The sequence below is a fragment of the Zingiber officinale genome, chromosome 10A (assembly GCF_018446385.1).
Source record: "Zingiber officinale cultivar Zhangliang chromosome 10A, Zo_v1.1, whole genome shotgun sequence".
Taxonomy (NCBI): domain Eukaryota; kingdom Viridiplantae; phylum Streptophyta; class Magnoliopsida; order Zingiberales; family Zingiberaceae; genus Zingiber; species Zingiber officinale.
In genome coordinates, this window is record NC_056004.1 from 78050003 (window position 1) to 78122091 (window position 72089).

At 39.0% G+C, this 72089-nt stretch overlaps 1 protein-coding gene and 2 long non-coding RNA genes across 3 annotated transcripts; all 3 read right to left on the bottom strand.

The window, feature by feature from the left end:
• Positions 1-27223: 27223 nt before the first annotated feature.
• Positions 27224-28425, bottom strand: LOC122028219. The gene is made up of 3 exons (XR_006124674.1): positions 27818-28425; positions 27625-27716; positions 27224-27288 (listed from the first exon to the last, which is right to left on the bottom strand). It is a non-coding gene; the product is annotated as an uncharacterized LOC122028219 (long non-coding RNA).
• Positions 28426-34817: 6392 nt separating this feature from the next.
• On the bottom strand, positions 34818-35937 carry LOC122027686. Its single transcript, XR_006124496.1, has 4 exons — positions 35584-35937; positions 35417-35498; positions 35224-35315; positions 34818-34886 (listed from the first exon to the last, which is right to left on the bottom strand). It is a non-coding gene; the product is annotated as an uncharacterized LOC122027686 (long non-coding RNA).
• Positions 35938-39743: 3806 nt separating this feature from the next.
• LOC122027695 (uncharacterized protein At5g49945-like) lies at positions 39744-51565 on the bottom strand. The gene is made up of 3 exons (XM_042586697.1): positions 50502-51565; positions 40501-40704; positions 39744-40421 (listed from the first exon to the last, which is right to left on the bottom strand). Exons 1-3 carry the CDS (start codon positions 51462-51464, stop codon positions 40197-40199), a joined length of 1392 nt encoding a protein of 463 aa, XP_042442631.1. The 5' UTR covers positions 51465-51565; the 3' UTR covers positions 39744-40196.
• Positions 51566-72089: the final 20524 nt, after the last annotated feature.

Below are 72089 nucleotides of genomic sequence, written 5' to 3' on the forward strand. Positions count from 1 at the left end.
ATCTCCTCCGGTTGGCCCACCCGCAATAATATTGATTTCTCCCGGAGGTGTTGTTTGTTCTCCTCTTCCCGAGCGGATCGCCTAGGTCGCTCATGGACCTTCGAGGCGATTTTCATGCCTTGGGGAAACGCCGCTCGGGAGATCGCCTATGCCGCCGCCCGGAATCTTAATGACGCCGGGCGATCGAGTGAAAGCGATCGACGGGGCCACCCTCCCAGGGGGAGGCTTCGACAGTCGCGGGTGTTGTGGGAGTCAGTGTTATGGAAAGAGCAAAACATTGGGGTCCATACCTTTTTCTTCTTTGGCCGCTACCTCTTGGACCACCGGGACTTCGCATGATGTGCCCGGGATGCCTCAACTCTCGGTCCTCTTGGTGGCTGATGGGCAGCGGGCTGCTTCCGTTCGGCTTGGGCCGGACGTTCGGTCTGAGTTCCCTTCCGTCGGGCAGCCTCCACCTCTTCCACATTTATATACTCATTCGCCCGGTGTAGCATGTGGTCGTAGTCTCTGGGCGGTTTGCGAATGAGCGCGCGGAAGAAGTCCCCTTCCACGAGGCCTTGCGTGAATGCGTTCACCATTGTCTCCGATGTAGCTGTGGGGATGTCCATCGCTACTTGATTAAATCGCTGTATATACGCCCGGAGGGATTCTCTTGGTTCCTGTTTGATGGTAAACAGCTTGTCCTTTGATAACGTCGGCTGCTCGCAAAGTGATGAAGAAACGCCGTTCGGAACTCCGGGAAACTAGTGATAGAGCCGTCCGGCAATCTCCGAAACCACCTATGTGCGGATTCCGACAGAGTGGTGAGAAATACCCGGCACTTTACGCCATCGGAGTACTGATGCAAGGTGGCGATGCTGTCGAACTTCCCCAAATGATCGTCGGGGTCGGTCGTCCCATTGTAAGCTCCGATCGGCGGTGGTGTATAGTATTTTGGTAACGGATCCCGATGTATGGCTTCAGAGAATTGTCGGTGAACCTGCTCGGGTGGTACGTCCGCTCGGGGAGCTTTGCCCTTCCTATGATCCCGAATGGGAGGCTCATCGGATGAAGATCCTTGCTCCCCGTGGGCGGGCGTGATTTCTGGGGGAGTACGGAAGAGAGCCCGAGGGAACCCTCCTGTTGAAACATACTCCGGGCGGTCTGCCTGCGCCGCCCGGCCTGCTGAAGCCGAGGTTGTTTGCTGTTGCGCTCGCTCAGCTTGTGCTTTCTCCTTTTGCTGCGCCACTATCTTGGCTGCCCTCGCCTCGACTATAACGTCCAACTCTTCTTGTGAGAGTGCCACGGTATGTAGTCTTCCAGCCTCGTCCATTGCTTCTGCTCGGATGCAGGTGCGTTCCCACAGACGGCGCCAAATTGATCCTGTCCGAATCAGAAGTCAAAGGACTCTGGGGACGTGGCGCTCCCTGCTGGATCCTCGAGTGCTCCGGCGAACCTGCAACAAAACCGAGCCAGGAGGGGTGTCCCGGCGACGGCCCTCCGACGCTCAAGTCAGGCGAGGAATAACAAAGAGGTGGCTTCCGAGATTCCAAACCAGCGTACCTCCGGTGAAGAAATGGAGGCCTTATATAGACCTCTCGAAGGAGCCTGGGCGCGCCAATCAAAGCAATCACCTGCTTTCGACCATGCCCAGGTATGAGTTTGTCAGAAGGGCATCCATAAGGCCATACCGCTACTGTATCAACCTCTCCATGATGTGACGGCGAGATCCTCCATCGTGCAATCTTGTATACGGCATAATCATCAGACATGCCGTTGCTGACATCCCATATCCCGAGCCGAACGAATAGGCCGCTCGGCTAATCTTTGTATCCTCGCCCTTATCCTGCTCGGCCCTTCGGTCCCAGCCGGGCAGACACCCGCTCGGCCATTCAGTCTTCCCGCCTTGGCGTCGGAAACCCAAGCCCATGGCTGGGTTATCTCTGGCTCCGCTCGAACCTGCTCAACTGCTCGGCGCGGCCATTACCCGCTTAGTCAGCCCTCCATCTGTCCTCAGGCTGGGACCCTTCAGGAAGTGGGTCCCCCATTCTTATCGCCGGATCATCTCCTTTCTCCAAACATTCTACAAGTCTATCATGTTCAAGTTGTCTAAACTTATCTTTTCTTTTGCATGAAGCACCAGTAATATTCACAATCATAGTAACATATTGGAAGAAATCGCTCACAATTCGATTGCTTTTAGCAACTGGAACAACAACTAGTGAAGTTGGTGAGCAAAACAATGGGCATACCTTGCAGATGAATTTTCCTTCAATATAAGAGGCTTTAATCCATTATACTCACCTCGCATATTTGAAGCTCCATCGTATCCTTGACCTCTCAATCTTGATAATGGCAACTTATGTTTTGCAAACAATTCATCAATAGCCTTCTTCAAAGAAATAACAGAAGTGTCAGTGTAACGCACCAAATTTCCTCAATTAGAGTCCTAAAAGAAATTTAAAAATATTTAAAAATGCTATAGAAATATTCTAGGGATTTTTAGAAATTTTTAGAGTATTTTAATATAATTTTTGGAGGTCGTTTGGTATTTTTACTAAACGAAGGAAGTTTCGACAAAAAAATATCCAAGCCGAGAATTGAATCCACGACCTTTGACTTGGTCAAAACCCAGCTGACCAAGTGTGCAAACAGATTTTTCTGTTTAGAAAAGGTAGCGAATTTATTTAAGATAGTTAACAGAGTATTGGATTATAAAAGAGATAAGTTGATGTTGGATTTGACTGTTTAGAAAAGGTAGCGAATTTATTTAAGATAGTTAACAGAATATTATAAAAGGGATAAGTTGATGTTGGATTTGTCTATTTAGAAAAGGTAGCGAATTTATTTAAGATAGTTAACAGAATATTATAAAAGGGATAAGTTGATGTTGGATTTGTCTGTTTAGAAAAGGTAGCGAATTTATTTAAGGAGTTAACATAAATATTAAGTTATAAAAAGGGATAAGTTGATGCTCTGTTTTCCCGTGACTTAAATCATTCTCTCCTTCTCTTCTGCGTACGATGGCGGAGCTCGGGCAGAAAACGAAAGGGAGTTAGGGCATCATCTCCGGCGGCCGGCCAAGGTCCTAAAAGCCCTTTTTGTTCGGTTGTGAGTCCAAGAAGCAAGGTAAGTGCTTCTCACATGCAGTAGGAGTAGTTTCGGACCTTTGTTCTTCTTGAATTCGAAGCATGAGGAGCGCTAATAGTGCAGATTTTTAATTAAGCTCATATGCAGATTTTTATGTAAGCTTATAGTGCAGATTTTAATTAAGCCTATAGTGCAGATTTTAATTAAGTTTATAGTGCAGATTTTAATTAAGCTTATAGGTGCAAATTTTAATTAAGCCTATAGTGCAGATTTTAATTAAGTTTATAGGTGCAGATTTTTACTTAAGCTTATAGTGCAGATTTTAATTAAGCTTATAGTGCAGATTTTAATTAAGCTCATATGCAGATTTTTATGTAAGCTTATAGTGCAGATTTTTATGTAAGCTTATAGTGCAGATTTTTAATTAAGCTTATAGAGCAGATTTTAATTAAGCTTATAGTGCAGATTTTAATTAAGCCTATAGTGCAGATTTTAATTAAGCTTATAGTGCAGATTTTTATTTAAGCTTATAGTGCAGATTTTAATTAAGCCTATAGTGCAGATTTTAATTAAGCTTATAAGTACAGATTTTTATGTAAGCTTATAATGCAGATTTTAATTAAGCTTGTAGTGCTGATTTCTTAGAGCTTAAAATACAGATTTCTTTAGAGCTTGTAGTGCAAATTTCTTAAGAGCTTATGGTGCAGATTTCTTTAAAGTTTATAGTGCGGATTTTTGGTGGAACTTGTAGTGCAGATTTTTGGTGGAACTTGTAATGCAGATTTTTGGTGGAACTTATAGTGTAGTTTTTAAAGAAAAAGATTATAATGCAGTTTGGTTATGTATTATATTGCAGAATTTATGTTTGCATAGTATGTAGAAATAGTGTAGCATAGAATGCAGAATCTTGATTAGTATAGTATGCAGAATTTTGATTAGCATAGTATGCAGATTTTTGTTTATGCATTTCAAAGTTAGAATTTGTTTAAAACATTTCAGTTTTTAAAGAAACATTCTTTTATTAGAGGTATTAACAAGTATAAGAAAGATAAAGAAAAGAAAGAAAAAGGCCAAGGCCTTAAGTAGATCCCAAAGTCAAGACTTTAGGGATTTTGGCACACAAGGTGCTCGTTAAAATGCCAAGACATTTAAAGAATAAGTAATTAAGATAAATCAGCTTATAAATCAGTATTTTACTTTTATCAGTGACACTGTGCTGGACTCTTAGTTGTCCTTGGATTGGGCTCCCATAGTCGTTCCTAGGTTTAGATAACCTAGTAAACCCTACTAGATTCGAGACCAGCTATCTCGGGTCTAGTTAGGGATGCGCGCATAGCAAGTACAGTTGTCGGGCCCAAGAAGAAAGTTGATTATTATTTTGAAGTATTAAAGTATAAGTTTTTAAACAAGTAAAACAAGCTTCACATAATTTTAAAATCCTACAAGTTTAGTTTTCTTTTATGCTTGCGTATTTGTTTAGATTTGCTTTACACGTTTAGCATTTCATTATGTTTCTTTTGCTTATAGATGAGCATGAGTAGTATTTCTTTCTGAGCATTCAGTTTTAGATTTATTCCAGTTACATGCATATTCGAGTTTTGTGAGTTAGATAGCGCTTACTAAGCAATTTTGCTTATAGTTGCATTTCCTCTTACTGCAGATAAAGGAAAGGAAAAATTATAGCAAAGGAAGGCGACAAGGAGGTGCGGATGGATGTGTGATGCCTGGACTATAGAAGCCTTGGGACCTAGCATAAGAATTTATTAAGATTGCCATTTATTAAGAATGTATTAGATGAGTCATTTAGTCTTCCGCTGCTAGTTAATTGTATGTTTTGAGTTCTCCGAGAGTTTTAGGAATTACTATCAATATGTGAACAAGGATAGTTTAGTAAAGTTAGAAGTCCAGTAGCGCTCCGCCCTCGCAGTCCAGTAGCGAGGAGGGTGGGGTGTTACAAGTTGGTATCAGAGCAGTTCATATTCTCCAGCATCACACATCAGCACCATCTTTGCCGTCTTCAAGTAAGAAAGTATTTAAGTTTTCCTTTTATGCTTTCTTTATTATTTGCAGTATGGAGGAATTGCTTATATGCGCTTTAGTAAGATAGAAGTTTTGTTTCTCTTATATTCATATACATAAGTATGTTTAGAAAGGATAGAGAAGATATCAAGCCTTCCAAGGACCACTAAACGGTACGATGCGATATGAATAATAGAGGACCGAGAAGTTAAGAGACTAAAGAACAAAGAGTACCATTAGTGAAAGTCATTTAGAACCAGAAGCACGAGGAAGTTACTTAGGAGCGTGAGGACAGTATGAGACAAAGATATCCAGAATTATTCTAAGTTCGAGGACGAACTTTTTATAAGGTAGGGAGAATTGTAACGCACCAAATTTCCTCAATTAGAGTCCTAAAAGTAATTTAAAAATATTTAAAAATGCTATAGAAATATTCTAGGGATTTTAAGAAATTTTTAGAGTATTTTTATGTAATTTTTGGAGGTCGTTTGGTATTTTTACTAAACGAAGGAAGTTTCGACAAAAAAATATCCAAGCAGAGAATTGAATCCACGACCTTTGACTTGGTCAAAACCCAGCTGACCAGGTGTGCAAACGGATTTTTATGTTTAGAAAAGGTAGCGAATTTATTTAAGATAGTTAACAGAATATTGGATTATAAAAGGGATAAGTTGATGTTGGATTTGACTGTTTAGAAAAGGTAGCGAATTTATTTAAGATAGTTAACAGAATATTATAAAAGGGATAAGTTGATGTTGGATTTGTCTATTTAGAAAAGGTAGCGAATTTATTTAAGATAGTTAACAGAATATTATAAAAGGGATAAGTTGATGTTGGATTTGTCTGTTTAGAAAAGGTAGCGAATTTATTTAAGGAGTTAACATAAATATTAAGTTATAAAAAGGGATAAGTTGATGCTCTGTTTTCCCGTGACTTAAATCATTCTCTCCTTCTCTTCTGCGTACGATGGCGGAGCTCGGGCAGAAAACGAAAGGGAGTTAGAGCATCATCTCCGGCGGCCGGCCAAGGTCCTAAAAGCCCTTTTTGTTCGGTTGTGAGTCCAAGAAGCAAGGTAAGTGCTTCTCACATGCAGTAGGAGTAGTTTCGGACCTTTGTTCTTCTTGAATTCGAAGCATGAGGAGCGCTAATAGTGCAGATTTTTAATTAAGCTCATATGCAGATTTTTATGTAAGCTTATAGTGCAGATTTTAATTAAGCCTATAGTGCAGATTTTAATTAAATTTATAGTGCAGATTTTAATTAAGCTTATAGGTGCAAATTTTAATTAAGCCTATAGTGCAGATTTTAATTAAGTTTATAGGTGCAGATTTTTACTTAAGCTTATAGTGCAGATTTTAATTAAGCTTATAGTGCAGATTTTAATTAAGCTCATATGCAGATTTTTATGTAAGCTTATAGTGCAGATTTTTATGTAAGCTTATAGTGTAGATTTTTAATTAAGCTTATAGAGCAGATTTTAATTAAGTTTATAGTGCAGATTTTAATTAAGCCTATAGTGCAGATTTTAATTAAGCTTATAGTGCAGATTTTTATTTAAGCTTATAGTGCAGATTTTAATTAAGCCTACCGTACAACGTCTCAAACGGTGCCATCTGGATAGCCGAATGAAAGCTATTGTTGTAGGCAAACTCTACCAACGGCAGATGGTCCTCCCAGCTGCCTCTGAAATCCATAACACATGATCTCAGCAGGTCCTCTAATGTCTGAATGGTCCGCTCTGACTGTCCATCTGTCTGTGGATGGAAAGCTGTACTGAAACGGAGTTGTGTACCCAAGGCCTGCTGCAGACTCTGCCAGAACCGAGACATAAACCGTGGATCTCTATCCGAAATGATACTCAACGGAACACCATGTAGTCTGATAATCTCTCGACAATACAGATCTGCCAATCGATCCAGGGAATCAATCCTCCGGATCGCTAAGAAGTGCGCTGATTTGGTTAATCGATCAACAATTACCCAAATCACGTCATGGCCTCGTCGTGTCCTCGGCAATCCTACCACAAAGTCGATGGTAATGTGATCCCACTTCCTCTCAGGAATAGGAATCCGCTGAAGTAATCCTGCAGGTCTCTGATGCTCAGCCTTCACCTATTGACAGATAAGACATCTAGCTACAAAATCCGCGATGTCTTTCTTCATACCGTTCCACCAGTAGGAACGCCTCAAGTCTCGATACATACGGGTCCCGCCTGGATGGATTGCAAATCGAGAGCGGTGTGTCTCCTGAAATAGCTCCTGTAAGACTGGATGAGACTGAAGCACGCAAAATCTGCCTCGGAAGTATATCATACCCGCTTCATCTCGGGGAAACTCAAACTGCTGCCCGGTAACTATCCGGCTACCAATGGACCGTAAATACTGATCTCCAACCTGGCCTTCCGAATCCTCATCATGATCGAGGATTGAGCAACCATGGTACCAAAGTACCCTACTCTGTCTGTCCTTACCCCTCAAGGACCAAATCGGAGGAACCTTAAATCAAGTCTGTGACCACAACTCGGTGGCAAACTAAAGTCCCTCCGGACTTCCTGCTAAGCGCATCGGCAACCACATTAGCTCTCCCCGGGTGATAGCTAATGGTACAATCATAATCCTTCAGGAACTTCATCCATCTCCTCTGTCAGAGATTAAGTTCCTTCTAAGTAAACAGATCTTTGAGACTCTTATGATCAGTGAGAATCTCAAATGTAACGCCATATAAATAATGTCGTCAAATCTTCATGGCAAAAATAATGGCGACTTGCCCCGATCATGTACAGGGCAGTTCTTCTCATGATCCTTCAACCGACGAGAAGCATAGGAAACTACCATATCGTGCTGCATCAGAACAGCGCTCAAACCCTGAATAGATGCGTCGGTATAGAGGACATATCCGTCCTCTCCAGAAGGTAAAACAAAAAATCGGAGCCGACACTAGTCTCCGCTTCAGCTCCTAGAAGCTGGTCTTGCCATCCTCAGTCCAAGTGAACTTCACGCCTTTCCTGGTCAGGCGTGTAAGTAACATAGCAATCCGTGAGAAACCCTCAATGTATCTCCGGAAATATCGAGCCAAACAAAGGAAGTTGCGAGTCTCTTCTATAGACTCCGTCTACTCCCAACGGTAACAACCTCGATCTCCTGTGGAACCACGGTATATTCCTACTGGTGACCGTGTGTCTTAAACATCTCACAGAAGACAATCAAAATACGCACTACTGATCTTCACATCTAGACGTTTCCATCGAAACATCTCTAAAACTATGCAAAGATGATGTGCGTGATACTCCTCAGATCAGGAATAAAACACCACGTCGTCAATAACGATAACGAATTCTGATCCAATATCATAGGGATACCCAAATCATCTAGTCCATGAAAACATCTAAGGCTCCGCAAGCCCTAATGGTAAAATCAATACACATAATATTCGTATCACAGACATTCCCAATCCATAAGATCCTCAACAATAAATCTGAAATATGATCACCAACGATATAAATCATCTAAGCATAGATCCTCCAGTGTGAGAGCAACGCTCCATCACAGAAAATACCACATATGTGGGAGCAACGCTCTACCACAAGAAATCCTCAATATGTAGGAGTAACACTCCACTACAAATAATCTATACATGTATCTGCAATAGATATGGGAGCAATGCTCCGCTACAAGCAATCCGAAATATGTATATGTGGGAACTCCGCTCCACCACAAACGATCCATAAGTGTCCAAGGCACCTAACTATCTAACTAGAGGCTGCACGAGATCACTCAACCACATATCACTATAGGCAGCCAAAGGTATAGACAACCTAGTAAACAAATCAAATCCATAGTCAACTCTATCATCATCCTAGAGGGTTGGTCACCCACTAATAGAAGAATTAGTTGACAGGGTTATATAACCAATAACATAATGTAGACACTCAGCATTCTACATTCAACATAGGTAGAATCATCATGATGCTACCCACCATACACCTGGTACACATGCACACGCAACATATGTATAATCGACATAATCGTCCAATTTGTACACACCAAACACACTCATAGCACAGGTATAAATCAGTGTGATACCTCCAACAATACCTGTCAAACCCGTGTGCATATATCAACATAGGTATAATCAACAATACACCTCAACAACACTCACAATATCTGATCTCACAATATCCCTCAACCTCAAATCATTCTCAACAATGATCAAACATGATAACTCTCCAATAACCAATTTTTATCGTATCGGATACCCTAATATCCAAAAGATACGAGTATAAAAAACTCTACTGCTAAGTCCACAGGAATATATAGGTATCATCCATTACCCAGCTAACAATAGCAAAGGCTGATATGTGCCTCCATCTCCTACTAGTAGTAACAGAAGCTAAAACTACTGATGGTATGATCTGAAAAATCACCAGAGACTATAGTCTTTGATCTCTATTAGGGTCGACCATGATCAGTGGCTAACCCATCACATGTAATATGGCTACAACAACTAGACAGGTAATAAAGATAAAGTGCTAATAGATGTCATAACTATCATAAAATAAACATCATACCTATTTGCCGTCTGGAGATGTTCCATCGCTGTCCTCCCAACTCGACCTCAAAATTGTGAGCGAGAAAATCGCCGAAATCCATATAAATCCAAACGAACCAAACATAACCATATCGAAAATCCGAAAATGCCGTTTGACTCGCAACCCGCTAACCAAATATCCGAATACCAACAACGGTATCCGATAAATCTTGAACACCAAAAGCGGTATCATAACCGCCGATACAAATAAATTGGTATAAGATAAATCCGAAAATCCAAAATACGAAACAAAAGATCGTAAAGCGTCTCGATACCACTAAATTGTCACGCCGAGGAGGTCCTGTCCAAGAAATTTGACATCTCCCCTGTACAAATGGACAACAAACTTTTCTACATCTCACAAATACCTCAGCCACGTGGCTGGAATAATAATAACAAAATAAAACATCACCACGCGGTTTATATATATATATTTTCACAACCACGCTGTTTAATAAAATAAACAACATAGTAATACTCACCTAGAAATCAACCCTACTCAACTACACTCGTAACCCAATCCGATTTTTCTTACCTCTTCTGTCCAAGCAGGCATGTAGTAGTATAAAATCGAAGACAAATCCATCAACGAGACAAATTATATTATAGCTAAGTATTCAACATCCAAATCCAAATATAGTCAAGTGAGAATCAAAAACAATACAAACGATAGCAAATAGATGGAGGTCTGCAGGGATCTAGCACTACGTCGTTGGGGGGCTAGCGATCGGAACTCCTCCGACAAGATCAACACGAAAATAACAACAATGGAGGCGGGTGAGTCCAACACTCAGCTACAGTTGATATGCAAAGTAAAGAAATAACACCTAGCACTAATCATGCGTATACTGATAAAGATAAAGGTAACTACAAACCAAGAAGACAGGAGAGAATCAGTACTAACCAGGACCCGGTATAAGGATAAACAGTCCAGAAGGTATAGAAGACCTGTATGCATGTCAATCAAGGTATCCAAGCAATGTGCAGCATATAAGTGCAACAAACACAAACACAAACAAGAAATGCATCATATGATGCCAATGTCATGGTCACCTGACGCCGGTCAGCCGACTCACAACAACGGTGGGACCGAGTGGGTAGGGCTGTGACAACCGTGCACTCTGCAACACTACTCCTAATGAGTGATCGAGTGGATGGGATCTGTCGAGTACATACGTACTTCTACCCCAAATCATAAATGGGGAGCGATGCTCTCATCTCCCAGACACTATGACGAGAGGAATCTCTAACGCTACACGTCAGCCACACTACCCATGAGCGGATCAACGGAGCACGGAAGAGTCAAACCGACGTGCTACCACGCTGTGTGTCCCGCTACCCATGAGCGTCACAACGGAGCACCGAACAGTGATGAAACTGGCAAAGTGCTCGACAATAAAGGAGCAATCAATCACTCAGCATGCAATCATGCGAATGGTGCATGTCACTAAACATGGTAATATACTAAACCAATCTCTGGATATATCATAATGTGCACCAAAGCGAATGAATCATATCAAGGTATCTGATCCTATAAGGTATCAAACCTAGGTCCTGACATGGTAAAATATGGTTATATCACTACCCATGAGCATGTGGAATCAGGTACATATCCATACAAGATGTAAACAAACAATCAATCAACAGGTAGCATGTATTGGGCAGTGATTAACCTAAACAAGTAAGAAACACAATTAATGCATCTTGTTAATTTAATTACTAAGCATATCAAAGACAATAAGTCAAAAGTACCCGCCTCCGATAAAATAGAAAGGTCCAGTCCGACTCCGAGATACTCGTCTCGCGTCACAGTCCTGTGTCAAACAATAAATCTTTTTATTTAGCTACACTTCTCATAAATAGCTAAATACAATCTCTAATCCTAAAATTAGAGTAAAACCCTAATCGAATATAACTCAAGTTAACTAGAGTTAACTTCCCTAACCTTAACCATTCTACTATTCGGTTTCAATTGAAACCTACACACGATTCCAAATTAACATATAATGTCAACACAACTAGCAAACATCTTCAACAAAGTCCAAAACCCTAAATCTTACCTCAAACTCACAGCCAGATAGTTCCTACCGGATAAGGGTTGTTTTGCTGCTGTAAACAAAAACAAGCAAACCTCACAATTGTTACGCAAAGCTTACAACCTTATAAAAACTTCCACTGACAGCTACCTAGAATCACCAAATCCTTACCTTGTTGCTGCTGGATCAAGACTTGTGGCCGAATTGGGCTGTCCGCCACTAGAAGGTGACTGCCTGTTGCTTCCTCATTCCCTCTCTGTCAGTGGCTGATGGAAGAAGAAGCCGGCAGTGAAGAAACGAACCAGGGCATAGCGTCAACAATCAACCGATGGGGAAGAAGGCTCGGCAGAACCTGGTGGCCGAAATGCAGAGGTGCGGCGGCGGCTGGGATGCACACACTGTGCCGGTGATAGTGCTAGGGCACAAGGGAAGATCGGCAGCACTTGGGCAGTGAGGCTGTCAACTTGGTCGTCACTGCTCGGGGCTGTGGCCGGCGGTAAGAGGAGAGGAGATGTGTCGGCGGCAGTGCTAGGGCACGGCGACGGCGGCACCTAGGGCTCGGGTCGACGCTGCTTGGCGCGAGGAAGAAGTGTCGGCGCTACTCCTTGTGGCGGACTCCAGGGTTAGGGCAGAGCTCGGGAAGAAGAATGAAGAGGAGGAGAAGAAATTGCCGAGAGATTTAAAGCGTCGGCGAGGAAACCGCCGCCGGCGGTTAGGGCACCGAAGGAGAAGGCGCGTGGCGGCGTCGGGGAGAAAAGAGAGAACGGCGAGAATGAGAGGAAATAAAAGAAAATAAGATAATAAATAAGAAAAGGAAAAACAGATAAATAAATAAATCTTTTCCTCTCTTAAATGGGTAGCCCAAACAGGCTTTCTCGGGGCCCCGTTTTTATCCCTGTGAACTCTTCCGTACGAGCTCCGAAAAATTCCCGAAAAATGTCCAAAAATTTCAGAAAATTCCCTTATTAAAATTCGTCTATTTCCGGTATTTTACATTTATAGTGCAGATTTTTGGTGGAACTTGTAGTGCAGATTTTTTGTGGAACTTATAGTGCAGTTTTTAAAGAAAAAGATTATAATGCAGTTTGGTTAAGTATTATAGTGCAGAATTTATGTTTGCATAGTATGTAGAAATAGTGTAGCATAGAATGCAGAATCTTGATTAGTATAGTATGCAGAATTTTGATTAGCATAGTATGCAGATTTTTGTTTATGCATTTCAAAGTTAGAATTTGTTTAAAACATTTCAGTTTTTAAAGAAACATTCTTTTATTAGAGGTATTAACAAGTATAAGAAAGATAAAGAAAAGAAAGAAAAAGGCCAAGGCCTTAAGTAGATCCCAAAGTCAAGACTTTAGGAATTTTGGCACACAAGGTGCTCGTTAAAATGCCAAGACATTTAAAGAATAAGTAATTAAGATAAATCAGCTTATAAATCAGTATTTTACTTTTATCAGTGGCACTGTGCTGGACTCTTAGTTGTTCTTGGATTGGGCTCCCATATTCGTCCCTAGGTTTATTTAACCTAGTAAACCCTACTAGATTCGAGACCAGCTATCTCGGGTTTAGTTAGGGATGCGCGCATAGCAAGTACAGTTGTCGGGCCCAAGAAGAAAGTTGATTATTATTTTGAAGTATTAAAGTATAAGTTTTTAAACAAGTAAAACAAGCTTCACATAATTTTAAAATCCTACAAGTTTAGTTTTCTTTTATGCTTGCGTATTTGTTTAGATTTGCTTTACACGTTTAGCATTTCATTATGTTTCTTTTGCTTGTAGATGAGCATGAGTAGTATTTCTTTCTGAGCATTCAGTTTTAGATTTATTCCAGTTACATGCATATTCGAGTTTTGTGAGTTAGATAGCGCTTACTAAGCAATTTTGCTTATAGTTGCATTTCCTCTTACTGCAGATAAAGGAAAGGAAAAATTATAGCAAAGGAAGGTGACAAGGAGGTGCGGATGGATGTGTGATGTGGGACCTAGCATAAGAATTTATTAAGATTGTCATTTATTAAGAATGTATTAGATGAGTCATTTAGTCTTCCGCTGCTAGTTAATTGTATGTTTTGAGTTCTCCGAGAGTTTTAGGAATTACTATCAATATATGAACAAGGGTAGTTTAGTAAAGTTAGAAGTCCAGTAGCGCTCCGCCCTCACAGTCCAGTAGCGAGGAGGGTGGGGTGTTACAGTCAGACACATGTACAATAGCAAGAAATCTTTCAATAACACATCCATATTTGTTCACGTATCTTAAAACAACTCTCATTTGTTCTTTGACTGAAATATCTCGACACTCATCAACCATAAGAGAAAATATAGTCTTTTATATCATTAAGAATGACATTTGTGACTTCAGTAGCACAAGCCCGTGTTAAATTCTTTTGAACTGTTGGAGACTTCATTTGATTATTTCCAGGGGCATTTTCATTTATGGTCTTGGCAACCTCATCATTTCTTTGGGTATACCACTCAATCAATTCAAGAAAGTTACCTTTATTTGAGGAATTCAATGACTCGTCATGTCCACAGAAAGACAAACCTTGTTTCAAAAGAAAGCGTGTAACATCTAAAGTTGCCGTTAATCGAGTGCGATAAGCAACCTCCATTTCACTCCCCTGTGCTTGTAGCAAATGTAACACACTTTGTCGTTGATTTTTAAAAGCCTCAAGTTGTGTTCTTGCATCATTGTGAGCACTAGCTACACCACCAACATGCGTATTAAATACTTCCATTGCTTTTCTCCAATTAATCATCCCTGAATTAGTAAATGCCTCATCTCCAACTCAACATCCTCTATGAGAATTTTTAAAGAGATAACACCAAAAATAAAAAGCTGCATATTTTGATATGATGTACTCTAACTATGAAAAATTTTTAAACCAAGCAACTTGAAAACTTTTATGCTCTTTACCAAATTGTCTTTGGGGATAACTATGACCAAATGGTTGACAAGGTCCTCTAATCAAATATTCTCTTCGAATATGATCTCTAATAGAAACATCAAATTCATTAATTGGTTTGCGTAGCCCTGGGTCACTAACATCATCCGGGTTGAATTCAACACGAGAATATTTTTTCTTATTATTTTCTTCCATAGAATTCTTAGAAGACTCAATACTTAGTTTTAAAAATTTCTCCATTACCTATGTCAATTTCTCAAAATTATTAATTTATGCAATCAACATAACAATTAATGTACTGCCAAGTATAAATCATGAAATTAGAAATTAGAAGAAATAAGGAACAAGATTCACCTAAAATTGAAGAGATTTTACTTGTTGTGGAGAATCACCGGCGGAGCACAATGGCAGCGGCGTCGATAGTGGCAGGCTGGCAACGACGTCAACGGAATAGGCGAACCGTGAATAGTAGTGGCGTCACAGGCATGAAGCGTCGACGAAGTGAAGAGGCGACAAAGATGAGGGCAACAGTTTGAGGAGACCGGAGAGGGGGAAGCAATGAGATCTCTTAGTGTGATTGGTTTAAAGATGAAAGGATTGGCTTAGAAAAAAAAGGTTCGGCGGCTGAAAAAGAAAAAGAAAGCTGTGGTAGCAAGAAAAGGATCGAAACTGAAAAAAGGAAAGGAGAAAAGGTGTTTTTAATGTCAGTTTTGTAAAAATATCCAATAGTTTTAAAAAATTATAATTATGCCCTTTATTTTTAATCATATTTTTTTTTTCTCTAGAAGCAAGAGGGTGCGGAAGCACCCCTTGCGCCCCCTGCCTCCGCCAGTGCAGGAAACTAATAGACTACTTGTGAATTTAGACCAATTTTGATGCATATAATAGTTATGTCCAAAACTGCTACATGAATTTAAAACAGGTAAAGGAATGCAAATTTTTCATTTTTTTAAAAAAAATCTATAAATCAACTAATGATTTAAAAAAAAATTGTGTTAGTTTATTTCGTTTTATATATTTTTATAATTTTGAAGGCTAGGTGAAATTATAACGTGTTTAGGATGTAGATGGTATAAAAAACACCAAATTGGTGGGTGCCTTTAGTTGCATACTTAATTTGTATTAAGACAGAAATCACACACCACACTTTCATATTTATTAAACCAAGCACTTCTGTTTTAAAAATATTTCTTCCTCTATTTATGGGTATCCAAAATAAATACGATCCGACGGCCTGACTTGAGTCAACCTAAAAAACATCAGATTTAGATCGAGTTCGAGTTAAAGAGTTTTGGATTGAAAATTTTTTAGGTTAGAGTCGGATTGATTCGAATTTAGGGTTTAGTGAATTTTTTTTATTAAATCAAATTTTATTGTAAAAAATAAGATTGTTTTTATATATATTAATATCAATGTTAATAAGATAATGATGAAGTGTTGAGATAAAAGTAAAGAATTACAGAAAAAATAATAAAACAAATCATTTTAAATAGGATTTTTTTTGGGTATTTTAAGTTATACAGATTGGATTCAGGTTGGTTAGATTTGGATTTGGGCAAAAAAGTTCCAAAAATATATCAATCCTAATTAGTTTGGGTTGAATCTGATGAACTTTTAAGTCTATTAATAAATTTTGATCAAAACTTATTAATGATTATATAAGGTGTAGATTCAGAAATTTTAAACATGATCAACTTCACAAATCTTAAAAAAAAAGTAGATCCACTACCTTAGCGGCTCCCCTAGTATCGACTACAAGGATATGAAGAGAGATAAATATAAGTACACAGGTCATAGGCACATGGTAGGATAAATCCTAAGTCGTCAATTTCCAAAAATCGATTCTTAACCATTATACTAAAGATACCATGTGCCCACCATCTGCTACTGTTAGAGTGTATACTAAAAGCCTAGCTTTTTGTAAACATTTATTTTTGAAATAAAGAATCACATTGGTCAAAAATATCTATATTTGTATTTAAAGTGTAGTTGTTTAATTAATTTCTATTGTAGATAACATGGTGTGTGGTGTCACACACAGAAAATCATGTTATCAGTTCCTTATAAATTACAGTGGTTCACGACTAAGATGGATAGGAACAAACCATTGGAATAGTCATAGTGTAATTTGGTTTTAGTTTATCTCGACTATAAGATTACACTAGTACACTCTGAGTGTATTGAGCAGGACCATTTAAGGTAAATTCTTTTTATACTGACTAAATAAAAGAACAAGACATTTGTTATTATGGAAGTGTGTGCTCTTAATCCTGATATAATAACAAGCACATATATCTAATATTTATTTCTTTGATTTATCAAAGGGTGTGATTTAGTTCAATAAATCAATAAGTCCGATAAGTGGGAAAATGATATTATTTATAGTGTGTATTGTTGATTATAGAAAGAAGCTGTGTCCTAGTAATCTAGGTTGATAATGTCCCCAAGAGGAGCTCATAAGGATTGTCATGTAAACCCTGCAGGTGGACTTAGTCCGACATGACGATAAGGTTGAGTGGTACTACTCTTGGACTAAGATATTAATTAAAGTGAGTTGTTAGTAACTCATTTAGTTAGTGGACATTCGACATCTTAAACACAGAAAGATTAATATACTCATGATAAGAAGGAGCCCAAAATGTAATTTGGAATTGGTGAGGTAGTTCAATAATAATTCTTTAGTGGAATAAATTATTATTGATGAAATTAAGTCGGGTGTTCAGGGCGAACACGGGAAGCTTAATTTCATCGGGAGACCAAAACTAATTCCTCCTCTCGGTCCCTATCGTAGCCTCTTATTTATAAAGTATTATACCCACCTTTATACCCATCCTAAGGTGGCCGGCCAAGCAAGCTTGGAACCCAAGCTTGGGCCAACCAAGCAAATAGGATGAGCCAAGTTGTGTGGTCGGCCCTAGCTTGAACCCAAGCATGGTGTGGCCAACCACATTAACTTTAAAAGGATTTTATTTTTTAAATCTTTCTTATGTGGAAGCCATGGTTTTAAAAGAGAGTTTAAAATTATAAATATTTCCTTTTATAGCTTTCTACAAAGGATTAAGAGAAAAGATTTGATATATTTCCTCATTTGTAGTTAAGAGGAAGATTTTAATTTTTGATAAAACTTTCCTTTTTGTAACCATGTTCATGATTTAAAAGAGAGTTTTAATAATTATAAATCTTTCCTTTTATAGCTTTCTACAAAAGATTAAAAGAAAGATTTGATATCTTTCCTTATTTGTAGATTTTAAAAGGGAGATTTTAATTTTGAAGAAAACTTTCCTTTTTGGAAATCACTCATATGTTTTAATAAGAGAGGTTTTAATTTATTAAAGTTTCTTTTTATAACCAACCATGAAGGGAAAATTAATAGAGAAATTTTTATTTTAAAAATTTCCGGAAACAAATTAGGAAGTTTTAATTCTTGTGATTAAAACTTTCCTTGCTTGGAGAATTAGAGGTGGCCGACCACTTTAAAAGAAAAGGAAATTTTTTTTGTCAAATTAAATTTTCCTTTTCATGGCAAAGAAAATAAGGAAGTTTTTATTAAAACTCTCCTTATTTTCCAAGACCAAGAATTATAAAAGAGAGTGAGAGGGTGCCTTCATGAGACACAACTCTCTTATATTTTCCTCTCCTCTCTTCCTTGGTGGTGGTCGGCCATATCATCTCCACATCTCCTCCTTTTCTTCCTCCTTAGTGGCCGAACCTCATTAATCTCTAGGAGCTTGTTTTGGTGGCCGGATCTAGCTTGGAGAAGAAGAAGATAAAAGAGGTTTTTGTTTCCTAGTTTTCCTTTGGAGCTTGGTTGGTGGCCGAGACTTATAATCTCTTGGAGAAGGTTGCTTGGCCGAAACTTGGAAGAAGGAAGAAGAAGGGCTTGGGTGGTTCTCATCTCGGTAGATCGTCGCCAACACGACGCCCGAGATAAGAAGAGGAATACGATAGAAGATCAAGAGGTTGTTGCATACAAAGAAAGGTATAACTAGTAATTCTTTTCCGCATTATACTAGTTTTCTTTGTATGAATTCCAAACACAAGAGGCTAGTGATTCTAGATTTCGAATTTGTATTTCGATTTGTGTTTCCTTTCTTTTTTGATCTTGTGATTCGATTGTTCTTAGTGGTTAAACCTAGGGTTGCCATAAGAAGATTAAATATTGAATTTCTTTAAAAGGCTTTGTCGATGTAGTGGTGGATGATCCCATACCTAAGAAGGCCAAGTGCCTCGCCATGTTTGACCTGGGAGCCGATTTTAGAAATAAATATTTAATCAACTTTGTAACAAAGGTCTGACTTGGATCAATAGTGTTAAATTTCTGCTTGCGATCTAAGTCTAAACCTCTAAGAACAGATAAGTTAAAATTGAAATCAATAATGTTAAGTTTCGTTTGCGATTTCAAGTTTAATTTCTAAAGAACACATGGTAGCTAGGAAAAGGTTCAGACCTTGTACAAAATTTTTGTATAGAGGAATCAGTAGGTTTTCTGAGTAGCAATCAACAATCAGTATCAGAGCTAGGGTTTGCCTCTGTGTGTTTGGTTTTCATTTTAATTATGCACATGTCATACATAATTTAGCCAGGATAATAGTAGGATATGCTAACTCTATGGTTGCAGGCTTCAACTATTATGGCTTATGATTATTGTGTGTGATTGGACCCTTGGACATGTCAAGGTATTTTATTGTGTGTGCATAATTGTATTTAACTAATACAGCAGGAGCTGTATTAGCCCTAGGATTTTACATTTTTGTTCGATCTAGACTTGATGTACATTCCCTTGTGGAATATAGGATCGATGTATGTAAAATTTTATTTCTGTCACGGATCGTATCCTTGCAAGGCGTGGTGCTATTGGAGGACCAGAAGCGCAGCGAAAAAGGAAGCTCGATGGACCCGTCGACATGAACCCTAGGGCTAGCAGCACGCTAAGGACAGTGATGGAAAAGACCATAATAGTTGGAAAATTAATTTTCATATTTATTGCTTTTATTTACTGTGATGTGTGTGATGTGTGCTTGCTAGGATAAAATTCCTCACCTTAAATAACTAAGTGGGAGAGGGATTTTTAAATAAATTCCACGGTCTCCATTACTGGTTTGTAAGTGATGCAAACAAACTTGCACGTTGGCTCTGAGTGCCTTCCTCCATATCAGATGAGTTTATTTCTGGATCACTAGATCAAACTTCCATTTTGGATGATTATAGGAAATTAATTAGGAGTGTATGATCTTCCCCATCGGAAGGGACCCAATCTTATTTAATGGACTTAGTGTCAAGTAATGGTATACACTTAGGCACATTTAATAGTATCCTCCCCATCGGAGTCACTACTATTATTTGTGTGACTGAAAGAAAACCAACTATTAATTTTATTTATCATAAAGTTAGGTTGACAAGAATAAAATTAATGGGTAAAACCTCCTCTTTCAAATGTTTGATTTTGTATGCATCCACACTATCGTGGCATGCAAAATTCACGGTGATTTGAGGTGTTGGTAAATTTAAATAATATTATTTGAGGAATCAATATTATTTTAAATTTAGAGTCTTGACCAAAGTCTTTTTGTGATTCTTAGGATGACTTTCAACCCACTAGCCATTATACTGAAAGAGAACAAACTTACTGGTCTCAATTATATAGATTAGAAAAGAAATCTGGACATTGTTCTTACTGCTGAAGGCTATAAGTTTGTATTGTTAGAGGTCTGCCCAAATGTGCTTAATAGTGATTCTAGTGAAGAGGAGATTGAGTATCATAAGAAGTGGGTAAAGGCAGATGAGATGGCACGGTATTACATTTTGGCTTCGATATCAAATGTGCTGCAACATCAGCATCAGAACTTACCAACTGCCTATAACATGATGAACAATCTCAAGGAACTCTTCGGACACCAGAATCGGGCTGCTAGACAAGAGGCAATGAGAAAATTGATGGCAGTCACCATGACAAAGGGTACACCCATTAGGGATCATATCCTAAAGTTGATGACTTACTTGAACGAGATACAAATCCTAGGAGCTGAAATCAATGGGGAAACCCAAGTCGATATTATTCTCCAGACACTGCCCAAACGTTTTGAGTAGTTCCGCCTAAACTACAATATGAATAAAAGGATGTATTCATTGGCAAAACTACTGATAGAACTTTAGGCAGCAGAAGGATTATTTCGTCATAATTTTCAAATCCACTTTGCTGAAAATGTTTCTACTTTTAAGTCGAAAGGCAAGAAGAAGAAGAAACAAGTTGGCTCAGCGAAAAAGGTGAAACAACCTCTAGGTACTGGACTTAAAGCTGGAGTGAAGAAGCCGAAAGACAAGTGCTTCATCTGCAAGCAGGCTGGACAATGGAAGGCGGACTATCCTCGTAGGAAAGAAAATAATAGAGGTATATCTCATTCTCTAGTAGTTGAAACATGTTTAGCGATGTTATCTACCAACACCTGGTGGTAGATACGGGAGCCACTGATCATGTCTACAACTCTTTGCAAGGGTTCCAGGAAACCCGACGACTATTTGAAGAAGAGATAATCGTCTATATGTGCAATGCTACTAAGGCGGGGGCTGTTGCAATGAGAGACGTCTACTTATCATTTGATATAGGAATAGAAATTTGGTTTTAAGAAATTATCTTTATGTACCCAGTTTCAGAAAGAATTTAATTTCAGTTTCTAAACTATATTTGGATGGATATTCTATTTCTTTTAATAACAATGTGGTTATCAAGAGAAATAGAATTATTATCTGTTCTGATGCATTGGTTGGCAATTTATATACTTTAAATCTAATTTCTCCCACAAAGCAACAAATAGAAATTAATGACACATCTTCTAATTCTAATAAGAGAAAGGAACCTTCGGAGATGAACCAAACATATCTTTGACATCTAAGGCTTGGTCATATTAACTTAAGTAGGATTCAAAGACTAATAGCCGATGGACTCTTGGGTTCATTAGTGTTGAAAAACTTTCCAACCTGTGAATCCTGCTTGGAAGGTAAAATGACCAAGAGACCTTTTAAGGCCAAGGGGTATAGAGCTAAAGATGTATTAGAATTGGTTCATTCTGATTTGTGTGGTCCTATGTCTATCCAGACAAGAGGTGGTTTCGAATATTTTGTCATTTTTATAGACGACTATTCGAGATATAGATATATTTACTTGATGCACCGCAAGTCTGAGTGCTTTGATAAGTTCAAAGAGTACAAGGCTGATGTAGAGAAACGTCATGGTAAAAGTATCAAGACATTACGGTCTGATCGTGGTGGTGAATACCTTTTAGGAGAGTTTAGGAATTACTTATCAGAGGTCAGGATTCAATCCCAATTGTCAGCACCTGGTATACCCCAACAGAATGGTGTGGCAGAACGAAGGAATATGACTCTTATGGAAATGGTTAGATCGATGATGAGTTATTCAGAATTATCAAATTTGTTTTGGGGATACGATCTGGAAACGATAGCACACATACTGAACTTGATACCTTCTAAATCAGTACCCTCTACTCCCATAGAATTGTGGAATGGGCGAAAGCTCTGTCTGAGACATATTTAGATTTAGGGTAGTCCAGCACATGCGCTGAAAATAGATGCTGATAAGTTGGAATCTCGTACAGAAGTTTGTGTGTTTGTTTATTATCCTAGAAGAACGAAAGGTGGTTTATTTTATAGTCCTAAAGATCATAAGGTCATTGTTAGCACTAATGCCCAGTTTTTAGAAGAAGACTATATAATAGACCACAAGCCCATGAGTAAAATTATTCTAGAAGAAATTAGAAAGGATACGTCTACTTTAGTACCAACAGTACAAGATGAAGTACCACAAGAAGCTGCAACACGTGTCACAAATGATGCACAGTTACAAACAGTGCTTTGTCGTAGTGGGAGAGTTGTTAGGCAACCTGAAAGATTCATATTCTTAGGAGAGTCTACGGACTTGATCCCTAGTGAACATGAACCTGATCCCCAGTCATATGACGAAGCACTCCAAGATAAAGATGCAGTATCTTGACAAAGAGCGATGAATTCCGAAATAGAGTCTATGTATTCTAATAAGATATGGGAGCTTGTAGAACCACCAAATGGTGTAAAAGCCGTTGGATGTAAATGGATCTACAAAAGGAAAAGAGGGACAAACGGGAAGGTGGAAACCTTCAAAGTAAGGCTTGTTGCGAAGGGGTATACTCAGAAAAAAGGAATCGATTATGAGGAAACTTTTTCGCCAGTAGCTATGCTTAAGTCTATTCGGATACTCTTATCTATTGCCACTCATATGGATTATGAGGTTTGACAAATGGATGTCAAGACAACTTTCCTTAATGGAAGTCTTGAAGAAAACATCCATATGAAGCAACCAGAGGGGTTTATTGAAAATGGCAAAGAACATCTAGTGTGTGAGCTAAATTGGGCTATTTATGGACTGAAGAAAGCTTCAAGGTCTTGGAACATCCGATTTAATGAAGTAATCCAGTCATTAGGATTTATTCAATGTCCAGATGAGTCTTGTGTATACAAGAAGTGTAACGGAAACGTGGTGGTATTTTTTGTACTATACGTAGATAACATTTTGTTAATTGCAACAATGTCAAAGTGTTATCAGACGTAAGGGTATAGTTGTCCAAACAATTCGATATGAAGGACTTAGGAGAATGTACACACATTCTTGGGATCAAAGTCATAAGGAATCGCAAGAAAAGGATGTTGTGTCTATCTCAAGCTTCATATATAGATACAATCCTTACTCGTTTTAGCATGCAAAACTCCAAGAAAGGTTTCTTACCTTTTCGACATGGAGTAGCTTTATCTAAAGAGATGTCTCCGAAGACATCAAAGGAGATAGAGGACATGAAGGCGGTTCCTTATGCTTCGGCTATGGGAAGTCTAATGTATGCAATGTTGTGTACAAGACCGGATATCTGCTTTGTCGTGGGCATGGTTAGCAGATATCAAAGTAACCCTGGACAAGGACACTGGACTGCTGAAAGCATATATTGAAGTATCTGAGAATGACTAGAGATTATATGCTAGTTTACCAAGCAGATGATTTGCTCCCTGTGGGTTACACAGATTCAGACTTCTAATCAGATAGAGACAATAGTAAGTTTACATCAGGCTATATGTTTACTTTAGGAGGTGGAGCCATTGCATGGAGGAGTGTTAAGCAGAAATGTGTTTCAGACTCAACCATGGAAGCTGAGTATGTGACAGCCTCTGAGACAGCCAAAGAAGATGTGTGGCTTAGGAACTTCCTAATAGACTTAGATGTGATTCCTGGTTTGCCCAAAATCATCACAATTTATTGTGATAATAGCGGCGCAGTTACAAACTCGAATGAACCACGAGCCCATAAGGCGAGTAAACACATAGAGCGCAAGTACCACTTGATACGAGACATCATAAAATGAGGAGAAGTTGTGGTCGCCAAGATTGTATCAGCTGATAACCTGGCAGATCCTTTTACTAAGGCCCTTCTGGCGAAAGCTTTTGATCGACATATGGAGGGGATGGGAATCAGATGTATGGCAGCAGACATGGCAACTTAGTCTTTTAGTATAAGTGGGAGATTGTTATAGTGTATACAAAAAGCCTAGCTTTTTATAAACATTTATTTCTGAAATAAAGAATCACATTGGTCAAAAATATCTACATTTGTATTTAAAGTGCAGTTGTTCAATTAATTTATATTGTAGATAACATGGTGTGTGGTGTCACACACAGAAAATCATGTTATCAGTTCCTTATAAATTATAAACAGTGGCTCACGACTAAGATGGATAGGAACAAACCATTGGAATAGTCGTAGTGTAATTTGATTTTAGTTTATCTTGACTATAAGATTACACTAGTACACTCTAAGTGTATTGATCAGGATCATTTAAGGTAAGTTCTTTTTATACTGACTAAATAAAAGAACAAGACCTTTGTTATTATAGAAGTGTGTGCTCTTAATCCTGATAAAATAACAAGCACATATATCTAATATTTATTTCTTTGATTTATCAAAGGGTGTCATTTAGTTTGATAAATCAATAAGTCCGATAAGTTGGAAAATGATATTATTTATAGTGTGTGTTGTTGATTATAGAAGGAAACTGTGTCCTAGTAATCTAGATTGATAATGTCCCCAAGAGGAGCTCATAAGAATTGTCATGTAAACCCTGCAGGTGGACTTAGTCCGACATGACGATAAGGTTGAGTGGTACTACTCTTGGACTAAGATATTAATTAAAGTGAGTTGTTAGTAACTCATTTAGTTAGTGTACATTCAACATCTTAAACACAGGGAGATCAACATACTCATGATAAGAAGGAGCCTAAAATGTAATTTGGGATTGGTGCGGTAGTTCAATAATAATTCTTTAGAGGAATGAATTATTATTGATGAAATTAAGTTGGGTGTTCAGGGCGAACATGGGAAGCTTAATTTCATTGGGAGACCAAAACTAATTCCTCCTCTCGGTCCCTATCGTAGCATCTTATTTATAAAATATTATACCCACCTTTATACCCATCCTAAGGTGGCTAGCCAAGCAAGCTTGGAACCAAAGCTTGGGTCGGCCAAGCAAATAGGATGAGCCAAGTTATGTGTCCGGCCCTAGCTTGAACCCAAACTTGGTGTGGCCGGCCACATTAAATTAAAAAGGATTTTATTTTTTAAATCTTTCTTATGTGGAAGCCATGGTTTTAAAAGAGAGTTTAAAATTATAAATCTTTCCTTTTATCGCTTTCTACAAAGGATTAAGAGAAAAGATTTGATATATTTCCTTATTTGTAGTTAAGAGGAAGATTTTAATTTTTGATAAAACTTTCCTTTTTTGTAACCATATTCATGATTTAAAAGAGAGTTATAAAAATTATAAATGTTTCCTTTTATAGCTTTCTACAAAAGATTAAAAGAAAGATTTGATATCTTCCCTTATTTGTAGATTTTAAAAGAGAAATTTTGTCACGCCCCAGAGAAGTCCCTGTCCGAAGAAATTTCGGCAACACCTCCCCCGTACGGGTGACAATCTGAAGCATTTCTACAGGCATAATATACATCAGCCACAGGCGGCTGGAATATACACACAACCACGCAGTTATATATATATCATCAGCCCACACGGCTGGAATAAAACCAACACAACGAAAATGACAAAAACCCAATACAAACCAAAGCACAAAAACTGCTAGCCGGCTAGGCTTACACAACCAACAACAAATACAAAATACCACATAACAACATCAACACTTCAAAAACAAAACCGGAGTACAGAGCTAAACAAACTGATACATAAACAAACAAAACATACGTGAAACCGATAAGTCTTCTGATGTGACGTGGGGACCAGCAGACATGATACTCCAAGCGACATCATAACAACCTGGTACCTGAAAAATATAGAGTCCACGGGGGTGAGTTCAACAACTCAGCGAATACCAATAGACAGGCCTAGTAAGATATATCTAACAGCAATAAACATGGAATACAGCTTCCGAATAATATATAGGAAATATACAAAACTGATAAGTAACCAAGGAAGCTGTACTCACCAGGAACTCCTATCCTGATCTAAAGGGTCATCAAACCGATATGCAGTATGTCTCCTGTATGCATGTCAAACAAATGCATCCATCAAAATGCAGCATATAAGTGCAGCAAACACAAACAAATAAAGGCAATCAATGCATGTGACGCTTAACATCACCGCTCCCAATGACCGAGTGGACTAATGTCTTGAGTACTCGCCCCGTGACCCCAAATCATAAACGGGGAGCTCAACGCCTCATCTCCCAGACACGACGACGGGAGGAAATCTGCCGCTACCACGCTGAGTCACCGACTAACGGAGCCAAGCAGTCCACCATCCGCCGGCCACCACGCTACACTAAATGCCACGAGCAAACAGAAGGGAACTCATCACGGCCACTACGACTAACTGAGCTAAACAGAACCGCCACACACCGCCTCGATATACCACTAAACCATAAGTGGGGGTGTATGAAACTGGCGATGGGCTCAACCATAGTGGAGCCGACAATCGCGCAGCATGCAATCATGATGCATGACACTAAGCATAGTCATAAACTGATCAACATCACCATATCCATATATATATAATATGGTTACCACAGTATCAGTGAGTCAAATCAACGGATCTAGAGTATACAGGTCCTCTATGGTATAACAATCTAGATTCTAAACATATCCCCCTTCCATAACATATGTACCAACAATATACACAGATCAAAGAATCAAAGTCTAGGTTCACGAATTATATATGATATACTAATAGAGGTACACAAGCCAGGTATGGCATAAAAACCTAAGTATCAGATAATTTAGATACACATGCCAGAAACAAAAATCCAGAACCTAGTCCTAAACTCAGTAAAACATGGTATGTCACTCTCGAAACTAAGATACTCATGGTAATAAAGTACTCATGGCAATAAGATACTCATGGTAACAAATCACGAGATATAAGCACGGATACATAACAAGCGACAAACCTAACATGCTATGGATATCAAACAGTGACATACCAAAGACAAACATGTTCATTGCTTGAAGGTATAAAGTACTATGCATATCCAAATGACGATATCATAAAAGATAAGTCAAGAAGTACCCGCCTTCATTGCGAAAAATCGTGCCAATACACTTCCCACATCGAGGCGCTTGTCTCAAATCAACTTCCTGCATAACCATATAATATACAGTTTAACTAATTACATAAGCAACAACTAGCTAAACCCAAAGATTCAAACTCATAGATAAAATCCTAATCGAAATGATTAATCTCAATTATGTCCTTCTCAAGATTAGATTTATAGATAAATCATCTCTAACCCAAAATCAAACCACAACAGATTTTCAATCCAAATTTGGAGAATGATCCATCCATCACCACCAAGAAATCAGATCTTATCTCAATACAATATATCATGTATCAATTAATCCTCATTAACACATCAACGATCAATCATCACTAAACCAATTAAATATAGAAATGAATTTAACTCCAAAACTTACCCAAATTTGGATGCTCATTTGTAGGCTCACAACCGAAGAAACTTGCCATTGGTAAACCATGGTTGAAGCTAGGAGAAACTGCTGCCAGAAGACTGTAATAGGATCAACAATGGTCGGCCAAGTAACTCCACAAACATCCCTAACAAAATAATAGAATTCAAATCTCTATAAACCTAAATCAAGTACGCCTTACCCTAATTCCAGTGACACCTTTGTAGACACCCGATTAAAGAAGCTGCTGTTGGAATCTACCTGTTGTCGGAGATCAAACAGTGCTGCGGGAAAACATTCACTACCACAGTGATTAGCCAAATTCGTACAGCACAAGACCCCCAATCGTAATCCAAATACCTAACATACCTTACCTACTCCATATCCTCTCTGCCTGCGATCGGTTGTAGCCACGGAACTACGTCAGCGCTAGGGAAGAGGCAGAACTAGGGCTTAACGTTGGTGAGGAGAAGAGGCTTCGGCGCTGCTAAACGTCGGGAGGAGAGGAAGAGGAAGGCGGCAGTGGTGTTGGGTGTGCGGCTCGGGAAGGAAGGAGATACACAAATCGCTCGCTCTCTGTTCCCTGGCGTCGTCAGCATCGGCAGAAGAGAGAAAAAGGAAGGGATCGACTGCCGGCGATGGATCGTCGAAGGTGTGTGTGGGCGGCGGCTGAGGAGAGCGTCGGAGAAAAGATGGCGCAGGTTAGGGCAAAAGGGAAACGGCGATTAGGGGGAAATAGAAAAGAAAAAGGAAAAGATAAAAAATAAATAAATAAATAAACTTTTCCTTACTTAAATGGGATAGCCTAAACAGGCTTTTCCGGACCCCCTTTTTATCCCCGTTAACTCGTCCATACGAGCTTCGAAAAATTTCCGAAAAAATTCCATAAATTCCGGAAAATTCCCTTATGGTGCTTCACCCATTTTCGGTATTTAACATTCTCCCCCACTAATAGAAATTTGGTCCCCAAATTTCATTATCTACCATCAGCAAGTACCAACAACAGGTAAAGAGTATAAAATACTGAATGGTAAATTAAATCACATCTCTCAAGTGAAAAGATGGGGGTATAGAGCTCGAATCGTATCATCGAGCTCCCAAATAGCCTCCCCGTCCAAATGATGTTGTCATTCGACTTTAACCAGCCGAATAGTCTTGTTCCATAACTAATGCTCTTTCCGGTCTAGAATCCGTACCGGAACCTCCTCATAGGTGACGTCAGGCTGAATAGAAACTGAGATATCTGTCAGCACATGTGTCGAGTCGGATATATACCTCATCAGCATAGACACCTGGAATACGTCGTGATCGCCCGCCAACGCTGGTGGTAGCACTAAACGATAAGCTACCGCTCCAACCCTTTCCAAGATCTGGAAAGGTCCAATGTATCGCAGGCTAACTTACCTCTGAGGCCAATTTCTTCACCCCTTTCGTGGGTGAAATTCACAGAAATACCTGGTCGCAAATGGAGAACTTTAAAAGTCTCTGACTCCGGTCAGCATAACTCTTCTGGCAGTCTTATGCCTCTAACATCCTCCGTCCGATAGTATGGACCAACTCCGTCTCAAGCTGAGCTCTATGAGGTCCTAAAAACTGGGCTTCTCCAACCTCATCCCAGAGGATGGGTGTCCGCCAAGGCCTACCTTACAATGCTTCAACGGTGGCATTTGGATAGCCGAATGCAAACCGTTGTTGTAGACGAACTCTACCAACGGCAAATGGTCCTCCCAACTGCCTCCAAAATCTAGTACACAAGACTTCAGCAAGTCCTCTAGAGTCTGAATGGTCCGCTGTGACTATCCATCTATCTGAGGATGGAAAAACTGTACTGAATCGGAGCTGTGTGCCCAAGGCCTGCTGCAGACTCTACCAGAAACGAGACGTGAACCGGGGGTCTCTATCCGAAATGATAGTCAAAGGAACACCATGTAATCTGATGATCTCCCGACAATACAGATCTGTCAATCGATCCAGGGAATCAATCCTCAGGATCGCTAAGAAGTGCGCTGATTTGGTTAATCGATCAACGATAACCCAAATCGCGTCATACTTCGTCGTGTCCTCGACAAACCCACCACAAAGTCCATAGTATTATGTTCCCATTTCCACTCAGGAAATAAAAATCCGCTGAAACAATCCGGCAGGTATCTGGTGCTCATCCTTCACCTTCTAACAGACAAGACATCTTGCTACAAAATCTGCGATGTCTTCCTTCACACTGTTCCGCCAATAGGAACGTCTCAAATCTCGGTACATGCGGTTCCACCTTAATGGATCGCAAATCGAGAGCGATGAGTCTCATGAAGTAGCTCCTGCAAGACCAGATAAGACTGGGGTACGCATAATCTACCTCGGAAGTATATAATACCCTCCTCGTCTCGTGTGAACTCGGTCTACTGCCCGGAAGCTATCTGACTGCAAATAAACTGCATATACTGATCAACAGCCTAGGGCTCTCAGATCCTCGTCCTGATCGACGACTGAGCAACCATGGTAACCAGAATACCCTGCTCTGTCCGTCCCCGCTCCTCAAGGCACAATTCGGAGAATCCCTAAATCAAGTCTGTGACCACCACTCGGTGGCAAGCTAAAGTCCCTCTTGACTTCTTGCTAAGTGCATCAGCAACCACATTAGCTCTCCTCGGGTGATAGCTAATGGTACAATCATAATCCTTCAGGAACTCCATCCATCTCCTCCGTCGGAGATTAAGTTCCTTCTACGAAAATAAATATTTGAAACTCTTATGGTCAGTGAGAATCTCAACTGTAACGTCATATAAATAATGTCGCCAAATCTTCATGGCAAAAATAATGACGACTTGCTCCAGATCATGTACAGGGTAGCTCTTCTCATGTTCCTTCAACCGACGAGAAGCATAGAGTCTACTCTATCGTCGCAATGTAACCAAACCGAATAGACGTTGCAGAGGACAAACCGTCCTCCCGTAAGATAAAATCCAAAATCGGCCGACACTAGTCTCCGCTCACCCTGTGTCGGGTCTTGCAATCCTCGGTCCAAGTAAACTTCACACCTTTCATGGTCACGCGTGAAAGTAGCATAGCTACGGAAGAAACCCGCGACGAAGGTCTATAATATCCCCAAGTCACAAAAGATCATGGATCTCCTACATCGATTTCTACTGCTCCCAACCAGAACAACCTCTATCTCCTGTAGAACCACGGTATACTCCTATTGGTGACCGTGTGTCCCAAACATCATCACAAAAGATAATCCAAATCAGCACTACTAATAATCACATATAGATATTCTCGTCGAATCATCTCTAGATCTATGCAAAGGTGGTGCACGTGACTCACCTCGAATCCGAAATAGATCACCACATCGTCAACAAAGACAATGAAAACCAATCTAAACATCCTAGGAATACCCATATCATCGAGTCCATGATAACATCTAGGGCACCACAAGCACGAATGGTAAAACCAAGACACATAATGTCCGTATCACAGACATTCCTAACCATAAGATCCACAACAATAAACAGATCTAATCACCAACGATATATAATCACCAAAGAATAGCTCCTCTAGTGTGAGAGCAATGCTCCATAACACGAAATACTACATATGTGGGAGCAACGCTCTACCACAAATAATCCGGAATATGTAGGAGCTACGCTCCACCACAACCATCTAAAATATGTGGGAGCTATGCTCTACCACAAACAAACAAAAATATGTGGGAGCTACGCTCCACCACAAACAATACATAAATGTCCAAAGCACCTAACTATCACACTAGAGACTGCACGAGATCTCTCTACCACATATCACTATGGATAGCCTAAGGTATAACAACCCAGTAAGCAAATCAAATCCATAGTCAACTCTATCATCATCCTAGTGAGTCGGTCACCCACCAATAGGAGAATTAGTTGACAGGGTAATACAACCAATAACATAATGTAAGCACTCAACATTCTACATTCAACATAGGTAGAATCATCATGATGCTACCAATCATAGACCTGACACACGTGCACACACAACATAGGTATGATCAACATAATTATTCAATTATTATACATCAAACACACACACAACTCAGGTATATTCAGTATGATACCTCCAACAATACATACCGAACACGTGTGCAAAAATCAACGTAGGTATAATCGGCAATACACCTCAAATAATACTCACAACACATACCAAATGAGTATAATCACTTAATACTTCCAATAAAGCATACTAAACCCAGGTGCACTCACATATCAAACATAAGCCACAAGATACCTCCAATAAAACGCTCAAACACATGTGCACATATCACGACATAGATTAAATTGATAAGATATCTCCAATAAAACACATGTGCACATTTCACCACATAGATTTAATCGACAAAATACCTCCAATAAACCAATCAGACCACTAGGGTATAATCTACTAGAAACCCGCAACAATTATAACTGGAAAAGTATGCACCCACTACATGCAATAGACCGTCCATCAAAACGCTCCTACAACCCGTAATAATCACATATACACACTACATAGATATGCAGAATCAGCATATTTAATCCAATCAACCTGATATTCTTTATTCTACCTTCTAAGTTATCCAATTAGGTACATACAGTCTAAAATTAAAGTACCCGTGGAATAAGATACATCAATCCTCTATCGACTGACCAACCCGACAATAGTATATGGCTAATTCAGTCCTTTCCCACGTCAGTATAAGCTAGGTACTCCATGTGCTCAAAACATCGAACTAAACACAAATAACCTAAAGGTTCGAATCTCTAAAAATAGAGTATGGCAATGCTCTACTGATCAACCAACAAAACTAAATCATTCATCTACTAACTAATCAAGAATACCTTAATTCTCCACAAGCAATCAATATACGACTACCCAAATCAACAAGTGTAAATCAGTCTTCTACTGACCGATCTAACATGAGTAAATAAATATTTACTGATGAAATTTTCTAAAATAAAATGGTATACAACTGGCTAGGTCAACATAAAGATATAGATACTATCCATTACCCAACTAATAATAGCAGAGGCTAGTATATACCTCAATCTGCTAACCAACTAATAATAACAGAATCTAAAACTACTGGTGTATGATATGATAAATCACCAGAACCTGTAACCCTTAATCTCTATCAAGGTCGATCATCATCAGGGTTTTACCTAATACATAAAATATCTACTATCTCAACTAGACAGGTACAAGTAAAGAGTGCTAATACATATCATAAACTATAATAGTCAACGGTGCATTTACTAACAGAAAGGTAGGATAACAGTATATACCAACATACCTCCTATAGCTTGGAGATGTCCTGCTGCTGCCAGGTCCCAAAACCCGAAAAGTCACATCGAGAAGACCAAAACACAAAATCTGAAACACCAGAAAAAATAAGACTCGTAAGTCGATCTCTGATACCAAATAAATTGGCATCAAATAAATCTCGAAAATCCAGAAGACATAGCAAGTATCGTATACCTGCTCTGATACCACTAAATTGTCACGCCCCAGAGGAGTCCCTGTCCGAAGAAATTTCGGCAGTACCTCCCCTGTACGGGTGACAATCTGAAGCATTTCTACAGGCATAATATACATCAGCCACAGGCGGCTGGAATATACACACAACCACGCAGTTATATATATATCATCAGCCCACACGGCTGGAATAAAACCAACACAACGAAAATGACAGAAACCCAATACAAACCAAAGCACAAAAACTGCTAGCCGGCTAGCCTTACACAACCAACAACAAATACAAAATACCACATAACAAAATCAACACTCCAAAAACAAAACCGGAGTACAGAGCTAAACAAACTGATACATAAACAAACAAAACATACGTGAAACCGATAAGTCTTCTGATGTGACGTGGGGACCAGCAGACATGATACTCCAAGCGACATCATAACAACCTGGTACCTGAAAAATATAGAGTCCACGGGGGTGAGTTCAACAACTCAGCGAATACCAATAGACAGGCCTAGTAAGATATATCTAACAGCAATAAACATGGAATACAACTTCCGAATAATATATAGGAAATATACAAAACTGATAAGTAACCAAGGAAGTTGTACTCACCAGGAACTCCTATCCTGATCTAAAGGGTCATCAAACCGATATGCAGTATGTCTCCTGTATGCATGTCAAACAAATGCATCCATCAAACGCAGCATATAAGTGCAGAAAACACAAACAAATAAAGGCAATCAACGATGATGACGATCAAGACTCTAACATCACCGCTCCCGAACAGCCGACCGAGTGGACGGAATCGCCGGAGTACTCGCCCCGTGACCCCAAATCATAAACGGGGAGCTCAATGCCTCATCTCCTAGACACGATAACGGGAGGAAATCTCGGCCACCACCGAGTCACCGACCAACGGAGCCAAACAGAGTCCACCATCTCACGGCCACCACGCCGCTACACTAAATGCCGAGCCAAACAGAGCGAATCGATCACGGCTACCACGCCGAAATATATGACCAACGAGCTAAACAACAGAACCGCCACACACCTGCTGATATACCACTAAACCATAAGTGGGGTGCAGAAGATACGAATCATGGATGAGCTCAACCATAGTGAGCCGATAATCACAAGAAGATGCAATCATGATGCATGACACTAAGCATAGTCATAAACTGATCAACATAACCATATCCATATATATATAATATGGTTACCACAGTATCAGTGAGTCAAATCAACGGATCTAGAGTATACAGGTCCTCTATGGTATAACAATCTAGATCCTAAACATATCCCCCTTCCATAACATATGTACCAACAATATACACAGATCAAAGAATCAAAGTCTAGGTTCACGAATTATATATGATATACAAATAGAGGTACACAAGCCAGGTATGGCATAAAAACCTAAGTATCAGATAATTTAGATACACATGCCAGAAACAAAAATCCAGAACCTAGTCCTAAACTCAGTAAAACATGGTATGTCACTCTCGAAACTAAGATACTCATGGTAATAAAGTACTCATGGCAATAAGATACTCATGGTAACAAATCACGAGATATAAGCACGGATACATAACAAGCGACAAACCTAACATGCTATGGATATCAAACAGTGACATACCAAAGACAAACATGTTCATTGTTTGAAGGTATAAAGTACTATGCATATCCAAATGACGATATCATAAAAGATAAGTCAAGAAGTACCCGCCTTCATTTCGAAAAATCGTGCCAATACACTTCCCACATCGAGGGGCTTGTCTCAAATCAACTTCCTGCATAACCATATAATATACAGTTTAACTAATTACATAAGCAACAACTAGCTAAACCCAAAGATTCAAACCCATAGATAAAATCCTAATCGAAATGATTAATCTCAATTATGTCCTTCTCAAGATTAGATTTATACATAAATCATCTCTAACCCAAAATCAAACCACAACAGATTTTCAATCCAAATTTGGAGAATGATCCATCCATCACCACCAAGAAATCAGATCTTATCTCAATACAATATATCATGTATCAATTAATCCTCAATTAACACATCAACGATCAATCATCACTAAACCAATTAAATATAGAAATGAATTTAACTCCAAAACTTACCCAAATTTGGATGCTCATTTGTAGGCTCACAACCGAAGAAACTTGCCATTGGTAAACAATGGTTGAAGCTAGGAGAAACTGCTGCCAGAAGACTGTAATAGGATCAACAATGGTCAGCCAAGTAACTCCACAAACATCCCTAACAAAATAATAGAATTCAAATCTCTATAAGCCTAAATCAAGTACGCCTTACCCTAATTCCAGTGACACCTTTGTAGACACCCGATTAAAGAAGCTGCTGCTGGAATCTACCTGCTGTCGGAGATCAAACAGTGCTGCGGGAAAACATTCACTACCACAGTGATTAGCCAAATTCGTACAGCACAAGACCCCCAATCGTAATCCAAATACCTAACATACCTTACCTACTCCATATCCTCTCTGCCGGCGATCGGTTGTAGCCGCGGAACTACGTCAGCGCTAGGGCAGAGGAAGAACTAGGGCTTAACGTTGGTGAGGAGAAGAGGCTTCGGCGCTGCTAGACGTCGGGAGGAGAGGAAGAGGAAGGCGGCAGTGGTGTTGGGTGTGCGGCTCGGGAAGGAAGGAGATACACAAATCGCTCGCTCTCTGTTCCCTGGCATCGTCAGCGTCGGCAGAAGAGAGAAAAAGGAAGGGATCGACTGCCGGCGATGGATCGTCGAAGGTGTGTGTGGGCGGCGGCTGAGGAGAGCGTCGGAGAAAAGATGGCGCAGGTTAGGGCAAAAGGGAAACGGCGATTAGGGGAAATAGAAAAGAAAAAGGAAAAGATAAAAAAAAAATAAATAAATAAACTTTTCCTCATTTAAATGGGATAGCCTAAACAGGCTTTTCCGGACCCCCTTTTTATCCCCGTTAACTCGTCCATACGAGCTCCGAAAAATTTCCGAAAAAATTCCAAAAATTCCGGAAAATTCCCTTATGGTGCTTCACCCATTTTCGGTATTTTACAGATTTTAACTTTGAAAAAAACTTTATTTATAAAAGTTTCTTTTTATAACCAATCATGAAGGGAAAATTAATAGAAAAAATTTTATTTTAAAAATTTCCGGAAACAAATTATGAAGTTTTAATTCTTGTGATTAAAACTTTCCTTGCTTGGAGAATTAGAGGTGGTCAACCACTTTAAAAGAAAAGGAAATTTTTTTTTATCAAATTCAATTTTCCTTTTCATGGCAAAGAAAATAAGGAAGTTTTTATTAAAACTCTCCTTATTTGCCAAGACCAAGGATTATAAAAGAGAGGGAGAGGGTGCCTTCATGAGACACAACTCTCTTCTATTTTCCTCTCCTCTCTTCCTTGGTGGTGGCCGGCCATATCATCTCCACATCTCCTCCTTTTCTTCCTCCTTAGTGGCCGAACCTCATCAATCTCTAGGAGCTTGTTTTGGTGGCCGGATCTAGCTTGGAGAAGAAGAAGATAAAGGAGGTTTTTGTTTCCTAGTTTTCCTTTGGAGCTTGGTTGGTGGCCGAGACTTATAATCTCTTGGAGAAGTTGCTTGGCCGAAACTTAGAAGAAGGAAGAAGAAGGGCTTGGGTGGTTCTCATCTCGGTAGATCGTCACCCACACGATGTCCGAGATAAGAAGAGGAATACAGTAGAAGATCAAGAGGTTGTTGCATACAAAGAAAGGTATAACTAGTAATTCTTTTCCGCATCATACTAGTTTTCTTTGTATGAATTCCAAACACAAGAGGCTAGTGATTCTAGATTTCGAATTTGTATTTCGATTTGTGTTTCTTTTCTTTTTCGATCTTGTGATTCGATTGTTCTTAGTAGTTAAACCTAAAAGGCTTTGTCGAGACAGTGGTGGATGATCTCATACTCAAGAAGGCCAAGTGCCTCGCCATGTTTGACATGAGAGTCGATTTTAGAAATAAATATTTAATCAACTTTGTAACATAGGTCTGACTTTGATCAATAGTGTTAAGTTCTGCTTGCGATCTAAGTTTAAACCTCTAAGAACAGATAAGTTAAATTTGGAATCAATAATGTTAAGTTTCGTTTGCGATTCCAAGTTTAATTTCTAAAAAACACATGGTAGTTAAGAAAAAGTTCAAATCTTGAATAAAATTTTTATATAAAGGAACCAGTAGATTTTTCGAGTAGCAACCAACTTACACCCTGGGTCAACTTCACAAATATTAAAAATACGTAAGTGTTGGATATTTTTAAATATGATAAATCAAAGTTGCTTAACCTTTTATTGTTTTGCAAATATGATAAGTCAAAGTGACTTTGTAATAAAATTATATAAGGTTGGATTTTTTTTTTTTTAAAAAAAACAAATCACAGTAAACTAAATAGCGTGTAGAATAAAGGTTTAAGGGCAAGTTTATACTCAGGAGAGTCTCAATAATATTAGTCTTGATTTAGATCGAGATTGATAAATTTAAGGTCATTAATAAGTTTAGGTCAAAACTCACTAATGATTAGGCACATTCAAATTAATCTAAAATAAAATCAATGTACTCTTAAAAACCTCTTGAGTTTCATCATGCAATCAAATCTTAATTCCAAAGTCTAGATAGCATATTGTGACTTTTTAAAATTTTAACAACATTATGTAATTTTAACACAAACTCACTATTGAACTTAGACCTATCATATTCACCCAATAACAATACGAATGTGCTCCTAATACTCCCTTGATTCTAATCATGCCTAAAATTTTAGATTTTGGACATTATATGCCTGTTAGTAAATTTTGATCAAAATTCACTAATGACCTTAGGAGCATTAGAATCAACACAAATATGGATTAACACACTTTTAGGAGCCTCTTGAATTTCATCATGTCTTGAAATCTTAATTCCATTAGATAGCATGTTGTGAATTTCTAAAATTTAAATAATTTTATATAATTTTGATACAAATTATTTAACCGAGATCTATCATATCCACTCAACAATAACAAAAATATATCTCTAGGACTCCCTGACTTTGGTCATGCCTAAAATTTTATATTTTGGACTATACAACTATCATTAAGTTTGACTAAAACTCATTGATGGTCGTATAAATTTTAAAATTAAAATTTTTAAGAATGGTAAGCTCAAGAGTCTCCTAGGAGTGGAGTAATCCTAGTTTGGATTGATTCTAATGTGGTTAATATCATCAATGAGTTTTGATCTCAAAACTAATGGTTATACATTGTCCATATTATTTTCAGCAAAGCCAGAGTCAAGATAATCATAGGAACATATTAGTGTTTTGTTGAGTGAATATTATGCATAAGTCTAATAGTGAATTTATGTAAAATTTACTCAAAGTTGTATAAATTTTAAAAACTCACAACAACGGTGTAAAACTAAGATTGGAGGGTATGATGAGACTTAAGAGGCTCGTAAAAGTGCATTAATCTTAATTGGATTTATTCAGATATGGTTAATCATTAATAAATTTTGGTCAAAACATACTAATGACCTTAAATTTATTAGATTCTATCTAAATCAAAACTAATATATTGTTAGGACTTTTGAGTGTAATCATGTCCTCGAACGTTTTTTCCACACCTATTTAAGTAACTGTAAGTTTTTTTTTAAAAAAAAAACTCAATCTTATATATAATTTTATTATAAAGTCACTAATAAACTTAGGTTTATCATATTTACTCAACAACATTATTAATGTATTCCTAAGACTTGTAAATTTGAACTTGTTCAAAATCTTTGAATCTTGATTTTGTACAATCATTAATGAGTTGTTGTCAAAATTTATTAATAGACTTAGGTAGGAGTGAGTAAAAGTTAAGTTAAATTGAAGAAGTCAATTAAATCGATCAAATTTAAAAATCAGATTTATTTGGAAATTTATTTTTTTCTAAAAAATTAGTTAATTTGGTTAAGGTTTGATTTTGAAATTTGCCGGTTAAATCGAATAGATCAAATTTTTTAACCGAATCGAATTTTTAAACCCTAAATTTTAGATCGAATCAAATTTTTATTAAATCAAACCGAATTTTTAGAAAAAAATCGATTTATTCAATTTGCATGATTTTATCAAAAATTTGATTTGATTTATTCAATTTTTATTGAAAATTGATTCGATAAAAAAAAATCAATTCAATTCGATTCAATTAATTTAGTTCAATTTGATTTAATTTTAATCAAATATCCATCCCTAGGCTTAGACTTGTCCAAAACTTTGAACACTTCTAAGTGTGACTATTCGCTCCCATCTCAATTTCACACTATATTTAGCCCATTGTGAGGTTTTAAAATTTTTTAACTTTTTCAAGGGAGAGAAGTAGTACTTTCAAAATCCTATAAAACGTGATTCATTTTTTAAAATTTTAAATATGCATCGATGACTCAATGGATCAGAACATGTACGAAAGAGAGATATTTCAAGTAAGAAATTTGTGATTTGAGTATTAATAAAAGTCAAATATACGGTTCAGTATATATATCCGAATGGACAAAGCCATCCAAGTAATTGTGCATAAGAAATGAGTAAGATTTATTACATGAAACCCAAATGGACAATATTTAGACATTCAGGCTTAATGAAACTATATGAAAACCTGTTTTCTAAGGGAAAAGATCACTAAATCCTAATTCTGCTATAATGCATGCAGATGCTCGACTGTTAAACAGAACACTAGAAAATGCTTTACCCTCCCGCTTTTGACCATACAGATACAAAAGAGCTCAACTCTGAAAGATTTAACTGCAGAGAGTATAGCATTCGAGGGCTTCATCCTCATAGAACAACATTGCTGATGTGCCTCTACATCTACATTTTCTTAAAAAATGGTATTGATATAACCAACGAAATCAAAAACATTTTGACAATAACAAGGTGGCAGCCTGCACAAATGAGTTCATAATATTTGCTAAAATCCTACGTTGCAAGCAGCAGCACCTCCACCGGGATCTAGAAAGATGGCATAATCGTGGCATCCATAACGCGGTGAAGCAAATAGGAATTTTTTACCATGAAAGGATTGTAGAAAGTGGCGGCGCGAACAAGAAGGCAGCCTAAGATGTCTAAGACTTAGCGTCGAAGCATCTTAACTTTCGGTCCTGACTTCAGTTGCCGAGCTTGTTCTCTCTCCTCTTTCTTACGAATTGCCACAGAATTAAGTCTAGACTCAACCTCTTCCATCAATTTTTTCTTTTCAGCCTTCTTCTTTTGCAAGGCTTCCTGTCTTATATTCTGTAGTTCCTTGTGTGCCTCTTGGGCCGCCTTTATTCTGGCTGCTTCTGTCTTTGAGCGTGCCTGAAATACGTGTACAAACATACATCAGGGAATTTAGAAAGTTATAAATTGCATACAGTGAACAAGCAAGGTAACTTACATGAGGACTTAGTTTGTATCGCCCAATCAGATCGATATAGTATGGCACAAGAGCAACCAGTCGTATCATGTCAGACATGTTCACAGCATCTGGTAGCACAAATTTGAAGATAAGATTCTTCTTGCGGGATCCTGGATTTTGATCAGAGAAATGTAGTGAGACAAACCACTTTCCAAATTTCTCAAACACATTATGGCCGAAAACCTGTAAGGCAGAACAATAAATCAGCTTCTCATAACACAAGGCATTAGTTCAACTGATTTTGTTATTAGATTTTTAATTTATTTATATTTTTTGGAAAGGTCATTCAAGAAATTAACTTTGACATGTTCCAAAGACAGTACAGTTCTTTACAACATGCTGTGGATATCCTGAACATTAAGATATCAATCAGCAGATACGTGTACAGACCATTGTGCATGATAAATGCAAACTTAGCCACTCACTAAAGAATAATTAAAACTGATGAAAGATGCAAAGTTACATCTTTTCATAGCCAAATAATCACTAGCTGTCCATCCTCAAGGTCGTGATAGCCGTGAAAAATAAGAAAAAAAAATTATATTGTTATTTTTGAGGCATTAGGTGTGACAGTAGTATCTGTTTAAGTATGGAGAGACGTCTGTGTATACTTTAAAACCATAAACAAGATATCCATCAAATCAGTTATAACTTTCATTAATATGTCCTTTTGTGGCAATTTATACTCTAAAGATTAACATCCTAGAAAGTTGATTTACTTATCTGCTACTTGTCATCACAATGACAATAGGATTTCTATTAGATTGATAGAAGAGAAAGAAACATAATTATGTTATTATAAAAAATATAGTGATGCACAAAGTAGACTAAAAGAGCAAAATTTAGATGTATAGTCCGAGCAATCTTATAATTACTTTTCCAAGAGCATTAACTTCACCATTCCTTATCGGAAAGATTAATTTTAATGCATGTTTTCTTACTTACTAATTCATGTAAATATTAGTTCAATTTTAAAATGAGAAATATTAGTTCAATTTTTAAGTTAGAGGATATGCAAATTATAGAAAAATATTGGAGACTCCACCCTTTGTATATTACGTTTGTCATAGTTGTTTTCTTTGATTTTAGTTCTAATTGATTTATCCTAAGACGGTTGTATAAAAAATTCAATAATTTCAAGGATCAATTTCTTAAGAATTAAAAAGAGAAACATAATAGATCATTTCCTCCTCATTGGAAGGGAGGACCAAGCAAAGATAGAAAAATCTTCCAAAACAAAGAGTTATATAATTGTTCCTTATGCTAAACTACTCTAACCTAATGGAGGTGTTAACAACTCGTGTTCAATCATGTCATCTTTAGTGATAGAGAATAATGCAAATTAAAATTAAAATTTTAGATTTTAAAAGTTATCTGATATGTCCTCTTGTTAGAAGGTTAAAGGTAATTTTAAAATTTGTAAGATGTAAGTTAATTTTGGTTCAAGTTTAATTTAATTTTGATTTCGTTCCTAATATGTAATTTGCTTCATTTCCTTTTTTAATTGAACTTCTTTAGAAAAAGGATTATTTCTCTAGAAAATTTTTAAGCTAATACATAAATATAATACAACCTTTAATGTTTTTCTCATATCTTCATTTTTGTTTAATCTAGCGTTAGTATTTCATGCTAAAAAATAGAATACATCCAAATTTCATCCCATTGTCATAAATAGATAATGTGGCATACACCTAGCAACGTGCCAACTCAGATAAGTTGCAGATCAAGCATATCCACCATACATTTTTAATAGATCCTACTCGTTAAATCCCTTAACACAATTTAGACTCAAACCCACTTATTAGACACGTCACCTTTACTCTTGCAAGCCTACACTCCCTCCTTCCTACAACTTCCTCACCACCTTTCACCACTCTAGCTATCCCCACCATTCAGTTCCTCACCGCCGCTACCTCCTTCACCATCTTATTTGGCCACTATATCTGCCACCTAGGCTAGGACCTTCCCTTCCTATTGCTTTAAATTAGCATTAAGGAAAATCACAACCACACCACCTGGATGAAATAAATTACCAACAACATCTCAAATAATGGAGCTACTTTTTGTCCATGAATCGCTCCACCAATTTCATCGCCATAAGAGCCTTCTGAGAGATCAAAGGCAAGTATATTATCCAATCTAAGTGGATAATTTAGAAGGTCATTCCAGCGGGCATGCTTGTGTCAAATGATGATGATTGATATAATGACAAGGAAGCAAATTTGGTAGTGCTTACCACGTTTAGGAGTGAGTACTTTACGGGGGAGGACGAGATAAGGGAGATCAAGGGGGGAGTGGAGTTCAATGGGTTCAAATTCATATGGATGATTAGGTTCCCCATGAAAGCGGTGGAGTCAGAGGTGAAACTAATGGTGATGATTACAGAGGGGAGGGGATTGGTGGTGGAATAGTGGGCCACACAAAGGATTCTGGTAAAGCATCGTGGCTGAAGCTTGGTGGTGGAGGCAAAAGGTGGGGGTGCCAATGATGTCATTGTTGAGGCAATTGAAGCAACTAAACGTGAAGTTGATTGAGGAGGTTAAGGTTTATATTCAATTAACGAGTTCAACAAGTGGGATCCATTAGAATTGGTGGCAAAAGGTCATACACTAACCCCAGGTGCCCCACACGACCAGTCCCATGGGATCCATTAAAATTGCATATATATATGCTGTGCAATTTATCTAAGAAAGAATTTTGCTATGCATTCACATATTTTGTCTAAAAGTTATTTGTATCACGACCCTTGAGCCATACATAGGGAGAGTCATACATAGAGATGAGGATGATTATTTTTCTTAATACAACCAAAGACATAAGGATAAGAAAGATGAAAGAATCATATCACTAGACACGTCAAAACAAACATCCCTAACTAATGTTTAGTGGTAGGTTAAATCCAAGCACATTCCTCGAATGCGTACCCATGATTGAGGATTATAATGATTTGCATAAAAGTTCATTGGAGCTACTAATTTTTTTAGCAAAGTATTCAACCCAGATTAATTTCATTACAAAATGGAATTAAATGAGAGAAAGATTAACCCAAAAAATTCAAGTCAATATACCCTTGAAACCAATTGTATAGTGAGTGGATTTTTTTTTAAAAAAAAAAAAATCCCCAAGTGCAATGGAGTGCTTAAGTAAATTTGATGAACTCCACGTGCGGTGAGGCTAGAAAAGACCCTAAACGAGTCCTTATTCACTTCAATGACAAATTTAGATAAAAAATCCAAAGAAAACTAATTTCCCCTTAATTCATTAAAAGAAGTCCACCACAAAGCCATAGAGCTTGGCCAATTTAACAAAGCCTCCACATTTTGACAGGCCCTCCCTCTAAATCACACTGCTCTATAGGGACATCCTAAACATAAAACTTCATTAACTCAATTTGTAGCTAGAGAAGGATAGTGGCACCTAACCTAACTCGAACCAAAACATGCAATATTATAACTGTCATTGTGGATCATGTAACATCAAAATGCCTACACATAGAATCCTATCTATAAAACCCTAGTATGACTGTGAACATAAAGTTACATACTCCTTGACTCTAGAAAGTGATGGAGACATTGATCCCACAAACGAAATCTTAGAAGTTAGAAGAGGTGAAGGAGAAACTACACAAATAAAAATATAATTTTCTAAATTCCAATTCACACCAAATCCTCACCTAGATCATTACAAGGTAGCATGGGTAGATCAAACTTTCCTCTCAGTCAAGCAAAGACATCTAGTCCCTATAACTTGGTGTGACATCCTCCCCGTGAACATCACATATATCATCCTCAATAGGTTATGGCTCTCATTACGATAGAGAAAACACCTATGCTTTTAAACACAATAGACAAAATGTTACCTGCTAACCTAACCTACTTGAACCAAGATTCAAGTCCACCTAAGCTTCAAGGTAGTCTCTTCACCTTTTTAGACAGTCTCAATTTGAAAAAGAAGAGAGATTCAGAAGTGATAATATCCCTAGTAGCCTAGGGCCTTAAGGTTAGCCTCATACATCACTAGAACAACATCCCTTATGAATCTAGATGAGCATCAAAATATAACTCTTAAAGAGTTATATTTAAGAGTCTCTTTACCTAAGCTTCAAGGTAGTCTCTTTACCATTTTAGACAGTCTCAATTTGAAAAAGAAGAGAAAGATTCAGAAGTGATAATATCCCTAGTAGCTTAGGGCCTTAAGGTTAGCCTCATACATCACTAGAACAACATCCCTTATGAATTTAGATGAGCATCAAAATATAACTCTTGAAGAGTTACTTAAGGAATTACCACCTTTGTGCATGATTTAGCATGCAATAAAGCTCATTCCCCCGTCACAATTGACAAGCCTCCCCCCACTACCATATAAACTAGGGAGCACACTTGAACTAAATAAGCAAAGCAAAGGACTTCTAGGGAAAAGCTTTATTATTGAAAGCATGAGTTCTTATGTTGGTGAGAATGTACGTTCATAGTTATACCCAAAGGTGCAAACGAGCCGAATTGAACCGAATAATATGAAAATATTGATATTTGAGTTCGAGTTCAAAAAATATATATGATATTCGAATTTAAAGCTTGAAAATACCAATAATTTTGGCTCGAGTTTGATTTGAACTAGGATTTGATCTTGAGTTCGGTTCGAATTATTCGAACCTTAATTCGAGTAGAATCGAACTAAAGTTTGAAATGCCTTAAATTCAAGTTCAATTCAAATTATTCAAACTTTAATTTAAGCATATTGAAATTAAAATTGTATAAAAATAATCAAAATTCGATTCGAATTTGACTCGTGAGTGGCTCGTAAACAATCGAACAAAATATTATAGGTTTAAGTTTAACTCGAATTTGATAATTTCGAATACGAATCAAATATTTTTTTTGAGCCACTCGTGAATATGTTCGATTCGTTTGTACCCCTAGTTATACCATCAACAAAATTATTTTTTGTCAACATCCTCGACTTGATAGTTAGAGTTAAATGGTTTTACAAGATCAACCTATGCAATGAAATTAGGGTAGGGATGAGCAGAAAATTGGTTTTAAAACACAAGATGGATTATAGTTGGTCATACTCTTTAGACCTTTAAATCCCCCAAGCACATTCATGAGGGTCATAGGACAATTTTTTAAAGTCTACATTGATAACATCCTAATATATAGCAAAAATCGTGGCACTCACTTAGAACACATCCACCTAGTCCTTGACCCTTCGGATCGAGAAGTTATTTGTCAGCTTAAAAAGTGCTCATTGCAACCCCAAGTTCTCAAGATTCTTGAGTGTGCAGAGGTCATTGAAAAAAAAAATAACGTAATAAAGGATTGGCCTCAACTCGACTCCCTTTAAGAGGCTCGAAACTTTTATGGCTTTATGAACTTCTATAGTTGTTTTATTAGGAACTTTAGTAGCATTGTGGCTCCTATCATAAATTTTCTTGAAAAAGGGAGTTTCACGTGACTAAGTTTTCGCCTCTAACTTTCAAGAATTCAAAGGATGACTAAATCTCTGTCCCTAAACATCCTACTCTTTCCGAACCATTTGAGGTTACCAATGAAGCATCCAAGTATAAATTAGAGGTGATTTAAGCCAAGAAGGGCACCCCTTCCTTTCTTTAGCCAAAATCTCAATAAGATTCACAAGTTTTACTCCATATATAATAAAGAGTTTTACACTATTATCCAAGTTCTATGGCAAAGGTGATACTACCTCTTTTGTTGAGTTGTGTTGAGTTGCTCCTCATGCTACATCAATATGAGGTGGTTGCATAAAAGAGAAAAATGGGAGGTGGCACAAAGAGGAAAGAAAAATCTGAAGCATTGAGGTGGGAGTAAAGAAGAAGAATGGGAGGATGAGGTGGTGGTAGGGAGTGAGAAAAAAGAAGAGGAGAGGAATGGGGATTTGAGGAGGACAAGAGGAAGTTGTTTAGAAACTATGAAAGAAGAAGATAAGGGGGAGAGAAGAATAAAGAAGGTTATATAAGCAAAAAGGAGATGGATATGCGAGAAAATAAGACTAAATAAAAATAAAACTTTTAATTGTAGGATGTTTGTTTCAACTAGTTAGACTGACATCTACCATATCAACTACTATGTGTATCAGTAATTGTTGAACTAGTACAATAAAAAATCCAAGCATTTGGTTCTCACTAATTAAATGTGAAGATATATTTTAAAAATCTTAGAAAGTATAATCAACAAATAATCTAGTTCATGAACAATATTGATGGATTATCTATGAGAGTTTTTTCCAAGTTTAAGCTAAACTAAACTCCGCCCATGACGAACTAGTCATGACCGGTCGGTCCAGTCCCAAGTCTGAATATAGGAGAGTTGCATTAGGTTGTCAGCTAGTGTTAAACTATAACAAATGTTTAATGAATAATCTATTAAATTATTGTGCTAATACTAAGTTGTTCCCCAAAAGGAACGAGTTGTACGGTCCGACTATAACGTCTCGACAAGGACCACTACATCTCCAGAACTCAGGTATAGTGCTAAATATGCAAGAGTTCGTGTTGCAGTGCCCAACTGTAACGTATCGGCAAGGACCGTTACATCTCCATGAGAACTTAAGTGTAGTGTTAAATAAACAAGAGTTCTCACACCATAAATTGAGTAAGAACAAATATTATAGGAAAACTAATAGTCTAACATTTGGAATATGAAACATAGGTAAATCAATGGAGATAATAGATGCAATGATTTGGAGAAGAATTAGTATTTTGTGTGTTCAAGAGACCAAATGGGTAGGCAAGAAGACAAAGATGATGGAGAACTCGAGTTTTAAGTTATGGTGCACATGAAAGAGTAAAATAAAAAATGAAGTGGATATTGTTGTAGATAGTTCGTTAAAAGATGAAGTTATAAGAGTTAGTTAGAAAAGATGATAGAATTATAACCCTTAAGATGAATGACGAAAGAAACTATGAATGTAATTAGCATATATGCATCGCAAGTAAGATTAAATGAAGCTACCAAATTAAAGTTTTGGAGCGACCTAATGAAATATTATAAAACATCCCGTTAAATGAAATGATTTTAATAGGAGGTGATCTAAATGGGCATATTGAAGTAAAAAGTGCGGAATATGAGATGGTACATGGGGTTATAGGTTTGGAACAAGAAATAAAGAAGGAAAAGCTATATTGGATTTTGCAATAGTATATGACCTTATATTAGCTAATACATTTTTAAGAAAAAAGAACACGTGGTCACATTCAAAAGTGGGAATAATAAATCATAAATTGACTTTCTCGTTAGAAAGAGTGATAGAAATATTTGTAAAGATTGCAAGGTCATCCTTAGATAAAGCATAATTACCCAACATAGGTTAGTAGTGTTGGATATACGCCTCAAGCATAGTATTAATAGAAAAAAAATATATACAACTCCTAAAATTAAGTGATGGAAGTTAAAGGATGAGAAGCAAAATATATTTAAGAATTAGGTGAAATATACGGTAACTCTAATACGACATGGGATAAGATGATATCAAAGTTGAAAATAGTAACTAAGAGTGTACTCGATGAGTCAAATGGGGATACACTATTAAGTTAGGAATCTTAGTGATCAATGAGAGAGTACAAGAGAAAGTAAAGGGAAAACAAATAGCTTATAAGGAATTATATTTGTAAGAACAGCTTATAAGGAATTATATTTGTAAGAACGAGGAAAACTTAAGAAAATATGCAATAGCCAAGAAAGACGCTAAAAAAATAGTGAAAGAAGTAAAGAATGAAAGAACAAATATATCAAAAAATTATATATAAAAGAAAGGGAAGGAGACATTTATAGAATAGCTAAAGTGAGAGAAAGGAAGACAAAAGATCTTATTCAAATAAAATATATTAAAGATGAATGCAACAAGATCTTAGTAAACGATAGAGAAATAAAAGAGCGGTGGAAGAGATATTTTTATTAACTTTTGATGAAGGTTTAGGCAACCAACTTAACTTAGATAATTTAAGTAGGTCAAATGAGTAAAGAAATTTAGATTTTTATCGTAGAATTTAACTTCAGAAGTAGATCAAGCTTTAAATAAGATGCATAATGAAAAATCCATTGGACGGTATGGAAGTGCATAGGGAAATAAGGTATTGAATAATTTATAAAATTATTTAACATAATATTGAAAATAAAAAAAATGTCTGATGGAGGGTAAGTACTCTAGTTCATTTATATAAGGAGAGAGACATACAAAATTGTGCAAACTATAGGGATATTAAACTAATGAGTTATACCATGAAACTTTAGAAAAGAGTAATAGAAAAAAATTAAGGAGAACACGATGACCGAAAATCAATTTGGGTTCATGCCTAGAAGGTTGACAATATAAGCTATACATCTTCTTAGACAACTGATTGAAAACAATTGGGAGCAAAAACAAGATCTACACATGATATTCATTACTAAAAAAAATTTATGATAGAGTCCCAAAAGAAATTATATAGAGAATTCTAAAAAAGAGATGTGTTAGCTAACATATATTGAACTAATTAAGAATATATATAAGAAAGTAACGACTAGAGTAAAAAGTTCAGGCAGAGTAAATGAAGCATTTCTAATAAAGATAAGGTTACATCAAGGATTAACTCTAAGTCCCTATCATTTTACACTAATTATGCACATTTAAACATAGTACCGTGGTGCATATTGTTTGATGATATTTTTTGGTAGATGAAACACGTAAAGAAGTAAATGCTAAATAAGAATCTTGGGGAAAACACTAGAAGGAAAATGTTTTAGGCTTAGTAGAATAAAGATAGAATATATAAAATTTAAGTTTAACAATATTAAAAGTAATGAGCTTTAAATATTTAAGATCATTTTTGTAAAATGATAGAGGAATTGAGAGAAATGTCTTACATAAAATACAAGAAAAATAATTAAAATGGAGGAGAGCATTTTATATGATCGTAAAGTACCTCTAAAACTTAAAGAAAGTTCTACAAAACCGTAACTAGACCTGGGATATTATATAGAGCTGAATGTTGAGTTATGACTCGAGCACATGAGCAGAAGATGAGAGTTGTAGAGATGAGGATGTTAAGGTAGAGATGTGGACATACGAGGATGGATAGAATAAAAAATGAGAACATTAGAGAGAAAGTCGGAGTTGCATCTATTGAGGGAAACTCCGAGAGACGTTTAAGATCGTACGGGTATGTACTTAAATACCAATAAATACTCTACTTAGGCGATGTGAAACTATGACAAACACGCACATCAACGAGGAATAAGAAGACCAAAAATGACTTGGTTAGCAATAATAAAATAAGATAAAATTTAATTAAGTATAAATGATGATATAGTAGGGGATAAAGTCTCATGGCATAAAAGGATCCATATAACCGACCTTACCTAGTGAGATAAGACTTGATTGTTGTTGTATAGATGATATAGTAGGGGATAGAGCCTAATAACGTAAAAGAATCCATATAGCTGACCCCACCTAGTAGGATAAGACTTTGTTGTTGTTGTTATTAAGTTGAGCTAACCTATGTCCATCCTCAATTCATTTGATCAGGCTAAAAAGGTTTTTATATGTCGATTACTAACCAAGATTGAAGTTTATATTGGTTCATGACAATTCCCTTTAGCACATATGCTTAAATGTTCCTTTAATTTTCAAGAGTTGGTGTTTCAGCAAAAATGAAGTATATGATTCAATAACATTGAATAACTTTTAAGAGCAAGAATATAGAACTATCAAATTAAGTAATTATAAACATATAAATCAAGAGCGTTTAACTTTCATCATCCATTGAAATGGCTAGTGTCTACTGCCTTGATGGTTTTTGCATACTTTTACAAGACATTTTTCATACCAAAGTAGAATTTTTACAGTGATTCCAAATTTCCTTAAAACAAGAGTTTTCAAATGTGTCTTTAATGAAGTTAGCATATAATCTCCTAGAGTTTATAAGATTTTTTTCCTATTGAAAAACTAGCATAACATTACTACCAGAAAGAAGGCCAAGTTACCTGCTCAAGCACAACATCAGTGACCATATCTCCTGCAACCTCCTTTGATTCCGCTACCACCATCAGTTCATCAGCAACCCAATGCCTTCCAGCTGGAGGTGCAACAATTGTGCTTGCAAACTTCTTCAGGTCCCTCTCCCCTTTATGCATTGCGTTGGCAGTCTTCTTCCACGCGAGAGCAAACACCACGTGGTCCATGGAGTCCTCATTCATAACCACCTCGAACGTGATTGTGTCTCTCTTTGGGAACACCAGATAGAGAGCACGGGACAGCAAGTCGTGCCTGCTCAGCAACTCCATTTTGGCGAGAATCCCCTGGCAATAGCGCCGGCCACCGGCATAGAACTTAAACACGTCGTGGCCCTCTCTGAGAAGAAGGGGAGTATAGTTACCGTCGCCAACGCCGAGGAGGTTGAAGTTCTTCTCCAAGATGGAATCCTTGGAAGCGAAGTTGTTGGCCCAAGAGAAGGCAATGGCTTCGTTCAGGCGTCTCCCATGGAGGTAATTAAGGGAGAAAGAGATCAGAAAAACGACGAGTACGACCTCGAGTACGTAAGATCGGAGGAAGGTCAAGAACCGAAGGGAAGAGGAAGAGGAGGGTTCAAGGGCGGACGGGGAGGAGGTGGGGTGCGTTTCATTTTGGGAGAATGCGCCTGGTTCCTGGGGGTGAGCGGCAGAGGGGATTCCCTCAAACTCGTCCTCGTCCCAGATCACGGAGGGGGAGGGGAGAGGTGGATCGGAGGGAGGGCTATGGTGGTCGTCCGGTGAATAGGAGCTGGAAAGGGAGGTAGTAGTGAGAGGAGCGGGAGTGGCGGGGACAACGGTGTCTTCGGCGACGTCGAGATTGGGATCGTCGGGATCGAAGCCCTCGAGGTAGACGGAGGAGTGGGAGTGGGTAAGAAGGATAGAAAAGAGGAGGAGGAGGGCGTCGCCGACGGCAAACTTCCGCCGGATCCGGGCCATTGGGACGCTTCGATTTTGATCGGCCGGAGATGGATCAGAACTGTCGAGTCAAATTCCAGATCACCATCCGAAAACAGCACGTATATTTCAGGTTTGTCACAAAGTAAATCAGTCGGCTATTTTAATGCAGTTGATCGGGAAAATAAGAATGATTTACATATTTAAATAAATTGATAATTATTAGTCTTTTATAAATAAATTGACATTATATATATATATATATATATGAAATAAAATTTTATGATAATTAATATCCGTCTACTTTTTATAAAATTATGAAATTAATTTTAGGTGGGTGGATATATTGACTGATTGGCAGGAAAAACATCATGAATAACGTTTTTAGTAAATGTTAATACAGTGTTTGTGTTCATGGGAGAGGACGTTATGGATGACGTTACTTCATTAAGTCTCCATTAAGTTGTCGAGGTTATTGTCACTGGTAAGGTCCAGAGAGGGAGTTTGTGAACTTCCGGCTAAGTCTGGCTGTATACTTCTGTGGAGTGCTGCTCTATAGGCTCTAGCAGAGAGGACAAAGCTGGCTAGTCTCTTCTGACAGTATTTTTTAGTTTTTCTTTTATAATGTTGAAGTAATGTCGTATGCTGTGTTTTGAAGAAGAAAGGGAGGAATCTAGTTCCCATATCTTTTGGCCAATAGATCTTCTCAGTGTAAGTTTCTCCTACTAAGAAGTAATTGCCTGGATCTGTCAAGCGATCCCAAGCCCAATTAGTTCCTTGTACTGATGCTCTCCAATGCTTTAATTGATCTTCAATAGTAGGGAGAGCTTCCCAATGGAGATCGGGGTCAGATGGGTAATCTTCAAGTTCTGTTTGGATACCCCCGACTTCATTGATATCCAGCTTAACCAGATGTTTGGCTGGTTCAATATTGAGGTTAAGCCATTCCAGTGGAGAGCTGTCAAAAGTACATACAACAAACGTTTCCTCTTCTTCGAGGGCCAGAGAAATAATAGTACCAAGTTTTTTAGGAAAATCTTTAACAGAATCTGGATCATGTACCCAAACTTTGTATAGTAGTCCGTAGTCCATCAGAAGAAAAGGAGTGATAAGCCTTCCTTTATATGAAATTGCTTTATACCTTTCATAGTCTATGTTGGCTTTTCGGAAGGAATATAGCAGCTGACATGGACATCCGTATTTAGCAGAGTCTTCACAGGTTAGCCCAATTTTCTGACATTTAAGTTTTAGGCCAAATTCTGCTTCATAGGTAATAGTTATCCCAGGAGGGGGATTTTTGTGGAAGGCCTTTAGTGCTTCACATAATTCAAAAAATGTCTGTAGTGTAGATTGTTCTGCTAGGTTCCGAACGTACGAGTTGATATCTTCGGGTATGGTGTTGGGCAGGCCCAATATATGGGCTGCGGATGTTCTTTGAGCAAAAGTTGTAGCAACTTGTTCTTTTAACTGGGCTAGTGTTAGATAGTTGGCCCGTTGTGGTTTCTTTTCTTCTAATGTTGTGGAAGAGGAAGGAGACTCATGAGTTCCTTCAGTAATTTGTGCATATGTAGGAGGCTCTTCTGAATATGAGCTAGTTGGCACCATAGTTGTTGTTTTTAATAAAGTGCTAATAAAGAAATTAGCACCAAGTTGAGTTCTGGCAGCATTAAAATCTTCTTCAAGTGAATAATACCCTTTGAAAAAAGGATGTTCTAGGCCTTGTATGGCCATATTTGTTTCCTCCCAAGTAGCATATACCCCAGCTTGTGGCTCAGAAAAGACTACATAACAAGAGAATTTCTTGCCTACTGACTTTTGTATGGTTGTTAGAAAATAGTTTGTTAAAGCATTTATGACTGCTATCTTGTGTCCTGAGCTACCAGGGATGGTAGGAATGTGTCAAATGTTATCTATCAAACAGTGTTGAATGTGATCTAGTTTGTTTCTGAATAAAGAGCGAAACTGATCTTCTTGCTATGTAAACTGTTGTAATTCTTGTGTTCCAAATCTTAATGTTTTAGTAGCAAATGAGGTGCGTACTTTCCTTGGTCGATCCATTACCTAAACAAAAAATGTTAGTGGAGTAAACGAGATAAAGTATCAGCTAAAGAATTGTTAATTCCTTTTATATGTTCCCAGTGAATGCGTAAACCTTTATTAATAATAGTATCTGTGAATTTTAGCCATATCTTAGTACTTAATCCTTTTCTTAATCCTTTGGTTTGTTGACTATACTTGACTATAGCTTCGTAGTCGGTTCGAATAGTGATTTCTTGCTTATTACAAATGAATAATCGGAAGGCTTCTAGACAATAAATAACTACTAATATTTCAAAATCTAACGAGGTACGATGTCCTTTTTCTTGAAATTTTCCAGAGGCATATCTGCATAAGGTTTTTGTAGTTTTAGGGTCATACTTGGATGTTTTTCTAAATAGAATTCCTCCCCATCCTGTTTCACATCCATCTGTTTCGATGACTAAGTAGTTAGCATCGAGTGGGAGTGTTAACATGGGAATTGTTTTTACTAACTCATTAATCTGTTTTACAAGTGCTATATCTTGTTGATTAAGCTGTTTTTGTCCTGCTAAGGAGGTTTTGTTGAATAAGGGGCCACTGATTTTTCCTATATTTTTTAAATAAGGTCTAGCATAATTTAGGAGTCCTAAAAAGGCTCTTAGAGTTTTAGTGTCTTCCATCTTATCTGGAAAAGCAAGGATTTTAGCAGAGATATGAGGTTGAAGGGCTATTTGTCCCTGTCCTATCTCTGCTCCTAAGAAATCAATATGAGTAGTAGCTATTGTCATTTTCTTTTGAGAAATAATCAGACCATGTTTCTCAAATAAGTTAAATATAATATGAAGATGAGCATAATGTTCTTATTTAGTCTTAGAGAAAACTAAAATATCATCTATATATACACAAGTGAAGAGAGAAAAATCTTGAAAAATGCCATCCATTTTTCTTTGGAATATTTGAGGAGCGACCTTAAGGCCAAAAGACATAACAAGCCACTGAAAATGTCCTTCGGGACAGGAAAAGGCTGTCCATTCAATGGACTCAGGATGCATTTTGACTTGCCAAAATCCTGATTTCATGTCAAATTTTGAGTACCATTTTGAGTTTTGGATTTTATTTAAGAGTTGGTCTTTGTCGGGGATTTTATAATCATCTTCTTGACAATTATCATTTAGTCTCTTGTAATTAAATACCATTCTAGATTGGCCATGTTTTTGTTCTGATCCTTTATTAACTATAAAAGCTGGACTTCGGTGCCTAGATGTAGACCTTTGAATGGCTCCTAAAGTTAAGAGTTGGTTAATATGCATTTTGCATTCTTCAGTTTTCCAATTTGTATATTTTAAGTCTTGGGCCTTAATTGTAAGGTCTGGATTAGTGATTGATAGTTTGCAGTATACTTTGTCTCTGTCCCAATATTTAGTAGGATTTTCTCCAATTATTTTTAGTTTTTCTAATCTAGAAATGAGAGAGTCTAAATTAGGTTTATGTGTGTTTATTAATTGAAGTAACTGTTGTGGGAGTATAAGATCATGTGGGATCCAAGTGTCATCAGTTATAGGGCTTGACCAGCCAAGTGAGGCTAGTTTTCCGAGTCTTGGTAGTAAAAAAAAGCTAGGGCACAGGTCCGATTATCCGGTTGTGCCTTCTTACTGGGTTGTTTACATGCATTTTTAGGAGAACATTGACAAGATGTGTTGTTTGAAGGTAGGAGTTCTATGTGGGATTTTGTAGTTAAGGGATGGACAATAAAGGGATAGTCTGATACTATTGGGGATATTATGGGTGAGGAAAAGAAAAGAGCATAATCCTTAGTTAGAAGACAAGCTCTATCTGATACTACCAGAAAATTTAAACCTAGGATTAAGTGAATATTAGGATGTAATAGTGGTTTAATCTATAGCTTAGGAAGTGAGAGTGGTGTGCCGTATTTACCACAGTTGTCATAAACCTTAGATGAGTGTTAGTAACAAATTGCGTGCAAGCTAACTGTTGGCCCTCAAATTATGTACTTAGTAATGGTTGTGATGCTGTTTTTATAAAAGTTTTTGGTAAGATAGAGAGAAGTGTATTTTCATCTATGGTGGAGTTGGTAGCTCCACTATCTAAAAATGCATGTAGTGTGAATTCATGGCCATGGATATTTACCAAACATTTGACTCTAATGTCTAGAGTTTTTCCTGTATTACATATACTAGAGGCTTTTATAAAGACTAGATCTCGATCATTATATCGGCTGATGTAAGTTGTAAACCTTTACCTTTATCAAGGGTAGCCTGAGAAGAAGAATGTGGAGGAAGGTTTTCTTTTATTTGTTTATCTAGGGTCTCAATTTCTGTTTCTAATTTATTAATACGTGTTTCTAATACAGAAACTCTTATTTCTAATAAAAAATTTCGAGTGCCTCCTTTAGAGAGCTGGCTTATGGGTATCGTAATAGAGAACAGTTGTTGAAGACAAAGATTACAGGCTTGTTTTTTTTACATATTTTGTAGGTTCCTCTTTTATCTAAAGATGGATAATAACTACAAAAGAAATAAGGAATGTTATCAGTTCCTGTTTTGAGTATCCACTCATATAGGCAGTTAAGTTCTTCTGTAGTCTTATTGTTGAGTTGTTTAAACATTAGATTTGTATCTGAAAATGGAGAGTCATCCCATAATTCATCTAGATTGTCTAGTGTATTATAGGGTATGTAATTTTCAGGATATAGGTTATACTGTTGATGTGAGGGTTACAAGAAAGAGTTTACAAGACTGTAATCAGAAGAAGGAGCAACTTCTTCTATGTCATCTACAGAAACAATAGAGTAGATGGAGCATACATCAGAAACGTCTGATTGTACTTCTATTAAATCTAGATTTGTACAGGTAACTAGTTTTGCTTCTCGGGTATATAAATTCTTTTTATTTGGGCAGGTAGAGGATAAATGACCTGGTTCATTACAGGTAAAACATGTGATAGTATTAGCATATGTCTTCTTTGATTTGAACTTCCGTACATGTTTTTCTTTATTTAAGTAAGGTTTCTTTTCTCTACTTTTTCTAAGATTATTGTCTTTTAAGGTTTTATTGCCTTTGGCATTGTTACCAATTTTCAGGGTGTTCTTGATGAATGATTTAGTCTTGGTTTAGGTTGGGTGAGGCCATATTGTTGAGGGGTATATATCTGGCTACAAAATCCATATTGTTGATTTTTTAATTGCTTTTGTATGTGGATATAGGTACATTTTTCTTTAAGTATGAAAATAATGTGTTGAATTCTTACTCCAATGTTATCGTATTGTGGTGCTACATTTATGTCTGTCCAGGCTTCATGTATTTCCTTTCCTAAGTCTCCTGGAAGTTTGCTAAAAAGTCTTTCCCCTAGTTCCGGGTTACAATAGTTTCCCGAGACTGCTGTTAATGCTAGAAAGTCATTACAAAAAGGTTTAATCCAGTTCCAACTAAAGAGTTGTAATTGTTCTAAGTCTCTCATAGTTTCTCTTTTTCTTATATCTAATCCAGTATTAGCATCTCTGGCGATAAACAACCTATGAATTGTATAGCAAAAATTGAGTATGTTATTTCCTTGTGATGTCATCCTGGCTACTTCCTCGGGATATGTAGTTTTATAGGCTTCCCATGCTGCTCTGGCAACATCACCTAGGTAATTTTCTCCTACTCTTATCATGGCTTCTCCTGTTTCTATTTCTAGTTCATGTCTAGCTTGATAATCTCTTTTAACAGAGATGAATGCTCCAGCTACTTTCATGGCGTGACGAATGCTCCAGCTACTTTCATGGATCTCATGAACAGAGTATTCAGGGAATACTTAGATAAGTTTGTTATCGTATTCATCGATGACATTCTTATCTATTCGGGAACTCAGGAAGAACACGCAGAGCACCTGAAAATAGTATTGCAGACCCTTCAGCAGCACCAGCTGTACGCCAAGTTCACGAAATGTGAATTCTGGTTAGATCAGGTGTCCTTCCTGGGTCACATCATCTCAAAGGATGGTATCATGGTAGATTCCAGTAAAATAGAAGCTGTGAGTAACAGGAAAAGACCTAAGAACGCCAGTGAAATCAGAAGCTTTCTGGGATTAGCGGGTTATTACAGAAAATTCGTAGAGGACTTCTCCAGGATAGCCTCCCCACTGACAGCTCTTACCAGAAAGAACAGAAAATTTCAGTGGACAGAGGACTGTGAGAACAGCTTCAACGAGCTAAAAAGGAGATTGACCAGTGCACCTATTCTGACTCTACCAGAAAATACAGACAGCTTTGATATATATAGTGATGCCTCTAAGTTGGGACTAGGAGCAGTACTGATGCAAAGTGGCAAGGTGATCGCCTATGCCTCCAGACAACTCAAGGACTATGAGAGGAATTATCCTACTCATGACCTTGAGCTTGCAACGGTAGTCTTCGCTCTCAAAATGTGGAGACATTACTTGTATGGAGCTCAGTGCAGAGTGTATACAGATCATCAAAGTTTGAAGTACTTCTTCACTCAGAAGGATCTGAATATGCGACAGCGCAGATGACTAGAGCTGGTCAAAGACTACGATATAGACATCCTCTACCACCCAGGAAAAGCAAATAAGGTAGCTGACGCACTTAGCAGAAAGTCCAGTGCTACCTTACTATCCCTAGCAGCCATGTCACCGCCCCTACAGAAGGAGATCACAGATTTCGGTCTCGAACTTATAGTGAGACAGCTCTCTACTATGACCTTAGCATCTACCCTGCTTGGTGACATCCAGACAGCTCAGGAGCAGGATCCCAAAATTCAGAAAATCAAGCAAGGGTTAGTAGAATCAGAAAGTGGAGAATTCAGAATAGCTGATAGTGGGGCAGTATACTTTGGTGACAGACTTTGCGTTCCGGATCAGGAGGAACTACGCAGGAAGATTCTAGATGAGGCTCACAGGACTCCTTATGCGATGCATCCCGGCTCCACCAAAATGTACCAAGACCTGAAGAGACATTTTTGGTGGCCTGGGATGAAGAGAGACATCGCTAGATATGTCAGCACCAGTCTAACCTGTCAGAGGGTCAAGGCAGAGCATCAGAAATCAGAAGGAGTTCTGCAGCCGATTCAGATCCCAGAATGAAAGTGGGAAGATATTTCTATGGATTTCATAGTGGGACTACCCAGAACCACGAATGGTTTTGACACCATCTGGGTAATAGTCGACAGGTTGACTAAATCAGCCCACTTCTTAGCTATCAGGATATCCTACTCCATGGAACAGCTAGCACAGTTGTATTTCAAGGAGATCGTTAGACTACATGGAGTCCCACGAACCATAATTTCAGACAGAGACAGTAGGTTCACGTCACACTTCTGGGAATGTGTACAGTCAGCATTGGGCACTAAGTTAAAGTTTAGCACAGCTTTCCATCCTCAGACAGATGGACAGACGGAGCGTGTAAATCAGGTACTCGAAGATATGCTCCGAGCGTGTGCCCTAGACTTCAAGGGAAATTGGTGCAAATATATGAGTTTAGTAGAATTTGCATACAACAATAGCTATCAGGCCACGATCGGCATGGCACCTTACGAGGCTCTCTACGGGCGGAGGTGTAGATCTCCAATCTGCTGGTATGAAAGTGGTGAAAAGAAAGAACTAGAACTTCAGACATATCTAGTAGCAGATACCACAGCAGCTATACAGCAGATCCGCTAGAGAATAGAGATAGCTCAGAACCGCCAGAAAAGCTATGCTGATACACGGCGCAGACCCTTAGAGTTTTCAGTTGGGGATACAGTATTCCTCAGAGTGGCTCCCATGACATGAAGGGAGTAATGTGTTTTGGGAAGAAGGGCAAATTAAGTCCTAGATATGTGAGACCATACCTTATCACTAGAAGAGTTGGCAAGGTAGCATACGAGCTAGAGCTACCCCAGGAGATGTCAGCTGTCCATAATGTATTTCATGTCTCTATGCTGAAGAAACATATCCCGGATGGCACCCAGGTGATTGAGCCCCAGTCGGTATGAGTCCGCGAAGACCTCAGCTATGACAGTCGACCTATTCAGATAATAGACCGAGCAGTTAAGAAATTGCGGAACAAGGAAGTACCGTTAGTAAAAGTCATTTGGCAAAATCACACAGCAGAAGAGGCAACTTGGGAGACAGAAGCTAGTATGAGGCAGAAGTATCCAGAGTTATTCTAAGTTCGAAGATGAACTTTTTATAAGGTATGAGGGATTGTAACACCCAAAAATTCTCCAAATAATTTTAGAAATATTCTATGATTTTTCTGGAATTTTAGAATATTTTTATGGAATTTTTAGAGTAGCGGAAGTAGCAAAAACAAATAGAAGCGAAAAATAGCCTACGCGGGAATTGAACCCGAGACCTAGCGAACCCTACGACTTATAGATAGCTTTAGTAACCATGTGGCCCCAACAGGGGTGTGCTGAAAGAAGAGAGGAACAATAATATTTATGATTGAGTTGGGGTGAAATTAATCACTTAATATAAATAGGAGATTTAAGTGGGGATTGGTTATTTTTGATCGATAGTTTTCTATCCCTCAAACCCTCACCCGCCGACCCTCTCCCTTCCTCACCTCTCGGCGCCCAAGTCCAGGGAAGAACCTAGGGTTCCATCCCTAGGGCCATAGGAGTATCTTCCGGCAACATCAAAGGTACGAGGACGCTCCTCTCCGCGAGAAGAACGTGTAGACGCGAGAAGATCGTCGAAGAGATCCCTTCTCCGGAAAACCTAGTGATTGGATTGTAAGAAAAACTAGTGCAGGGGGTAAGAAACCCTTCACCTGCAGTATAAGTAGTTCTCGTGTGATTTCATGCTTTAGTTTAGTAGTATATGGATTTTGGCTCATAGGGTGTGCAATAGCGCACACCAAGTGCTCGATAGTATGTTCAGCACATCTAAAATGCGACTTAGACACTTTAATAGCTTAGCTAAATGCAATAGAGGCATTTATTTAGCATATACAGTTTATTACAGCTTATATGGGACTACGGTCCAATGGGTGGGCTCCCAAACTCGCCTCTAGGTTCAGATAACCTAGCTCTAGGTTCAGATAACCTAGAAATAGCAATATAAGAAAAATTCAGCTATAACCAGTATTTTATTTTCAGCAGTGGCACTGTAATGGACTAGATGTCCATTGGGTTGGGCTCCCATAGTCGTCCCTAGGTTTAGATAACCTAGTAAACCCTAATAAATTCGGAATTTGCAACCCCGGGTTTAGTTAGGGATGTGCGCATAGCAAGTACAGTTACCGGGCCCATCAACAGTATGATTATGTATTTTAATCTATTTATGATAAATAGCTTTCAAAAACTTCACAAGATAGTTTATATGAATGCAGAGCAGCTTAGCGTCAGTTAGCAGTAGTGTAGCTCAGCTTATATTTCAGTTTAGCTCTTATAGATCCACATGATAGTTTTATGCTTAGCTATGATTGCCATGTATCGTATGTGATTATGCCATGTTTTAGAATATCTGTTTAGCAATGTTCAGCATACATCTCAAATATCATGTTTTCAAAGCATAAATTACATCGTATGCATGTTTTGTGAGGTAGATGGTTTCTTACTAAGCGAAAGCTTACAGATACTATTTTTCCTTATACTGCAGATAAAGGTAAAGGAAAGATGGATTAGCGGAAGCTGGAGGTCAGTGCAACGAAGATGTGTGTGTGAAAGAGGAACTTGGAATAAAGATCTTAGGGATCCAGCGAGTTTTGTCTAAGCATTGAAACTTTTAGCATTTTTATTATTCCGCACTTTAGTATGTTTAATTGCCATGAACTAGTGAACTATGCATTAGGCTATGCTTAGAATGCTAAATATTTGATGTTAGAATGTTTCCCAGCCATTTTAGAACTGGTATATGTGATTTAGGCACGAAACAGTGCTGAAATCAGAACACAGATGCGAAATCAGAAACCCCAATCGATCGGTCGATCGATTGGAGGTCCCCAATCGATCAGTTGATCGATTGGGGGGCTTGTTTTGCGAGCAGTAAGTTCTGGAATCGATCACTGGATCGATCGGGGAATTAGCCTCGCGAACAGAGAGCTCCCGAATCGATCTTTAGATCGATTGGCTGTCCTGGATCGATCAGCCGATCGATCTAGAATTTACCCCGTGTACAGTAGCGAGCTGGATCGATCCGTGGATCGATCAACCAGCCTGGATTGATCAACCGATCGATCCAATCAAAGTTTCGCATACAGTAGCATGCTGGATCGATCAGTGAATCGATCCGAACATTTCAATCGATCAGCCGACCGATTGAAATGCCTGTTTCAGCTGGAAGTACTTAAGTTCAGTCCTTAATCACATGTGAAAGCTAGATCTTCTCTTTGGGGTAAAGGTACAACATTGAAGAAAAAAAAGGTATCTTTAAGCATCAGTTCAAATACAGTAGCAATTGGCATGGGTTGAGTTTAGTAAAATCTTAAATTAGTTCACGTTTTCACAGTTTACAATATAGCTTAGCACAGCATAATGTGACGAACCGGCCTCGCAGCCTAATCAGTAGAAGGCGGGTCGTTACATACTTCCATATTTATCCTAATGGCCAATGGGAAACTTCCGTAGAGTTGAGCCTGTCATCCTTAAAATTAATCTATTTGAAGAGCTAGATACCCGGTGCTAGATAATAATAATAATAATAATAATAATAATAATAATAATAGGCGTTGTTATAATCTTGGTTTTCCCATTGCAGTTAGTTTGCTTGATCACATGATTTTAATATTTCACAAAATTTTTAAACGAGTTGGTGTGGATTGATGGATATGTCTTGGATTCAATTTATAGCTCTAATATTTATTATACGTCATTGGATTGGATGATACTAAACTTAATGAATGAATTGAAAATAAATGTAAAGTTAGTGAACTTTCATCTTGTGCTTATGTAAACTACATCTTGAGTTTATAGGTAGATCTTGTATAAATAGAATAAGAACTTCGGATGAGTCTAACTTACCTAGAGAATTCTTACACCCTTTAGGATTTTATCAAGGTATTTGAGTCGAGATTCTTGTTTTGTTTTTATTTTATGTATCAAGAACTAATTGATTTAGGCAATTTTAGATGATTAGAGACTTGATCAAATTTACTATTAGGTTTTAAGATGTCCTAAATTGGTTTAAGAGAGTTCTAAAAATTTCTTTTTTGATCTTTAGGTTATATGGTTAACTAATATATAGTTGTTAAGTGGTCAAACATAGTTAAAACAAGAATAAAACTTTAAATTTTTATCAAATTTTATTTGCTAATTCTTGGTGAGGCAACTAAAACTAGCACACTAGGTTTTAATCCTTGATGTTATAGGATTTAGGTGATTACAATAAACTTTTGTTTGTTAATTAGTCAAGTAGCAATTGGTTAATCGACTAAATTTACCAAACCTTTGAAAGATGAGTTGATTGGATTTTAGTTAGCTAATTAGACTTGTAATCTTTAGATGACTAAAATGTAAATTTTGATTTGTATTATGCATGTTGCTCAAGAGCCTTTTTAGTCGTGCATATAGTGTCACATGAACTCATATTTTCTTTTTTCTTTTTTTAGTTGATTCGAGATATTTAACTTACGTTTAATCTTGGAGATGACTGATCTTTTTTTTTTTTCATTTTATTAATTTCAAATCAGAAGACAACAATCATTTATTAGTCGTGCCTCTTCATTCATAAAGGACTCCTTCCTACCTCTTGTATTCCATTTATCCAAAAACAAGTCGAGCATTATCAATAATTGCATGGTCCACTGATAAAAGAGTAAATTTTTAAAAATTACAAAAGATTAGATGTTTGATCTTGTCTCCGTCCTTGTCTATTATCTCACTTAATGTATGTAAAGACACCAAAGTACTTTCTTTTGAATTCTAATATCAAGATAATTTGTGGGGTTGAATCCTATCAAATAACCCATCGCTGAGTCATTGACCTGTGGAGCCACTTTGAGTCGTCAAACTATTGAGCTTCTATAATATGGATTATGTAAATATTCAAAAAAATATATATATTATTTTTTTTTAAAACAAAAAAAAGATATACCATTAAACATGTTATCTCAAAAATATTCTTGATTTACAACATCACTATAACAACTATTAACTGTAATAATATGTAGTAGCTACTCTGTCGATATAATATTATTCCTTACTTTTAATATTATTATAATAATTACGACCAACTGTTACAATGTATAATATATACTCTATTGTTACTATGACATGTAATAATTATACAATATTATTGTAGTATTGTAGCAACTATTAAGTACTACAACAATTATTTTTAAGTTATTTTTTGACTAATTTAAAATGATGTTTATGAAATTTAAATAATTTTAACTAAATTAGTAACAAGTTCATTACGTAAAATTTAAGATTTTAATATTTAATATTTAGTTATAATTGTGTAGTAGCTACCTAAATAGTTGTTATAGCTATTTTAAAATAATTTTGATAAACTTAAAATAATTTTGATGGAGTTTAAATAATTTTAATCAAATTGATAATGAGTATATTTGATATAATAATATTGTGTATAATAATTTAAATCAAAGTAAAATAAGGTAGTTGTTGCAATAATGTTGGAATCAGATGTATCGTTGGAATAAAATATAAGTGTTTTTTTTAAAAGAATGTTTTTTTTACTATTTATATAATTTAGTACACCTTAATTTTTATCCTTATAAAGCTCACTTTCTACTTGAAATTCTCAATTGTGTTGATTCTTGAGGAAGACAACTCGAAGTATCGGAATAACGATAGAGGGGTTAAATATCATTCGTTAAAAAAAAAAAATTATCATAGAAATAAAACAAAGTAGTAGTGGAAAATAAAAACACATAAATTCAAAGACACAATAGATTTACTTAGTTCAGAGCCTAGTCGACTCCTATTACAAGGCTCATGATTCTTGATCGTACTCATCGGGTAATCCACTAATGATAGTTCTTCCATAGGAAACAAATTCGTATAGGTATGAGTGCAATGATAAATATAAGTATGAAAAAAGTTTACCAATAACACGAGTATTAAGATTTAGCACAGTTGTTAGTGAGCTTTCCAGAGCAAATGTATCATCACTTGCACGAATAGCAGAGGCAGAATGAATTAGATCGTCAAATTATTGTTGTCTCTGTGCTCGAGGGCCTCTTTTATAGGCAGCATTCGGTTGACTAATCCATCTATCTATCAACTGAACCCCCCCCCCCCCCCCCCCCCGGCCTTCCTTCTTTGCATTGATATGAATCAGTTGATTCGATCATTTTCATTGTTTGGTCGACTAATCAAGTCTATCGGTCAACCGACCCCTTGAATTTCCATTCCAACGAAGATTCGATCGGATCTTCTGTCATTTCCATTTTAGGTTCGATCGAACAATCCTTAGTTTCGATTGATCGATCATGTCGTGATACCATGTTTGCAAGTCTGATATATTTTTCCATTCTTGCTTGTTCGGTCGACCGAATCTCCTTTTAGTTGATTGATAAAATGATCTAATCGATTGACTGAACCTCATGTTCAGTATACTAAACCCTTGGTCAAATGAAGATCTCTAAGTTGTGCATGCATGACTGCTGACAAAGCCTTATTCTGAGTTCTGAGTCAAAAGTTATAACCCTTGAAATTCAAAGGGTCATATGAAATATGTATGATTTGATAGTTAGGACAGTCTTGATCTAAACTTAAAAATCTCTGTTAGTTTCTTCAATTAGATCAACGACTTAGGGTTTGTCCCTTCCCGAGACATGACCTCCCTGTCGCTTCACTCCAGTTGCTTACCTCAAGCTGCCTACCAAATATCGGGTCCTCTAGACCTATTTGAACTTTACTGCCTAGCCACGACTAGGATTTTCCCAGTTGAATAAACAACCTGCACACTTAGTCAATTCATCAAATAATAATATGATTTAACTTGAATCTTTGACAACATTAAAACTTAGGTTTGATTCTGGTGCGCCCTATACCAACACAACCTTCCCCCTATTTGTCCACGATATATCTTAAAGTGTGAGCGTCTTTTCATTTAACAGTCTGATCTGGTGATAAGGCCGGGGGGCTCGCATGAGGGCAAGGTCAACACACGGAGGTCAACAGTCAAAGGGGGGGTCAACCCCATGGACTCGAAGAGCAGGTGGGACAGGTCGATCACCAGGCAATGACCCCTATCCGAAGGGACAACCATCAGACCGGGAGCCCATATATCCGACCGGGAGCCCATATTTCCATATGGCCGAGCGGATAATCCGCCCGGCCGCGATACAACGCACGACTGAAGGCCGAGCCGTTTGCCTGCTCGACCAGGGTCTCAGGCGATACGAGCCGAGCGGACGGACGACCCCCAACCTTCCCGGACGGACGACCACCTATGCCGGACCAGAGACGAATGCTCTGGCCGAGCGGCTTGATGGTCAATCCGAGAAGAGGAAGTCAAAGAGTAGAGGACAGTGCGAACGTCATCTCAGTAACCCCTGTTGCTGACAACAGGCATGTTCGAAGACCATACCATACTCAGTATGGTGCGATCGAATGTTCTGCTGTCCCATCAAGGAGACGCTCAGACTGTAGCGGTATGGAGGCAGACATGCTCTTCTAACAAGCTCATGCTGCGGTATGGGATATGACACGTGTACACCTCGATTTGTGTGCACCAAGTTCCCGTGGCTCTATATAAAGGCCATTAGACTTCACCGGAGGTATGAAAATCTCTGATACTGGAAGCCATCCCCTTGTTTTTCGTCTGCCTGACTTGAGCGTCGGAGGGTCGTCGCCGGGAACCCTTTCCCGGCCCAACTTCTTTGCAGGTTCGCCGGAGCTCCACACGATCAGTCGAAGATCTACGTCAGCAACCGGAGAGCGCCACGCGCCCAACGTCCGTTGATTCAGCTTTCGGACAGGATCAATTTGGCGCCGTCTGTGGGAACGTTCCTGCATCCGATCGGAAGCAATGGACGAAGCTGGACGACAGCATTCGGTGATGCTCTCCACAGAGGAGCTCGACGCTTTGATCGAGACAAGAGCCGCCAAGCTTGTGGAACAGAGACAAAAGTCGCAAGCCGAGTGGGCGGAGCAGCAAGCAACATCAGCATCAGGAGGCCGAGCGGAAGCACCGCAGGCCACAGTTGCATTTCATCGGGCTCTATTCCGCACTCCTGAAGCCGCGGCGGTTAATCGTGATCGAGGATCTTCCTCAGATGAAATGCCAAGGCGAGATAACAAAAAAGGGAAAGCCCCCCGAGCGGACGCCTCGTCTGAGCGGATCAACCGTCAATTTTCAGAGGCTATTCTATGAGACCCTCTGCCAAAGCACTATGTGCCTCCAGTGATCGGTAAATACAACGGAGCCACCGATCCGGATGATCATTTAGGTAAGTTTGACAACACAACTACTCTTCATCAGTACACGGATGGAGTAAAGTGTCGAGTCTTTCTTACCACCCTCTCGGGATCGGCTCAACGGTGGTTTCAGAGACTGCCGGACGGATCTATCTCAAGTTTCAAAGACTTCCGAACGACTTTCCTTCACCACTTCGCAAGCAGTCGTCGCTATCAGAAGACTAGTGTCAGTCTGTTCGCTATCAAATAAGAAACCCGCGAATCGCTCCGAGCCTATATCCAGCGGTTCAACAAAGTGGCCATGGATATCCCTACGGCCACCTCGGAAACTATAATGAATGCCTTCACACAAGGCCTCGTGGACGGGGATTTCTTCCGCTCGCTCATTCGGAAGCCGCCCTGAGACTACGACCATATGCTACACCGAGCCAACGAGTACATCAACGTGGAGGAAGCCCAAGCGGCCAGAAGAAAGGAAACTCCAACCGAGCGGGCTCCCCCTGCCGAGCGGAAGCCGCACACCGCACATCAGCCGCCAAGAGGACCGAGGGCCGAAGCGATCCGCTCCCCTCATGCTATGTCCCATGTACAAGAAGTGGCTGCAGAGCGGCCCAGACTAAAAAGGAAGGTATGAACCCTAATGTCCTGCTCATTCCACCGGACGGACACGCACAACACAAAAGATTGCCGGAGTCTTCCCTTAATCGCTCATCCTGTTCCCCGGAGTGGCGGCCGTCGATCTCCATCATCCGACAGGCGACAGAGGCCTCGAGAAGCCGATCAGATAGTAGTCGACAAGCGACAACAACAGACTCCCGAGCGACATCACACTCCGAGGCGTGAAGACAATCCCCGGAGGTCTAGGGAGCTGCCAAGGCCATCCGCTCGGGAAGAAGAAAATAGAAGTAACACTTCCCGAGGCAAAATCAACATTATTGCTGGGGGGCCGACCGGGGGCGACTCCAACTGAGCAAGGAAAGCGAGCGTAAGACAGCTCCAGATCCATGCGGTCGGTTGCAACCAGGAACGGGCGAGCGGACCCGAAATCAGCTTCGGACCCAAGGACTTGGAGGGAGTCGAAGTGCCGCATGACGACGCTCTCCTCATCAAAGCGGTAATACCCAATTACACTATTCACCGCGTATTTATTGACACAGGAAGCTCGGTCAATGTCATATTCAAAAAGGCCTTCGATCAACTACAAATTGATCGAACCGAGCTGCTGCCCATGACAACCCCCCTCTACGGGTTTACGGGCAATGAAGTCTTGCCGGTCGGACAGATCCGACTGGCTATCTCGCTGGGAGAAGAGCCGCTCAGAAGGACGCGGACTGCAAACTTCGTCGTGGTGGACTCTCCATCGGCATACAACGTCATCCTGGGACGACCGACTCTCAGTGAATTCCGAGCGGCCGTCTCCACCTTCCACCAGAAAATCAAGTTCCCGGTCGAGGACAAAGTGGGAGAAGTGCGAGGAGATCAACTAGCAGCTCGGCGATGCTATGTCGAGATGGTCCGAGCAGAAGCCAATTCCGCTCGGAAGATGCCACGGATCGAGGTGAACGCTATAACTGAAAAACCTCCCTCTTTAGTTTACGAAGAAAAAGAAGAAGTGCAGATTCACCCGACCCAATCGGAGGCCACAACGTTCATTGCGGCCGATCTTGAGGCAAGCCAGAAAAAGGAAGTGATCAAGTGCCTGCAGAGAAACCGTGATGTCTTCGTCTGGTCAACACATGAGCTGCCCGGAATTTCACCGAGCATAGCGCAGCATGAGCTCCACGTCCGACCGGACGCTCGGCCTGTGAAGCAGAGAAAGAGGGACTTCAGCGTCGAACAAAATGCCATCATCCGAGCGGAAGTCGAGAAACTCCTGGAGGCCGGCCACATACGCGAGGTTCAGTTTCCTAGCTGGTTGGCGAACGTCGTACTAGTCTCCAAGTCGGGCAACAAATGGAGAGTGTGCATCGATTTCCGGGACCTTAACAAGGCATGCCCAAAAGATTTTTATCCTCTGCCCCGGATCGATCAACTGGTGGATTCTACGGTCGGCTGCGAGTTGATATGCATGCTCGACGCATATCAGGGCTACCATCAAGTGCCGCTCGCCCGAGAAGATCAAGAAAAAGTCAGCTTCGTCACAGCCGACGGCACCTATTGCTATAATGTGATGCCGTTCGGACTGAAGAACGCGGGAGCCACTTATCAGCGCTTGATGAACAAAGTGTTCAAAGAGCAGATCGGGCGAAATCTGGAAGTATACGTGGACGACATTCTCATCAAGTCCGTCCGAGCGGCAGATCTCTTAGAAGACATGGAGGAAACTTTTCGAACGCTACGGAAATATGGAGTTAAGCTAAACCCTCAGAAGTGCCTGTTAGGAGCAAAAGGAGGGCGTTTCTTGGGATACATAGTGACTGAGCGGGGCATCGAGGCAAATCCCAGCAAAGTGAAAGCATTACAAGATATGCCGCCCCCAAGAAATCTGAGGGAAGTGCAGCGTTTGACCGGTCGGATAACTGCTCTGTCCAGATTCATCTCCAAGACCGCCGACCGGAGCCTGCCTTTTTTCAAAATCTTGCGCAAAGCCACTAAGTTTCATTGGGACGAAGAATGCGATCGGGCGTTCGAAGATCTGAAGGCATACTTGAACTCTCTTCCTGTGCTAGCCAAGCCAACTCTGGGTGAGCCACTTTGTATCTATTTATCTTCAACTGAGCAAGCAGTCGGCTCGGCACTAGTGAGGGCGAGCGGAGAAGAGCCTGTATATTTTCTGAGCCATATTTTAAAAGATGCTAAATCTCGCTACACCGGGCTCGAGAAGCTAGCTTTCGCTTTGGTCCTCGCTGCTCGGCGCCTCCGTCCCTATTTCTTGGCTCATACCATCATCATCCGGACGAATAGTCCATTGGGGAGAGTGCTGTTGAATCCAGAAGCGTTCGGGCGGCTCATCAAATGGACAACGGAGTTGAGCGAATTTGACATCCAATACCAGCCCCGTTCGGCAATAAAGGCGCAGTCCTTGGCGGATTTTATCACCGAAGTACAAAGGCCAGAACCCGAAGCCATGTGGAAAATATTTGTGGACGGATCATCCACTCGGCTCGGAAGCGGGATTGGAGTACTGCTGCTCTCTCCCCAAGAAGAAAAGATGCACTTATCCGTCCGGCTGGATTATAGAGCTACAAACAATGAAGCGGAGTACGAAGCCCTCATAGCCGACTTGCAGGCAGCTCGGCATGTTGGAGCCAGTCGGGTAACGCTTCATTTGGATTCACAGCTGGCCGCTCAGCAGCTCTCTGGCACCTTTGAAATTAACAACGCGCGGCTCAAACTCTATGCGGAAGCCTTTGAGAAGCTTAAAGCCAATTTCAGATAAGTCATTGTCCAGAAGATACCCCGGGCGGAAAACCAAGCGGCCGATGAGCTAGCCAAACTCACAAGTTCAATAACGGCGGTCGCCATCCAGTAGTCAATCGAACAAGTATCTTTGGTGGCGCACGTCGACCGGATGGAGGGCCTCACGTTTCCGAGCGATTGGAGGACACCCATCATGGAGTTTCTTCGCTCGGGCGCTACACCGTCCAATCGGGATGAAGCCCAGCTGCTAAGGAGGAGAGCCGGCCGGTTCACACTCATCGGAGATCAACTGTACAAGAAGGCTTTCTCCCACCCGCTTTTGAAATGCGTGAGCTCGGAAGATGCAGCGTACATCCTCCAAGAAGTGCATCAAGAATCGTGCGGAGGACATCCGGGCGGACGATCGCTGGCTAAGAAGATCCTGCTAGCTGGATACTTTTGGCCAACCCTGCGAGCAGACGCCGCTCGGACAGTCGTGACGTGCCTTTCTTGCCAAAAGTATCATAACTTCTCTCACCAACCGGCGGAGGAAATGAAAGCAGCTACCGTGTCCTGTCCGTTCGACCAATGGGGAATGGATATTGTGGGTCCGTTTCCTATGGCGACCGGGCAGCGGAAATTTCTACTAGTGGTGGTCGATTATTTTTCCAAGTGGGTGGAGGCCGAGCCGCTAGTCAAGATCACCGAGCAGATGGTCAAGAAGTTTATCTGGCAACATATTATCTGCCGGTTCGTCATCCCCCATCGACTTGTTTCCGATAACGGGCGGCAGTTCATGGGAAAGTTGCTCGAAGATTGGTGCAAAAGCTATGGCATCGAGCAACACTTCACGTCCGTGGCGTACCCCCAAAGCAATGGTCAAGCCGAAGTAGCCAATCAGGAAATTCTTCGCATCCTGCGCGCTCGGCTCGACCATGTGGGAGGAAGCTGGGTGGATGAAGTGCCGGGCGTCCTATGGGCCATCCGAACGACCCCGAAGGAGGGAACGGGCATCACGCCATTCCACTTGGTGTATGGTGGCGAAGCGGTTATCCCTGTCGAAGTCGGCGTCGAGTCCGTCCGAATCCAGAACTATGATGATGACAACGTCGAGCGGAAGAACATGGAGCTTGATTTGGTCGACGAAGAGCAAGCCAAGGCGTCCGTCCGGCTGATGGCGTACCGGCAACGGATGAAGCAAAACTACAACCGACGCGTAATCCCCAGATCATTCCAGGTCGGCGACCTTGTCTGGAAGAAAGTAAAGTCGGTCGGCGACGTCGGCAAGCTAGAAGCTCCTTGGGCAGGCCCCTTCAAAATCATCGAAAAGCTTCGTTCAGGTGCTTATTATTTGGAGGATGAAGACGGGCGGCAGCTGGACCGACCATGGAGCGCAAATTATCTCCAGCCGTATCGAGCTGGATAAGAGGTGCGATAATGTAATTTTACATATACTGGGGTCGCCTATGTACTTGCAATGCGGGGAGCAAAAATGATTAAAGGATGTCCAATAGCTTCGCCGAACGGCCGTATTAAAGGATGGCAAATGACTTCGCCAAACGGCAGTGTTAAAGTTAGCCTTAACGGCCGTCGAGCTCCGACGTTAAAGATCGAGAGACGAGCCGGCGTCTATAAACCCTCCGAGCGGAAGACCGTCGAGCTCTAACGTTAAAAATCGAGAGACGAGCCGGCGTCTATAAACCCTCCGAGTGGAAGACCGTCGAGCTCCGACGTTAAAAATCGAGAGACGAGCTAGCGTCTATAAACCCTCCGAGCGGAAGACCGTCGAGCTCTGACGTTAAAAATCGAGAGACGAGCCGGCGTCTATAAACCCTCCGAGCAGAAGACCGTCGAGCTCCGACGTTAAAAATTGAGAGACGAGCCGGTGTCTATAAACCCTCCGAGCGGAAGACCGTCGAGCTCAAGCGTTAAAAATCGAGAGCAGTAGGCGTCTATAAACCCTCGGCGGAAGACCGTCGAG

What these genes read in the sequence shown, in the direction of transcription:
- LOC122027695 (XM_042586697.1), bottom strand. Translation starts at nt 51,464, where the DNA reads ATGGCCCGGATCCGGCGGAAGTTTGCCGTCGGCGACGCCCTCCTCCTC. An exon ending in CTGATGTTGTGCTTGAGCAG is followed by an intron (nt 40,705 to 50,501) that starts GTAACTTGGCCT and finishes TCTGCCTTACAG; the next exon opens with GTTTTCGGCCATAATGTGTT. An exon ending in GATACAAACTAAGTCCTCAT is followed by an intron (nt 40,422 to 40,500) that starts GTAAGTTACCTT and finishes CACGTATTTCAG; the next exon opens with GCACGCTCAAAGACAGAAGC.